This window comes from Capra hircus, chromosome 11, assembly GCF_001704415.2.
Source record: "Capra hircus breed San Clemente chromosome 11, ASM170441v1, whole genome shotgun sequence".
NCBI classification, from domain to species: domain Eukaryota; kingdom Metazoa; phylum Chordata; class Mammalia; order Artiodactyla; family Bovidae; genus Capra; species Capra hircus.
The window spans coordinates 46,073,253-46,144,696 of NC_030818.1; the positions used below are offsets into that span (position 1 = coordinate 46,073,253).

At 44.0% G+C, this 71,444-nt stretch overlaps 3 protein-coding genes across 4 annotated transcripts; 1 reads left to right on the forward strand and 2 right to left on the reverse strand.

Annotated features, from left to right (window-relative positions):
• On the forward strand, window positions 20-8,444 carry NT5DC4 (5'-nucleotidase domain containing 4). Its single transcript, XM_018054714.1, is given in 16 exon segments — window positions 20-93; window positions 596-669; window positions 774-891; window positions 972-1,067; window positions 1,271-1,353; window positions 1,417-1,498; window positions 1,847-1,940; window positions 2,132-2,185; window positions 2,444-2,527; window positions 3,051-3,083; window positions 3,882-3,989; window positions 4,235-4,307; window positions 4,476-4,651; window positions 5,058-5,107; window positions 5,465-5,525; window positions 8,297-8,444. Coding segments are annotated over 16 exon segments (1,371 nt in total). The 3' UTR covers window positions 8,408-8,444.
• Window positions 15,679-38,161, reverse strand: CKAP2L (cytoskeleton associated protein 2 like). Of its 2 annotated transcripts, XM_005686664.2 has the most exons (9): window positions 38,072-38,161; window positions 35,817-35,883; window positions 33,855-33,906; window positions 31,557-32,794; window positions 28,111-28,318; window positions 23,881-24,036; window positions 19,821-19,884; window positions 18,252-18,441; window positions 15,679-16,835 (listed from the first exon to the last, which is right to left on the reverse strand). In XM_005686664.2, exons 1-9 carry the CDS (start codon window positions 38,100-38,102, stop codon window positions 16,610-16,612), a joined length of 2,232 nt encoding a protein of 743 aa, XP_005686721.2. In that variant the 5' UTR covers window positions 38,103-38,161; the 3' UTR covers window positions 15,679-16,609. The 2 variants fall into 2 exon arrangements, with proteins under 2 accessions (XP_005686721.2, XP_017910818.1); XM_018055329.1 differs by lacking the exon at window positions 33,855-33,906 and having other exon boundaries at window positions 15,692-16,835; window positions 38,072-38,115.
• IL1A (interleukin 1 alpha) lies at window positions 46,831-57,874 on the reverse strand. The gene is given in 8 exon segments (XM_005686665.3): window positions 46,831-47,908; window positions 50,341-50,462; window positions 52,156-52,329; window positions 53,939-54,118; window positions 54,121-54,160; window positions 55,823-55,871; window positions 57,093-57,147; window positions 57,788-57,874. Coding segments are annotated over 7 exon segments (804 nt in total). The 5' UTR covers window positions 57,140-57,147; window positions 57,788-57,874; the 3' UTR covers window positions 46,831-47,716.

Below are 71,444 nucleotides of genomic sequence, written 5' to 3' on the forward strand. Positions count from 1 at the left end.
CTTCTCACTCCTGGCGGCGATGGCCAGTGTGGACGGGGGAGAGCTAAGAGAGCCCAGAGGGGAGCCGCAGGCCCTGGAGCCGGACTGGCATCAGTGGTGAGATGGATGGGGGAGCTGAGGGGATCATGATAAACACCCCATTTCCCGACACACCCCACACAAGACAGCAGCCCTGGGACTGACTCCTTCAAAGACACAGAGATGATGACACTCAAAACACAGGCAAGCCCCTGCTCTCGAAAGGGAACATCCTCCTGTAGGTGGGCAGTGGCTGACCACATGGAAAACTGACTGTGTACACTCAGTGGGGGGAGGGGCTCTCCCCCTCCCCCACCCCCAGACCTGGTGCTTTGTGCTGCCCACCTGGGACAAACGCAACATCTCTGAGCTTGGACACAGTGACCTCAATTAGGAAAGTGACACCCCCACTGACCAGGGCACATCCTTGCTCTTGGGGATGCCCCCAGCACACTGCCACGGTGAGAGGAGCCCTGCACACACTGGCACACGTGTTCAGATACACACACGTGTTCAGACACCGCAGGCCCAGGGAAGCCCTGGCCCTTGGAGTTTGAGGACACTCTCCCCTTTCCAGGATTTTTGTCAACCGCAGCCTGGCGATGGGGAAGACTGGCTGCTTCGGCTTTGACATGGACTACACTCTGGCTGGTAGCGGAGAGGGGGAGGGGTGGGAGTAGCGAGTGAGGAATTGGTGGCCAGGGGTGCCGGCTGGGGAATGGGCACCAATGGGCCTGGGTCTGCTCGGCCTGCAGCTTACAAGTCCCTGGCTTACGAGACACTGGCCTTCGAGATGCTGCTGGAGCACCTGGTGTGCATAGGGTACCCGCACGAGATCCTGCGCTACACCTACGATCCCACCTTCCCCACCAGGTGAGCAGGGCCCGGGGGGCGGGATGCTGAGCCGAGTCCCGGCCCGGCACCCCATTCACAGCCTCTGTGCCCTCACCCAGGGGGCTGGTATTCGACGCGCTCTACGGAAACCTGCTGAAGGTGGATGCCCACGGAAACGTGCTGCTGGGCACCCACGGCTTCTCCTCCTTCTCGGAGTAAGGCACCGGCTCGGGGGCAAGGATGCTACAGGAAAGACGGTGGGGCTGGGGGCTGAGTCAAGCACACAGCAGGGGCTCGGCAATGCCAGCAAGAGGGACAGGAAGATGGGGAGAGGGGCGAAGGAGTGGCAGGGCCTGGCCGACCACTGGGGGGGCGCTGTGGAGGAGCCATCAGGGCACAGTGCTCACTCCGTCCCCAGGGCGGAGGTCTGCAGCTTCTACCCCAGCAAGTTCATTAAGGGGGATGATCTGCAGCGGTTTCACATCCTCAACACGCTCTTCAGCCTGCCTGGTGAGGGCTGATGGTGAGGTAATTCCGGCTCTGGCCTGGATCCTTGGACCAGAGACTGACTGCTCTCCCCACTCCCGGAAACCTACCTCTCTGCCTGCCTGAAAGACTTCTTCTCTGGCTGCTCCCTACATCAAGTGCATTCTGAGCCCTTTCCCTCCCCCAGCCCGGGGTGACCCAGCAGGATACTGCTCCCCTTAGGGGCCAAGCCCTGAAGTGGGGGCCCCAGCACGAGGCAGCGGCTCTTCCTGAGGGGTTCCAAGGGCTACAAGAACTCAGTGGGAAGGCCTTAGATGTGGGAGCCCCCAACTCTATAACCGATATCCCCAAGGGGTGACCCTCAGCGCAGGGTGACACCCCTCCCAAGAGGGCTGGGACATGGACCCAGCATCCTGCTCACTATGGATGGAAGGAGTCCTGCTGGTAGGGCTCCAGGGTGGTGGTCACCTCAGGGGCCCTTATCAGCCTCCCTCTTGGCTTGACTCAGCTGTGACATGGGCTATCAGCACGGGAACCTCTTCATGTCCTTCCGAAGCCTCTTCCAAGATGTGACGGATGCCATGGATTATGTCCACCTTTCGGTGAGTGTCCCAGGACCCCAGGCCACATCCAGGTCCCCAGACCCCATAAGGTTTCACTCTGCTTCTGGTTGAGGATGGTGGTCTGGGTTCCTCCATCTTGGATGTAGACATGTGCACACATGCTCGTGTGCACACACAAACATACACACATGAGCATGTGAACTCACAGACAGCTCTGCTCCCTCCTGCAGGGCTGTCTCAAGGAGAAGGCCTTGGAGGACTTAGAGAAATATCTGGAGAAGGATGTGAGTGGCCTTAGACTAAGGTCATGACTAAGCCTTGTCCCCCTTGTCCCCTCCTCCCCCAGGGCAGTGGGGATGCTCTGCCTTTCTCTGGTTCCTTCTTCAAGATGTAGACAGAGCTTTGCACCCTGGCCTTGTTCCTTGCCTTCCTGCCTGACCTGGGGCCCCCTGCCCAGCCATGGGGCTGAAACCTGAGAACAGGCTCCCAGGGCAGCTCCTGGGAGGCCCCAGGGCTGGAGGTAGCTTCTCTCTCTGCCCCAGGCATGAATCCCTGTCCTGCTGGACAAGATGAAGGAGGTGGGAAAAGTGTTCCTGGCCACGAACAGCAGCTACAACTACAGAGATGTGAGTGTGTAAATGGAGGTGGTTGGAGGGGTGGAGCTCAGCCTCTGGGCCAGAGAACTTTCCTTTCTGGCTCTGGGGAAACTGAGGCCTTGCAGAAACTGAGGGAGTGGAAAAGCAGTAGGGGTGAAACCCTCACTGCCTGGTTGGTATCTTGGGTTCTGTTTCTTGGCCTTTTAAGGTCTCAGTGAAATGTTAGTCACTCAGTCGTGTCTGACTTTCTGTGACCCTGTGGACTGTAGCCAGGCTTCTCTGTCCATGGGATTTCCCAGGCAAGAACACTGGAGTGGGTTGCCATTTCCTTCTCCAGGGGATCTTCCTGACCCAGGGATCAAACCTGCCTCTTCTGCACTGCAGGCTGATTCTTTACCCCTGAGCCACCAGGGAGGCCTAGGGTCTCTGTGAAATTATCTATTTCCCCTCCATCGTGCTCTTGTGGTGCCCGGTGTGACCTGTGGGCTGAGGGCCTTGGCAGCCCCTGGTCCGACCCAGCTAGGTGCCCTAACTCCTGCCTTGTCCTTGCCAGGCCATCATGACCTTCCTGTTAGATGCTGGAGAGGTGAGTGCCATGGGCCTGGCTGGTGGAGGCTGTGTCTAGGGCAGGGAGGCCAGGCCACCTTGCTGCAGGTCCCTCCCATGTCCAGCTCTCTCCTCCAGGAGGAACCAAGGGTATGGGAAGGATCGTTTCACCTGAGTGGGCCCATTGAAACCTCCCCAGTGGGTGCTGGAACTTCCCCAGTGGGTGGGAGACTGGTGACTTCAGCCAGGCTATGGGAGGAAGCCTGGAGGGGTGGGGAGACCTTGGAAAAGTGACTAGATATTTGAGGGAGGGGCTGGATGGGGCAGAAGGGGGTGAGGGAGGGGGTGAGAAGTGGCTTTGGCAGGCCTGGGGGTGGGGAGTGCGACATACCTTGTGGGGACCTGGCGGCTAATGCATAAGCAGGGCTCCAGCTGGGGGGTGGGGTGGGGAGGAACCTGTGCTCTCGTCCTGTGTCTCTGGGTCTCTGACTCTGTGTTATGAGGGACTCCAAGGGCTGACACAGCCCACTAGACATCCAACACTGGCCTCTGCCAATACCTTTTGAGCACTTCCTGCCAGCGTGGCTGGGGAGGCTGGGTGGTCAGAGGCCTGGGTTCCTGAGCCCTGGGATGTCCCATCTGGCTGAGAGGCCAAGGCTGAGATGGGGGAGCTGGTGAGTTTTCACCGGTCCAGAGCCAGGCATCCCGGCCAGGTGTGGGTGGGGCAGCTGTGGATGAGGACCTGGCTGAGAGCCTGAATCAGATTTTCCAGGCTGAGCGCGTGTGTTGGCATGTGCCTCGCCATGTGCCCCGCCACGTCTCGTCCTCCCGCCTGCAGGCTGAGGCTGCAGCCAGGCCCTGGACGTCCTACTTTGATCTGATTGTGGTGGACACACAGAAGTCTCACTTCTTTGTGGAGGCCACAGTGCTGAGACAGGTCAGTATGGTAGTGCAGGGGTCGAGGCCTGTCCTCTTTGACCCATGGACTGCACTGTGGGGAGGGAGCCCGCCTCTCAGGCTTGACCTGCCCTTGGTGGTGGCTGCTCTGCTCTCTGTCCCTAGAGGCAGGGATCCAGGGAGGGGACTCCTTCAGGGCCCTCTGTGTCCCCCTTGTCTCCTCACCCCATAGCTATCCCTGCCAGGCCCAACCCCCCACCGTCTCTGACCAGGACACCCCTCTGCCCCCTCCAGGACACGGGCAAGCTCTGTGTTGGTACCTACACCAGCCCCCACCAGCACTGTGCTGTCTACTCTGGAGGAACCAGCTCCCCCTTCCCCCTCCTCCCTCCCATTCCTCCTTAGCAACCCGCCTTCAACTAGAAGCCCACATCCCAGGCCTACCTGCCAGAACGGGACTAGGAGCCCCTGTCCCCAGTCTGCTCGCTAGGACAGGAAGGACTGTGAGTGGGCCTGTCCTCCCCTGGTCTGGCAGGGTCATCGGACATGGTATGTGAGCTGCTCGGGGTGCGGGGGAAGGACATCCTATACATCGGCGATCACATCTTTGGGGACATCCTCAAGTCCAAGAAGCTGCAGGGCTAGCAGACTTGTCTGGTGGTTCCTGAGCTGTCCCGGGAGCTGGGCATCTGGGGCCCGAGAGAAGGATGAGTTGTAGGGGGCAGACGAGCAGGGGGCACTGGCCAGTGACGCTAAAGCCTGCACCATGGTCATCGTCCCCTCTCTATGTGGGGTCAATACTGACCATGATCATACTGTCTGCTCTGTGGTTTATGAGAGTGGATCTGTTTTTTCACGAGGAAACAGAGACCCAGAGAGGTTAAGTGTCTTGCCCAAAGTCACACAGCCTGAAGGCATCTGTCCCACAGGGCTCTCCCTGCTCTGCCCTGGGCGGAGTCTCCCTCAATGTAAGGATGTTATGCACACAGCTGGGCCCGGGGCAGGGGAGTGGAGTTAGACTCCAGTGATCTTTCCACCCTGACCTCACTAGCTGAGCTAGGCCCAGGACAAAGTAGGCTGGGCTATCATGCCCCCATCACCTGTCTGCTTTTCAGAGCGAATGGAGATGCTGAAGAGGCTGGACACGCATCTAGCAGACCTGTACCAGTGAGAGCCCTGACCTGTGACCCCCTCCCCTGGGAGGGGAGCAGGATGGAGGGTGGTGGTCCATGTCCACGCCTGGCAGCAGGGTCCATGCCTGGTTGCTCAGGAAATCACGATCTGTTTCAGGCTGGGCTTCCCTACTAAACTGGACTCTGACCCCCTTGAGATGCTCACACTGACCGCTAGGCCCTTCCTCCTGAACCACTGACCCTCTCACACGTGGGCACACACCCAGCTCAGCACCCCCACTGCGTGCCCGCAGAATGCCTCCCACCCCATGCTATCTGGGGAGGTTGTACTTGGAGACTCCGGGGCCCCCAGCTCCTCTCCTCCTGGGTCAAGTGACCATTTTTGCACCAGGCACACAGATGGGAGTGGTTAAGGCCTGCAACTCATCAACTCCACCGAGAGGGAGATTCAGGTAAGAGCAGGGTGCTGAGGAGGAGGGGATGGGCCTGGCGGGGCAGAGAGTGAGGAGTGTGACTCCAGGTTGCCTGCCTGGATTAGCTCTTTCCCAGGTCTCCAGTGCCCAGTTATGACTGCACCCCCCCACCCCCCCCCCCATCTCCAGGAGTGCCACTGGGCCTTGTCAGCCTGTGCCCTCTGCTGGCCCTCATGCTGAATGACAGCAGTGTGCTCTTGAAGGGTTGAGGTTCTTCCATCTCCACCATTAACCTTGAGAGCCACCTGCCTCCTGGATTGGGTCCTCATGTGACCAACTGCCTGGCCCGAGTCTGGGGTCAGCAAGACAAAGGGCCTGAGAAGACAGGATTTAGGGTGGATGCGCTGGTGTGTCTGGGTAAGGAAAGGACATGCTCCCTAGTGTCATTCCTGACCAGTCACTAGAAGTGGGAGAGTCCCACAGGGGTTCAGGCCACTTGACCTTCCCAGGCCCAGTGGGGATCAATAGTGCAGGATCTTGGCTGAACCTCTTGTAGGGAATTCAGTGCTTTCATGCCATATAATCCTCCCACAGCCCCTTGAGGGGGACTGGACAGGGATTGTCACCCTTATTTTACAGATGGGGAAACTGAGGCACAGAGAGGGTAACAAGGATGTCCTTGGTCACTCTGGGAGTAACATTGGACCACTTTTATTTTTTTAAAAGAACTATTTATTGTCCTGACCTGAGTCTTCACTGTTGTGCGTGGACTTTTTCTGGTTGCGGCACACGGGCTTCGTTCTGTGGTGGCTTCTCTTGCCGCGGAGCACAGGCTCAGTCGTTATGGTGCACAGGCTTAGTTGTCCCCGAGGCATGTGGGACCTTCCTGGAGCAGGGATGGAGCCCGTGTCCCCTGCACTGGCAGGCGGACTTCTAACCACTGAACCACGAGGGAATGGAATGCGTTTCTAGATTCTGAAAGCAGGGCCTGTAATGAGGCGGGGGCCTGCTAGGGGGGTGGGGCAGGAGTGGGGCTGGGTGTGTGGGTCTCACCAGAAAGTCAGTGATGCTGAGAGTGTAGAGCAGGCTGGTTGCTCTCCAGGGCCAGGCAGGAAAGCAAGGAGTGGGGCCTGGGGCCAAGCAGAGAGAGCTGCCCCACCTCCCAAAGCCCGGGCTGGCTGAGCGCCATGGCCGCTCCTTCCCTGTGGTGGGCGAGGGCCTCAATGTTCTTAGGGGACTGTTTCCCAGGAGGGCAGAGCTGGGCCTGACCCTGGCAGACAGGCTTGCTTGTGGGTGATGCAGGTCTTGGGTGTGGGTGGGAATGGGATCTCGAATCAGTGAGCTGCCTCTCTGCCAGAGAGTCAGCCGGGAGCTGGACCTGTGCTACAGTGTGATGGGCAGCTTGTTCTGGTGTGGCTTCCGCCAGACACTTTTCTCCAGCCAGCTGATGCGCTACGCCGACCTCTACACAGCCACCTGTCTCAGTTTCCTGTACCACCCACTCAGCTCGCTGTACCGGGCAGCCTGGGAGCTGGTATGTCCCTGCGGAACCTCCCGAGCATCCCTGAACCTCCGTCCCAGAAGGACCCGTGGGTGCTTGGCCCTGCCAAGAGCATTTGAGGTCACCAGACCCCCTTCTCCCATCTCCAGGCACAAACGGGCCAAACCCTTGCAGATAACTGTCTGCTTCATAAAGAATGCTCTGGAGGGGTTATGGTTCTACAGATAAGACGCCTCTGCTGGGAAGTTTTCCTCCTGCTCAATTTTAACTCCTGGTTTAAACTGAGACTGCATTATCTCCCTAGTACACATGATACCGCTTTCAAGGAGGAAGGCTGTGGTCCCCCTACCCTCAGTAATCACAGTACAGTGATCGCAGGGAACAGCAGACTGCATAGTAAACACTCCAGCCGGTTTTCCTCTGGAAGACCTGCAATGCTTCTCAGTCAAGAGCAGGGAAGTGAAGGCGACAGTGATGCCACAGGGTTCATGGGGGCCATGAGTCTGACCAGTGCAGAGCTCCGCAGGGCATGCATGTCCCTTCCCCCAATGAGCGGTCATTATTTCCATCTTAGATGATGTACCGTCTGCAGTCAAGGATCTAGACTTGAAGCTAGTTCTCTGGGGCTCCGTAAACCTTATTTTTCTTGCCGCTCTCAGCTGCCTTCCTGATAATTGAGAGCAGGAGAAACCATTTTATGTTTCTGGGCTGGGTGTTTTTTTTTTTTTTCTAATTGATTCTGCTGAATGCTTAATATAACTCAGAAAAGTAGGTTTTTTTCTCCTCATTTTACCACCGGTGAACTGGAAGTGCAGAGAACCTAAATTACTCAGCTTCAGACTGCTGCTAGGTAGACTGCAGAGTCAGAATTTGAATCCAGGGCCACTGTGTCCCCTGCACCACACTGCCACACTGAGCTTTCACTGTGCAGCCCCATCTCATCTCTGGGCTTTTAAATGAGCAGGCTGGAGGATTCCTGTAGGCAAAATGGGGGGTCTGAGGCGTTACCGTGCAGTTAGACACCATTGCTAAAATAGAGACAAGCATCCGGAGTGCACACGTGAAAGAGCTAAAGAAACCTGAACTTACCCAGCAGTGCTGCCTGGGATTTTTGAGGAAGTGAAGTCCATCTGCCAGAAACTTCCTCCTCCTGCTGACCTTCTTGGGCTCCCTTTTCTGTAGCATCACTGGGCAGGAAGCTGGCAGCTGTGGGCAGAGGATGGCGTTGGGGGTACTGATGTGTAACTGGGGACTCTGGAAGGCCTCAGCACCAATGGCACTCCTCCACCTCCTGTGTTGGTTCCTACAGATGCCCCATGAGACAGCAGTGGAGCGAGAAAGGGCCGGTCTGGTTCCCGCCTTCAGCTTCTTCTCTTGCAGCCAGAGGGTGAGTTACTGGAAAATGAGGGCTGCCAGCTGACTGGCCGGGGAGCTCAGAGACTTGGCGGCTCCTCTTGGGCTAGAGCAGGGGTCCCAGTGGAGCAGTATCAACCCGAGGGGTTATTTGGGAGGTCTGCAGGAGCTATTTTGTCTTCCAGTAAAATCATTCCTGAATATTCATGTAGGAATACATATAATTTTATTATATGTTGCTTTTCATTTCTCGTTTGTTATAGTTAAGGTATGATATTGATTGTTAAGATTATAGAGACAATCATATTGTCTATGAATCTCAATTCAGAATCAAGAAGAGCAAATGAAAATATTTATTTATTTTTTAATTGAAGTATAGTTGATTTGCAGTGTTGTGTTAGAAAATACTTGGTTTTAAGACGAGGCAGGGGCTCTGAGAGGGCCAAGAACCACTGGCTGTCAGACTCACAGGTCCTGCTCGGCTAACTGAATGGGGGCCCATATCTCCCTGCATCTCTTCTGGATCATTCCTCTGACAGATCCATCTTCATTCTGGGACAGGTGACAACACAGACTCTCCCCGACCAGGCTTCCTCAGCAGGCAACCTTTATGGACACAATGTGGAGGGGCTCCTTCTTTGCCCGCTCTATGACTCTGCCCTCTGAGTGGAGACCCAAGCTTTCCTGAGTGGCAGGCTCAGCTCCTCACCTAGTTCTGCAGCCCTGAGCCCTGCAGGAGGGTTCCTGTTTCTACCCTGCTGTTCCCAGGGCTTGATTTTCAAAATGCCCATCTTATCAATTCCCTTTAGTGTGGTGGCTCCAGGCTCAGTGTACATTCTTTCCACCAGTGTTTTTCACCAGGTGCCTCCCCTATGCCTGACATAGTAGAAACTGAATTATGAGCCACTTTACTCCTGCCCAGGAGAAGCTCAAAATTCAAGTGCATCGATAATATTAAATGGCAAGGACCTAACAGAAGCAAAAGAAGAACTGAAGGTCTTAATGACCAGATAACCATGATGGTATGGTCACTCACCTAGTGCCAGACATCCTGGAGTGTGATGTCAAGTGGGCCTTAGGAAGCATCACTTTGAACAAAGCTAGTGGAGATAATGGAATTCCAGCTGAGCTATTTCAAATCTTAAACCAGTGGTTTGCAACTATTTTTTCCCTCCCAACCCACCAGTGGACTAGACCCACTCCCCTCTGTAACTGTGGGTTCTCTGGGGATGTGGTGGTTACTCTATCCTCTCATCTCCATCCCAGCACAGATTAAGGCATTTGGACACATTTTCTACCTCTGGCTGGGAGTCACTGTGTGAACCTGGGAAGGTTCCGTAACCAGCTTTCTTTGTTTCTTGTAAGGCTGAGGGCAAAGAGAGAAGGACCAGGAGGGCTGCATGGAGGCAGACTGAATCCAGGACACGGCTAGCATCCCCATCCTCTTCTATGAGATATTTTTCAGATAACAGGAAAAATACAGGAGAGAGAGAAAGCAACCATATTGAAATCTAAATATAACAGATCTGGAGCCCAAGAGCCCTTCTTTTAGGGAGGAGGAAGGGGGCCTGTTCTCCCTGGCCACTGGGCCATTTGTGTGTACCAAGTGGAACTATTTAACCCAGTTCCCCTGAGTGTATCCTTTCTCATCCATTTTTACTTCTATCAATTTCTTTTTAAAAAGTGTTTCTGTGCACTTTTGATTCTGTTACTAGTAAAGACAATGGTTATCGATGACATCATTAACTGTTCTTTCCAGTCACTGTGAAAGACAGTGAGATAATCTTTGAACTTGATGTATATACATGCATGAAAATCTATAAAAAGTCCTACTTGTGATTTTAAAACTTGATTCTTCATTCTAGTTGGAGCTCCTCCATGGTGTTAAGCCTTTACTGAATTTGAGTTCACTTTTCTTGTTAATGGTATCATCTGGAGGATTTTGTTGTTGTTCAGGCTCTCAGTCGTGTCTCTTTGCAACCCCACGGACTGCAGCATGCCAGGCCTCCGTCCTTCACTCTGTCTCCTGGAGTTTGCTCCAATGCATGCCATCCAAACATATCATTCTCTGTCACCTCGTTCTCCTCCTGCCCTCAGTGGAGGCTTAGAAGGAATATATCTGTATGTTTGAAATGAAAGCATGTGATCCAGTTCACTAGTTTTATTTTCTGTGGGTAAATAGGGGAAACATTTGGAATATCTGAGGATAAATAAGGGACAACAGGCCCTGTGCTCAGAGTTCACATTTTTTGACATCATCTGTACATTTCAGAAGCTTCCAGACCTTTCATTCTTCTTCCTGTGTTGACTTTTGGGCCTCAGAGTCACCAAGGGCAAGTTTTCCAGGAAAGGACTAGGTACCCCTGACCTTGTGTCTTTATTTTTTAAAGAAACAGAAAGTATATTTTTAGCTCTGTTTTCAGTCTTTTAAAATATTTATTTGGCTGCACCTGGTCTTAGATGCAGCATGCAAACTCTTAGTTACAGCATGTGGGATGGAACCCGGGCCTCCTGCATTGAGAATGCAGTCTTAGCCATTGGGCTCCCAGAGAAGTCCCTGGCCTTGTGTCTTTAAACCCTAGACTCTTATTAAAAGCTTAGAGGATAGTATTTTACTAGGAAAACTGCTCAGACCCTAGGGCGCATGCTTTTCTTTGAAATCCAGTAGCATTACAAAAAGTATTTTGTTAATACTATAAAAATGAACACTTAGAATTCCCTCCTAGGGCAGAGAGAATGCAGAAATGGCCTGGGGGATAAGCGGCCTGGCAGAAGATCCTTAAGGGGTCTGAGGAAGAGATGAGGCACAGGGAGGGGAAGAGGGGTGGGGACGGGGAGGAGGAGGGCAGACCCGCAGAAAGAAGAGGTGGTCAAGACCCCTTCCTGTGCTTCTATCTCACCTCTGCTCCTCCCTCAGGTCTCAGGGGCCTCCCACCTACCTCCCTTATCCTCTTTCTCAGGATCATCACACTCTGACATTTGTGATGCTCTAACATGTGTCCCCACTAGACTTGTGGCTCCACGGGGACAGGTCATTTGGGTCCCCATTGTATCTCTGGTGTCCAGTGTCCTGTATGTTTTGTTGCATGAGCCATGTGACCTGACTTATTATTACTCTGGGTCGGCATGTAGAAATGCAGGGGAAAGAGTGGGGCTACAGTTGTATCATGAAGACTAGAGGAAGTGGGGAAGGCTAACAGCTTTGGATTAGAACTCTGCTCAACTCCTAGGAAGTCATCTGTATTTCTATCTGGGGGTTGTTCATTTGATGCAGTGTTTTTCTGTGTGTGTGTGTTTTAAAAAAACATTATGTCGGGACTTCTCTGGTCATCCAGTGGTTAAGACTCCACCTTTCAATGGAGGGAGTGCAGGTTCAATCCCTGTTGGGGAACTAAGATCCCATATGTCATGTGGCAACGAAGCCCGTGTGCTGAAACTAGCGTCGGCATATACATGCTGTCATGTGTAAATATTAATAGACAGCTAGTGGGAACCTGCTGTATAGCACAGGGAACTCAGCTTGAGTCTTTGTGATAACTTGGCGATGACCTAGAGAGGTGGGATCAAGTCAGCCACTGTTTCCCCATCTATCTGCCACGAAGTGATGGGACCGGATGCCATGATCTTCGTTTTCTGAATGTTTAGCTTTAAGCCAACATTTTCACTCTCCACTTTCAAGAGGCTCTTTAGTTCTTCTTCACTTTCTGCCATAAGGGTGGTGTCATCTGCATATCTGAGGTTATTGATATTTCTCCCAGCAATCTTCATTCTAGCTTGTGCTTCATCCAGCCCAGTGTTTCTCATGATGTACTCTGCATATAAGTTAAATAAACAAGGTGACAATGTACAGCCTTGATGTACCCCTTTTCCTATTTGGAACCAGTCTATTGTTCCATGTTCAGTTCTAACTGTTGCTTCCTGACCTGCATACAGGTTTCTCAAGAGGCAGGTCAGGTGGTCTGGTATTCCCATCTCTTTCAGAATTTTCCACAGTTTATTGTGATCCTCACAGTCAAAGGCTTTGGCATAGTCAATGTTTTTCTGGAACTTTCTTGCTTTTTCGATGATCCAGCGAATGTTGGCAATTTGATCTCTGGTTCCTCTCCTTTTCTAACACTAGCTTGAACATCTGGAAGTTCACAATTCACATATTGCTGAAGCCTGGCTTGGAGAATTGTGTGAGTGAGTGCAACTGTGGTAGTTTGAGCATTCTTTGGCACTGCCTTTCTTTGGGATTGGAATGAAAACTGATCTTTTCCAGTCCTGTGGCCGCTGCTGAGTTTTCCAAATCTACTGACATGTTGAATACAGCACTTTCACAACATGATCTTTTAGGATTTGAAATAGCTCAACTGGAATTCTATCACCTCCAGTAGCTTTGTTCGTAGTGATGCTTCCTAAGGCCTGCTTGACTTCATATTCCAGGATGTCTGGTTCTAGGTGAGTGATCACACCATCATGATTATCTGGGTCATGAAGATCTTTCTTGTACAGTTCTTCTGTGTATTCTTGCCACCTCTTCTTAATATCTTCTGCTTCTGTTAGGTCCATACCATTTTTGTCCTTTATTGAGCCCATCTTTGCATGAAATGTTCCCTCGGTATCTCTAATTTTCTTGAAGAGCTCTCTAGTCTTTCCCATTCTATTGTTTTCCTCTATTTCTTTCCACTGATCACTGAGGAAGGCTTTCTCATCTCTCCTTGCTATTCTTTGGAGCTCTGCATTCAAGTGGGTATATCTTTCCTTTTCTCCTTTGCTTTTGGCTTTTCTTCTTTTCACAGCTATTTGTAAGGCTTCCTCGGACAGCCATTTTGCATTTCTTTTTCTTGATCCCTGAGTCCTGTACAATGTCACAAACCTCCATCCACAGTTCATCAGGCCCTCTATCAAATCTAGTCCCTTAAATTTCTCACTTCCACTATATAATCATAAGGGATTTGATTTAGGTCATACCTGAATGGTCTAGTGGTTTTCCCCACTTTCTTCAATTTAAGTTTGAATTTGGCAATAAGGAGTTCATGATCTGAGCCACACTTAGCTCCCGGTCTTGTTTTTGCTGACTGTATAGAGCTTCTCCATCTTTGGCTGCAAAGAATATAATCAGTCTGATTTCAGTGTTGGCCATCTGGTGATGTCCATGTGTAGAGTCTTCTCTTGTGGTGTTGGAATAGTGTTTGCTATGACCAGTGCATTCTCTTGGGAAAACTCTGTTAGCTTTTGCCTGCTGCTGCTACTGATGCTGCTAAGTTGCTTCAGCCGTGTCTTACTCTGTGTGACCCCAGAGACAGCAGGCCACCAGGCTCCCCTGTCCCTGAGATTCTCCAGGCAAGAACACTGGAGTGGGTTGCCATTTCCTTCTCCAATGCATGAAAGTGGAAAGTGAAATGTGAAAGTGAAGTTGCTCAGTCATGTCTGACTCCTAGCGACCCCATGGACTACAGCCTACCAGCCTCCTCCATCCATGGGATTTGCCAGGGAAGAGTACTGGAGTGGGTTGCCATTGCCTTCTCCAATTAAAAAAACAAAAAAGAGAATCACTTGTCTCATATTGGAAAGTACAGGGTTTGGCTGGCTCTGGGCTTTAGCCTGGAGATCCAATGATGTCACTGGATGGCACCACACTTTCTCCAGCTCTCAGGCTTATTCCATTTTGGTGCCATTCTCAGGTAGGTTTTTTTCCCCATGGGTTTAGATTTAGATTCCCATCCTATTTCTTTGGTAACTCTACAGGAAAAGTCTCACTGGTTTTGTGTGAGACACAACCCCATCATCCAGTCAATGTTATTAGCCAAGAGATACTGGGTGCTGGTCGGCCTGACTTGGGTCATATGCTCTGGTGGGTAGTCCATTTCTCTTAAGCTACAGACTGTGCGCAGGAAACAGGTGGTCCTCAGGAAATTAGGGTGCTCTTTTTAAAAGATAGTTATCTATTTTTATTTGGTTGCTCCACGTCTTAGTTGTGGTATGTAGGATCTAATTCCCTAACCAGGGATCAAACCCGGGACCTCTGTATTGGGAGTGTGGAGTCTTAACTGCTGGACCACCAGGGAAGTCCCCTAGCGTGTTCTTATTAGGACTTCATGCCCGGCAGGCACAGTGGATGTCTTTTATAGTAGGAGCAACTGGTACCTAGTAAACAGTAATAACCGTCATACCTTCTCCCTTCCTTGTCTTCTGGTTCCCAGGCATTCTGCACCTGATGTCAGCACATAACCCTCCCTATTTATCTTCAATACTCACACTCCCCTCTCCTAAGTTGTCCCTACACATTAGACTTAATTCTGTTTAAAGCCTGTATCTCCACTACAATTCCCTGTGAATCTTCCTGCCAAGTGATTAACAGCCTGCCTTCTTTCCTTCCCGCCTGCTCTGGTTTCTAGGAACAGTTATTTACTGAACAAGAGGGTTACTGAGAACCTACAAAGAGCTTCAGATTCAGGGTGTACTTTTCTGCAGCTGCTGTACCATCCACTATCATTTCCACATCCTTTTAGATCTTGAAGACGCTACTTAGTCTAATCAGGCTGTTTAAAACCTCTAATTTGTCAGTTTGAAAACTACACATTATTAGATGCCAATAATTCATCCTGCATTGTCAGAACCCAGAATGGTACCGAGACATCCTGCTAAGAACTGGCAATGGTGAAGTTGCTCTTTTGAGAACCAGGAGGGATGTGGTTAACTCTTGTTCGCTGATTTTGAATATTTGATTTCTCCCAGTCCCATTTTCAGCTTCTGTGCCTTCTAAGCATTATTTGGCCTCACAGATCAAGTGAGTCTGTCTATCAGGGGAGGAAAGGGCTGGCTGCATGGATTCCTGCATTTTTGTTGTGGTGACAGTCTATTTCTCATTGAGAGTTAGTCTATTAGCTTCAGAGTTTTATAGCTCAGTTTTATGAATCTTGTTTTTATAAATCTTAGAGATGGCTCTGCTTGCCTCACAGTGGGAACATCCGCATCCTGGGTGAGGCTAGGGGTCAGATCAAGATGAGTTCTCCAGGGTAGTGGGTGTTCCCCGTGAGGCCTACTGGTGTATCCCAGTTGAAGTTGTTCAGTCGCTAAGTTGTGTCTGACCGTTTGGGTCCCCATGGACTATAGCCTGCCAGGCTCCATTGTCCATGGGATTTCCCAGGCAAGAATATTGGAGTGAGTTGCCATTTCTTCCTCCAGGAGATCTTCTTGACTCAGGGATAGAACCCAAGTCTCCTACTTGTCAGGGAGATTCTTTACCACTGAGCTACCTGGGAAACCACTGTTTCCACAGACACACCCTTAATTCTCTAGGTCAAGCTACCATCACAGTTTTCTGTAATAAATAAGATAAATAAGCAGGAGTGAACAAAGGTTAATTTTTTTAAAGATAATATAAATATTAAGAAAACAAATCTAAAATACATCGACTAGGTCCCTCTATACATTATATTTACACAGTGATTCTGATTGGGAAAGGCAAATGGGGAGTCTCTGGGGCTTAGGTGGTCTTCTCAGGCCAATGTCCCCTACAGAGCATAGAACTGAAGAGGGAAGGGTCCTCTCTCTACTGCTCTCTGCTACTCCCTTTTGCTTTTATCTGAAGCATTTCTAAATAATAAATGCAAACTAGGTTTTGAACATAAAAAGCTTAATGACCACCCCAATTCAGGATTGTGTATCATTACAGGAAACCAGACACAGAGAGGATGGGAATTACCCCTCATCTCCAGGGATCTGTGCGGGAAGTCAAAGATCACACAGAAAAGTCATTTGTGATCTCTGAGCCAAGGAACGGCTGGCATAAACTCATCAGCTAAATGAGGGCATTTGACCAGATGGTGGGTTACATTCCATCTAAGTGGGGAAGGCCAGTGTCTGTGCTCAGGGCTTTCAGGCTGCGAGGACCTGCCCTCTCTGCTAGGGTGGATGCAGGAAGTAAAGTTTATTGTATTGTGGATCTGACCTCCTGATATAAAAAGTAACTATGGTGGGATTAAGGTAGGTCAATAAAATTCAAAAATTTTCTGTACTTGTGTGATAAACTAATTTTCAAAAGTTGGAAATTTATGTATGCTGTAAAACTGTGGCCAACTCCAGTCTTAAATAAACCAGCCTTTCCTGCAGGGATATAAAATTTGAGAGTCGGTCCCGGTGAATTACTTTTCAAGTTCCAGGGGCCCATGGCCTGCATCCACAGTGCCTTTCCATTGTAGTCTCTCCCAGGTCTCCTGGGTAAGTGCATTTCTTGTCTCATGGAGGCTCTGAAATGTCTCTTAAAAAAGAAAGCACTGAGAAATTATGATTCAGAGACTTGAAACCCTAACGTTACAGGCAAAGCCTCATTTTTGCGGAATATAAAGTACTCGGTCTCTTCCACTTCTAAGAGCTCGTTGAGAGAAGCCACCACGAGGTCGTGTTCCTGCAGCATTTCCGGGTAGCGGGACACGGCTCGTTCGATCCTGGCCGAACGCCTCACGGGTGTGATCAGCTTCATGTCCTGCACCTCTGGCATCCCATTTATCCTAAGAGAGCAAGAGGTGCATTTAAAACCCTGTAACTCCTTTCAAAATTCTACTTATTATTTTCTTCTCGTTCTCTAATAAAACATGAGAGAATTTCAATGTTGGCTGATACAAGAGATATGTCTAGGGCAGCTCTCATCCTAAGATGGACGTCCCCTGAGTGTGAGAATGAACTGGGTGGACTCCACCATTTGTTCTCAGATGGTGTCAGCAGAGGGATTTCATTGAATGAAGTGCTAAGTGTGGTTTTGTTTGAAGTCAGCTACTTGGCAGTTGGTGTTTGTTTATTCCATAAACTTCCACAGAGTTGACATCCTTTGGGGAAATTGGGCCTAACACCAAAAAAGGCTGGACTAAAGAATTCAAAGACACTTTCTAGCTTTGACAGTAAAATCTAAAAACATCTTTTAAGATGGTGGACCAAACCACAGATGGAGACTGGAGCAAATTGGGCATCTTCCTGGTAAGGGCTTTAATGCATTCCTGTAATAGCCTGAAAGATAAGCTGCAGAGACTTTCCACGGAGTGAATCCTGGCCACAGGATACAAAATCACAGATTACATTAGTCTTATAAAACTCATGGCCAGTCTGCTGAAAATGCTCCTAAAAATTCCTGAGCCAGTGAGAGGTGGCTTTCACATCAGCAGCTTAACTTCATCCACCCATGAGCGGAGTTTAGTGGGGAAATGACACATCTGAGAGAGGTGTTTAGAGTGGAAGAAGCCCAGCCGTGCTCCCCAGGAAAGTAAGACAAAGAACTGTGGTCTTGGTGCTTTTGTTTGAAATTTTCCTTTCAAGAGCATAAACAATGACATTGATACCCTGACACAGTTCCTTAAATTATTATGGATTCTGTCTTAAACTTCCACTTGTTTCAAAACCAGACACTTGATACATGAGCAGCCTCTAACTAGTACAGTCCTGACCGCTCTCCTTGCTCTTACAGGCTATCCACGGCCCATTCCTTCCCATAGCTCCAGAGGTTGCCCTTGCTTAGCAATTAGTGCAGCACCCCACTCCTGACCCCCAGGAAAGGTGGATGGGATCTGCCATTGCAGGACAAACAAGGGTGAAGGGGGAGGACTGATTTCAGGAGGAAGGGGTGACTCCACTCCAACAGCCCTCCTGAGTCTGGCAGCTCCTTGCTCACAGGAAGGTCAGATCTCCTTGGAGGTGCTGTGTCTGGGGCGGTGGGGGTGTGTGTACAGAGAAAGGACTGTCTCCCTGGCATGGGCTCCACCCTTCCCCTCCCCCTCTTTCCCTTAACACTAAAGATCGATTAGATCACCTAGTCCTCATATGAGGCAGGAAGTATTCATGTCACTAATCTGCTGGTATTCTGGATCTTTGGAGGAGAAGCTGACAACTGGACTTAATTTAGACCTGCGAACACAAAAGCTTTACAGTGTGCTTACCGAGGGATTGGGGCGATCTGTAATTTGATACCGGGATGACCATCCTGTTCTGACTTTGTTATTTGGGGTGTTACTGACATCTGTTCGCTCTCTTTTGGGGAAAGGCAAGATGCCCCAGATTCCGTCTTCTTGGCCAGCTCTTCTACTGATGTTATATTGGTTTCAGCAACTAAGGAGTTAGTGGTAATTCCTATGTATATAAGGTCAAAAGGAAAGACTTAGCAATTTAATACTGAAGCTAAAAAAATCAATAAAGTGAAACAGGAATATCTCCATGACTTCTTAGTGATCCTTATGGATTCCACATGCTAAATAAAGAGTAACTGATTTGGAGTGGGACTTACAACTAGTTTTTCCCACTAAGCTTTGTAGTAACACCCTGCTGCATTAAACCTTCTCCTAACCAGTTCTCCACACAACCTTTGGGCCTGTGAGAATGGATCCCTGCTACCCTTTCAACATTCTGAATATATTCCCAGCCTCTTATTCACTCTTGAGGGAGCTGCCCTGGTGACTAATCATTGGCCTCTTACCCTCATTTCACACCTTGGGTCAATTCTCCTAACTCATTAGGGTTAACCCACTTGACCTTCTGATCCCCTCCAACCCAGGGATGACCATATGGCTCTCACCTTGGACGTAGATGTAAATGTCTTGTGTTAACACAATGTGCATCATAGCCTAACCAGCACAGCAACCAAAATGAAGGGAAGGAAATTTGACTGAGACAGATAGATATACTCTGGCTGGAGGCTGAGACCCCCAAGAGAGGCCAACATGTGGAAAAGGCATGAATTCCTGTCTCTCTCTCTCTTTTTTAATTCTTTAAAGAACACTGCCATAAATTATAAACAAATATCTGAATTATAGCATCGTTCTCAGTAAGAGTACCATTGAGTATATATATACTACAACCTTATTCCTAAAAGTAATGGGTTAGTTGGCTATAATTCCACACGGCTTGATTGTTCCCCAAAGTTCAATCTACTCCTAGCGGAAAAAGATTTGTCACCTTTTAAGATTATAAAAGTAATCCATTTTATTTTCTCAAGGTGTCTTCCCCCAACCCTGTTCATATCACAAATATAATTATACATAATGTGCCACTCGCTTTATTTGGCACATTTTTCATAGAAGAGTTCTCTAAAGGTTTTGGCCAATGACAGCAACGGTGAACTATGTGAAACGATTCCTGAGATGGCTATGTTTTAAAGGTAGACCATGAATTTGGATGTATCCGGGTTGGTGGGCATGTAACAACTAAACACCTTAAACTAAAGCACCTCTCCTCTCTGGCTCAGTCTCACTCTTGTCTTCTCTCCAGGGAAGCAAGTCACCCTGGTCTAGGATGCTCTGGTGGAAACCTTTGTTTGGTGTTGGAGCAGTATATTTACTTGTAATAACAGAAATCAATCAGCTGATGATGAAAGCTGAAAGGTCCACACCAGGGAAACCAAGAAGCGAGAGGCATTTCAGGGAACTTAAAATTCTTCTTTCCCTATACGTGTTCCTCAGTGACCTTTACTTCAGTAGCTAGAGGGAATGAATTTAAATACAAAATAGCAGTACCTTCTGTGGTTCTGTTTCGGTCTTGCAAAATATTAAAGACAACTTCCCGCAACTCTTGGATTGGCTGGTAGGAAGAAAATACATGAATGATATATTAAAAACATTCATGGAAAAACGATCTAAGGAATTTATGATGTTGTTTAATATCAAATAGACTTTTCATAACAAGAATGTTTCCCTTTTTAATCTCTTGTCTAACTATAAGTAACATTTAAAAGGCTTCAGTTTTAGCTTTACAGGAAAAATAAAGGAAGAGAAAAAATACTGGTTAAATTCTGGCATGCTTGACTTTAATGAAGAGATGAATTTATGGAGCGTTGTCTGTAATACAATTTTTTTTTTAATTTTTATTTTTTAAAATTTCTTTAAATCAAATTAGGTTTTTTATTGACTGACATGATCCCATCAAAGACATATTCCCATATAAAGACTCTAATCCAAAGATCTATAACTAAGCTATACAGAAAATCTGATATATGTTTTCAGTGTTGTCTTAACTGAATTTTTGTTTTTATCATTAAAGTCATATATGTCTATAGACAACTGAACAATAGGTCAAAGTTAAAAGGGAAAACTACCCATAATCCCATCATTTAAATATAACCTTTAGTTAGCATTTTAGACAATTTCCCCCCAGCTTTTCCTTTAATTCTTTTATTTGGTAACATAATATAAAAAACATTAAACTAAAAGCTATCACAGAAAAGTAGTTTTCTGATAAAATTATCTGAGATAGTCTTCCTTTCTTTCCCCCCTTCCTTTTTAAAGTATGTAAACGATGCCATGAAACAGAACATCACTAACGAACTGTACTTTCTCATAGGAACACAGTATTTGGTGGCTGGGCTTCCTGATCTGGGACCCTGTATCAAATAAATAACAGATATAAACTGAAAACAGAGCATAAAAGCAAAGCTGTCTATACATTTTTACAAAAGCTAAAATGCTTAAGAGCTAAATGCTTAAGGAAATGGGAATAAATGTACAGAATACATGGCAAAGCATCTTAATTATATAAAACACTCATTAAGTATATATTTTCATAAGCTTCTAGTTAAAGATGATAGATTGAGTATGCAAATATGCCTAATCCCTCTTGAAACTCTTCTGAAATGATTTTAAAAGGGGGTTAAAAGGAGGCAATAGCCACAGAGAATAGATGAAATAGCAATAAGAATGTAGAAGGAAGAGGTAACCAGCTTGACCAACGAAAGAGTCAAATTCTATGCTGGCAGTTTAGCTGAGAAAGAATCTGATTCAACCCCAAAGCCTCTGAAAGGCTCAGGAATTGCTGGAGGGCTCTAGAGCATCTGTCAAAAAGCAGTCACACCTGCGAATTGCCTGGCAGTCCAGGGATTAGGACTTGGTGTTTTCACTGCCACGCCTGGATTCCATCCCTGGTCAGGGAAGATCCCCAAAGATGGTGGTTGGCCAATCAGTCAATAAAACCATCAGACCTCCAAATCCACCCTGCATCCCTGAACTCCCTGCAGACTGGTAGCTGTGTCCCACCCACCTTCATCCCAACAGAGCACCAGGCACATATGCTCCAAGTCTCTGGATGATATCATGCAAGATTGAGGGTGGGAGTGTCTGCTGAAAAAAGGGATAAATGAAAGTTTCCATGCTGAAGGTTGAGACTCCCAGCTCCCTTTTCTCCAATAAAGGGGAACTGGTAGCCTGGTTCCTGGTTCTTGGGAAGGAGGATAAATGAGCCTTCTTCAGAGAATATGACCAGCCTTAAAGGAAAGATCAGAAGGTACTGAAACTGGGGCTTCCTCAATCAGCTGACTCAGCCAGATCTCAGCCACTCTGTGGTAAAGCCTCATCTGTGGCCAGTTTTTAATAAGGTTTTAAAACCCACTTCATACACATACAAACGGTCCAGTTTCACCAGCATCTGAGTAAAGCCTGTAATGAACAATAGAGAATACAACCAACCAAACACCCAACTCTTCCTTCAAAAAAAGGAGATGAGAGAAGAAAAAGCATTGGAGAAGAATCAGGCAGTGCAGGAAGAAAAGGTAACTTGATAGTTCTGGTGAGAGGAGATCCCAGAATGACAACTGATAAAGATGGGGGTGAAGAACCACCAGTTGGCCACTCACCGCAACCAGAGACAGCCCGGCAGTGCAGCAGTGAAGACCTAGCATAGCACCCCTCCCCCCAAAAAGAAGAATAACCTGAGGAAAAGAAATCAACAGAATGTAATGTTTTGAAAGTATTGAAAAGTATAGATAATTATAGAAGAGTTTGGAAATACTAAGCAAAGGGAAAACAAGAAAATAATTTTAGGAAAATTAGAAAACCATACTTAAAAGGCAAAGTAACCATAGCATGTACTACATGGATCAGTGTATACTTCTCACCTATTTATGACAATGTGAGCACTGGACAGTGATCAGAATGTCTGTATGATTCTAATGAAAATATGGAGGACAGTGAAGTCTACAGGGGTGATGGGGTGTCTGTGTGTGTGTGCTGAGGATCTGTGAAGGTGTGTGTGAAAAAGAGGGTTAGATCCTCATCCTACAGAGTTGGAAGTCTACAAATCATGTCTAAAGAGAAAAATCAAGAAGTAGTAATATTAGCACATTATCTGAAATTATCAAGGTAACAAAATACTCAGTTTGCTGTCAGTGGGAAATGAGAGGGGAAGGAAATAGGCCTTATGGTATAGGCTTTATCAAACTATTTATTTAAACTATGACCATGTAAAACTCTGATTTTGAACAATCATGGAAAAGGTATGGTAGAACATAAAATGACATAGAAAGTGATATTATAGGGAAAAGAGTTTTAAAACTATTTGATGGAGTCTTTGTTAAATTCTATAGAGACAGTGGTTTCACTAGGTTTTAGAATTACAAGTTATTTCATGAAATGGCTCTGAATGATTGATCTATGGATATTGATGTATTGGGTTTAATATATTTTTTAGGTTCTTTATGGTGAGGTATGAATTTCTAAGTATTGGATATTGATGTTATACTATAATTGTCTATGCTATTGCTTTCCATAAGTGTACATTTCTGCAATGAGTTTTAAGTGAGACATAGTCACTTGATACCACCCTTATGGCAGAAAGTGAAGAGGAACTAAAAAGCCTCTTGATGAAAGTGAAAGAGGAGAGAAAGTTGGCTTAAAGCTCAACATTCAGGAAACTACAATCATGGCATTTGGTCCCATCACTTCATGGGAAATAGATGGGGAAACAGTGGAAACAGTGTCAGACTTTATTTTTTTTTGGGCTCCAAAATCACTGCAGATGGTGATTGCAGCCATGAAATTAAAAGATGCTTACTCCTTGGAAGGAAAGTTATGACCAACCTAGATAGCATATTCAAAAGCAGAGACATTACTTTGCCACAAAGGTCCATCTAGTCAATGCTATGGTTTTTCCAGTAGTCATGTATAGATGTGAGAGTTGGACAGTGAAGAAAGCTGAGCTCCAAAGAATTGATGCTTTTGAACTGTGGTGTTGGAGAAGACTCTTGAGAGTCCCTTGGACTGCAAGGAGATCCAACCAGTCCATCCTAAAGGAGATCAGTTCTGGGTGTTCATTGGAAGGACTGATATTGAAGATGAAACTCCAATAGTTTGGCCACCTCATGCAAAGAGTTGACTCATTGGAAAAGACCCTAATGCTGGGAAGGATTGGGGCCAGGAAGAGAAGGGGATGACAGAGGATGAGATGGCTGGATGGCATCATGGATTCAATGGACATGGGTTTGGGTAGACTCCGGGAGTTGGTGATGGAGAGGGAGGCCTAGTGTGCTGTGATTCATGGGGTCGCAAAGAGTCAGACATGACTGAGGAACTGAACTGATTCAATTGACAAGAAAGTGACTCTGTTTACATGTGACACTATTTTCTAGAAAATAAATATTTAAATTAAAATGTTCACAAAGGACATAATGTACTTCATATTTCGCATATAACTTTATGAAGTAAATTAGAACATTTAACATTATATTATATAACTGCCATTTTGCAAATAACAGAGAACTCATATGAAAGAGGAGTTTTAAGAAGTCACCCATTCAAGACAGATACTTACTGTGGCCCCACTTCTAATGGCCTCTTCGTAGAGCCCAATAACATCAAAGGTGCCTTTGCTTGCCAACAACTTTGCTTTGCAGATCCAAAATTTAGCAAATTTTTCAGCCTTAGGAATACTGGACAAAATGGCAAATACTTCATTAGAAAGTACACCCTGAAAAAAAGAAAAGTACCCAGAGGTAATTGTTACTTGCTGTTATTTTCACATCTCCTAATACTTACCATAGCAGGTATGCAGAAATCAGTGTGATAAGTATTTTTTTTTAAATTAACAATATTCAATTTCACTGAAGTAGTTTATATAATAAAATGAACCTATTTAAATAGTTTCGAAGAGTTTTTGCACTGATCATTAAATTTTAAGAGTTAAGAGACCAAATAGAAAAATGCTTATCATAGCTCAAAGTAAGAAATTGTTCTACCTGTTTATGCAAAACCAAAACCAAACCAAACCCTAGAGTAATCCACCTTCCATGTATTTTTTACATAGTCATAATAACATGAACAGTGAATAGTGACCAGAATTTCTGCTTAACTAACAGAAGCCTAAGGATGCATAGGTGTGAAAGGGTCATGGATGTACATGTGTATGTGTTGGGGATCCATGAACGTATGTGTGTGTGTGTGTGTGTGTGTGTGTGTGTGTGAGTCATTCAGTTGTGTCCAACTCTTTGCAGGAATATATAAAGAAGGTTAAATCACATACAAAGGAACTTTATAATGGCTTCATAGGTTTGGACCCTTTCTGCCTTGTACCAAGAACAGCGTAGTGACATGGACTAGAAGGAAAATGGGAGCTACTATGCTCAGAAATCCAGGTAGTGGCACACTGAACCAAGCAGCACCTCCTATTCTTCCTGAGATGGGAAAGACACAGGGGTAAGCTCACAGTCAAGAATCACTAATGTCTGAGGAAACCAACACTGCATGAAAGAGGCATAAAACTCAACAACCAGAAGAATGAACACTGGTGCAAATAGCTGAGGGCGCAAAGAGGAATCAATTTTAAGAGTGTTGTAGTCAATACCTTCAGAGTGATAAAATACTACCATCATAAAACTAGAATCAATGTTATTAAAAAGAATCAATAGATGGGCAGAACAGTGGCACTGCTGAAGAATAAATCAGTGAGCTGAAAATCTAGCTGTGGAATTCTTCCAGAACCCAGTGAAACAGAACAAAGAAATGAAGTATATAAAAGAGTTCTGGAGGACACATCTATACTCTATATTGGATATATTTATTAGATACATCTATATTGGATATATTCCAACATCCATGTAATAGAATTTCTTCAAAGACACAGAGAAAGAACAAAGCTGAATATGCATTGCAGTTATAGAAGAAAATTCCCAAGGACTGAACAGAGAAACAAATGTTCAGACTGCAAGGTCCCCAGAGAGCTAAGCAAGATGGATGGAAAAAGACCCATACTTAGAAAACCAAGGATGAAAACAAAATCTTAAATTCTTCCAGAGAGGGGAAAAAAAAACAAGATTACCTACAGAGGAATGAGAGATTGATAAAATAATTTAATAAATCAACAATTCCAGATGCAAGAAAGAAAACAAAACAGTAACTTTCAAATCTTCCAGGAAAAACCATCTGAATTTAGAAATTTCCCCCAGTCCAACTATGAATCCAACATGAGGATGAAATGATGACATTTTTAGAAGCATAACAACTCAGAAAGTTTACCATTCAAAAACCATAAAGTTATTAGTGAATGAACTTTAGAATTCAACTGGAAGACTTGAAACAAAAATAGCCACAAGAAGAATATGATATATAATTGCACACCATGTTTGAACTCATACTTAGCACTTTCTTTTGTGATTCCAATTTATATGCTTTTTTTATGAAATGAAAGCTGGATCAAACAAAGGCATGAAGAAAAATAAACCAAAAAATACTGCATGTAAATTGAGTTACTAAATAAAATGGCAGAAATAAAGTTAAACATATATGTAATTACAATAAATGTACATGGGCTAAATGCACTTTTTAAAAGCAGAGAGTTTTCCATATTTAGTTAGAAATTAAACTATGTATTCATATGAGACATACCTTTAAAAATAGAGAGATAGGGAAAGATTTATCAGACAAATTGTAACAACAACAAAGCAGGTGTGGCAAGGTTAATATCAGACAAAAGAAAAATCAGAGCAAGTCATGAATCTTTATGCACTTAACAACGTAACTTTGAAAAATAGAAAGTAAACATTGATAGGAGGACAAAGTGACATTATGAAATCACAGTGCCAGTAAAAGATTTTGGTATATTTTTTTCAGAGAGCAAAAAAAAAAAGCAAGTAAATGAACAAAAAAATAATTGTGCTATTTAAAATTTCTAAGTTTGATCTAATGGATATCCATGTAGAATTTTCTATTCAACAGAGAATACATATACTTTTCACACACTTTTGGAACATTCACCAAGGCTGATCAGACATTAAGATCAGAAAGAAAATTTCAACAAATTCCATCAAGCAGAACACACACAGGCTACATTCACCAACCACAATGCAGTAAAATTAAAAACTGACAGATAGGTAGCCAGAAAAACAAAAACAAACAAAAAAACCAGACACCAACAAAACCAACGACTTATCTGGAAGTTAAAAGATACTCTTCTAAGGTAACTTCTGGGTTGAAAATCTCAAAATGGAAATATCAAACTAGCAACAAATGAGAATGTGTTAGTTATTGAGCTTCGGTGTCTTAGCTCTAAACCTACCTTTTATCTTCTGCTTTGTTGTACAGAATTCTGTAAGTCTATAAATCACTTTCTGTTTTGACAGCAGTTCCTTGATGGGCTCAGCCAGTGTGGGGCAGTAGAGGAAGGCTGCAGGCTGGAGAAGAGAGGGGACTTCCTCTTTCTCGTTTGCTTTCATCACCCCAATAACGGTCCTTCACTCTGGAAGCAGCAGTTGGTTCTAGCCTCTACCTGTTTTACACTGGCATGCACGGATCCTGCCTCACTGTGCTCCTTAAGAGGCAAAAGCCCCAACCGGATAGTTAGCATCCTTTTCTCCAGGTCTGAATCCCAGCCCAATAAGGACCCTCCTGCAGCTCCTGTGGCACCAGCATCCTTAGAGCTGGAGTCCCATTTACACCAGGGTTTGTCTCTCCCAGCTTCTAGGTTCTGACATCCCCAGCCTCTCTTTGTTCCCCTACACCCAGTGGATGCTGCTAGCTGCTTTCTGCAGTTATTGCCACTGTTACCTGAGATTCATTTCTGCTGTCAGTTCTGTGTGTGGCACCCCTATCTCCTTTGGTGATTCTTTTATCATTTCTGTGCATATAGGCTCACAAAGTACTTTACAGGCAGCATCTGTGCCTCTTTGTAATGTGTCCATAGAGTCAGAAGGGACTGGGCATTTTTGACCCCCAAGGGCAGCCATTACTCAATGACCATGGAATGACTAATGCCACAGTTTCCTTGCCCCGATCAGGACAGCTCTGAGATGAGACCGGCACTGTCTCTGGAGCTCCCTGGTGGGACTGTGCCGCAGCGACCCTCCATGAACTCTCCTTGAGACCACGCCTCGCCCGCCCTTTTTCCCCTCCTGGTCCCACATCCCCAACTCCCCTCCCAGTTGTCCCTTGGAGCCTCTTCCTAGTAAACTACTTCCACACAAATTCTCCTTTTAGGGTCTGCTTCTAGGAAACTCACATAAGACACTATGAAAGTGATCTTCATATTACATTCTTTCTACTGAGATTGCTTGTGTTTCTGTTTTCCTGACTTGACTCTTAACTGATATGAAACATTACCTAGTCAAACCTGAAGGATAAGACCAAAGCTAAATTCGGAGGCTAGGCCTTGCCTTTTGACTATAGCTTTACCTCCAAATGTCAAATGTGATCTCTTTGTAATACACAAAGAAGGCAAAGTTCCTTTTGGGTCATTCTGGATCCAGACTGCTTGGGTTAATTTCCCAACTTCTCTGGGCCTTAGCTTCATTTATAAAGTGAATATAGTAATAGTTGTTATGATAATTGTATGAGATAATATAAGTGAATGCTTAGAACAGTACCTGGCATACCAGGAGCCATTATTTAAGTATGTATCATTATTATTATTATTACTATCACTCCTCCCTATTCAAAGGAGTAGCTGAATTTCTGCTTAGACAGAGGTTGTCTCCCCGAAACTATACTTAAGAAAAGTGTTTAAAAACCTTAAGACTTGGCAAAGCTTTGGAAGATTATCGTTCTCACTCACCCTTTCAATGAGCTGCAGACATTCTGTCAGAGTGTTGTTAATTTTATTGGACAGTTCAAGTTGTGCTTTCTTTTCTTCCTCTTCTTTTTCCATACTCTTCCAAAATGAAATATTCATTTCCTCTATTATTTTTCTTTTTGTTTTAAGCTCCATAGGAGGCCGTTTATAGATTTTCCCCTTAGATTTCCGCCATTCTTCTAATTGTTTCCTGTTATACAATTAAAACCGGGAACAGGTTTAGGGTTTTTTTCCGGTGCATGGTTAAGATTCTAAAGTATGACGAGCATAGATTAGCACTGCATACCTTCAACTGCAAAGTCGGGAGAATGTTTTAAAAACAATTTACTATTTGCTTCGGAGGCACTGGTTGCTCCCACCCTTCAGAAGGTAGATGCCAGATGGAGTACTAGGATTACAACATTTGGTTAGCATCTCCATCTTCAAATTCCTTAATTTCCTGATTGTTATTCAGTTGCTAAGTCACGTCTGACTCTTTGTGACCCAGACTGCAGCATGCCAGGCTTCTGAGTCCTTCTCTATCTCAATAATTCCCTGATTATTCTTCAATATTATTCCCTGAACATTTTTATTTCACCTGTATACTACTTCTGACAATTGCTTTCTTAAGACATCCCTCCATCTTCGAGACCACTAACTCAGTACTCCATTTCTCTTCTCATAAGCTCTATATCTGCCATTCAATCAAATGAACCAAAACTATATTCTGCACTCAGTAGGATCTTGGCCACTCAAAGTGACCCACTTGGCCAAGTTCCTTAACCCTCTCCTCATGACATAGGACCCCTGCTTCCCCTAACAAGGGCAATAATTTCAGGGCTCTTTTCTTAGGTAGCTAGTCTCTGACGGCACCAAGTCCTAGGCCATACCGTTCCCACTCTGCCCTCCTGCTTTGAGGCGGTCCACAGACGACTGCTGGGGGTGGCACCAAAACATGAGGACCCAAGCATCTGCGTGTAGGCTCTTCAGCTTCTCTAAATCACAACTACACTTTTGTGACTCACAAATGTACATTTCAGCCCAGATCATTCCCTAGGGCCCCAAAGTTTGCAAATCCCTCTGCCTAACTGATATCTGTTACTTGATGTCTGGCAGGTATTTAAAATTTAGTATCGTCCAAAACAAAGCTCTCGATTTTCATCTCTAAATCTTTTCCCAAAAAGCCTTCCCTACATTGGTAAATACTCTCCCAACTTATCCAGCTGCTAGGGCCTAAAACTAGGAGTTGTCGTGAGCAGTCCTTCCTTCCCTCACATCTGACACATCATCGTATAGTCAGCACTGCTTCTGTCTCTACTACCATTCTTGGTCCAGTGCACCATCACCTTCTGCCTGGAATGCTGCAGCAAGCCTCCTAAGTCACCTCCTTGCTTCCACTCTAATCCTTTTCAAATTTACCCTGTGCACAGCTGCTGGTGATCTTTATACCATAAACCAGAGTCACTGCCAGGAACTTCTCATGGCTCTTGGTGTAAAATTCAAAATGTTCTCCATGGCCAGAGGCGCAGAGCAACGTGCCCCCTGCCTACTCCAGACTCACGTCTCACCGCTCTCCTGCTCAATCCCTGCCATCCAGGAGCCCTGGCTTCCTTCCAGTAACCTGACCCAAGCTCATTCCTGTCTCAGGGCCTTGTATTATCAATCTTTGGTCCTCTACTCAAATGATACCTCCTTGAAGGGGTAATTTTCTGTAATTAATCTTATTTAATCAATGTGTTGATTTTCTATTAATATCTTCTGCACTGGAATGCAAGGTCTGTGAAGATGGAAACCTTGGATGGCTTAGTGCCTACCATGGTGTTTGGAACACATTAAGTGTTTAATTACTGTAAAATTCACCTTTTCTGGCACACAGTTCTGTGCATGTCGACAAATGCATGAATATCATGTCATCATAACTACAATCAAGATATAACACCCTTAAAGATTCCCTGATGTTTCTTGGTGGATAACTACAATCAAGATATAACACCCTTAAAGATTCCCTGATGTTTCTTGGTGGTCAGCCATGCCACCCATGTCCAGTTCCCAGCAATCATGGATCTGTTTGCTGTCCTTATCATTTTGCTTTTGCCAGAAAATCAACAACTATTAACGCTCTTAGAACTTGCCTTTTCTAAAGTCAACTCATTCCCAGGACTTGAAAGCCACAGATTTATTATTCCAGTACTTTCCATATACACACCAGAAAAAAACCGTTCCCTTAGACTGCGACTGTGTGCACACCACTGTATCTCTCAGTGCCTGACACATGGTAGGTGCTGAAGGAACACTCTAGGGATGAGTGCAGATCTGTTCCCTCTACAGATGCCTCCTCTTTTGGTCATCAGTGCCAGCCAATTGTAATCAGACTGTCTTATGATCCACTGTAGGTTACGTGGTCTAGACTGGAGCTCCAGGGTAGGGAGCCTGGCCTCCTTGTTCACCAGCTCCAGGTCTTTGCATTCAGTTTTCTCTCTGTTAAGACTTGTCTTTCTTCTGGCCACTGTCCTTTTCCCAGCCCAGTTGTCACTGTTGAAAGTACCTTCCCTGACCCCTCTATCTAAAAAAATCATCCCGGCCTCCCTCTCTCAATCACCTCACCCTGAATCAAGTTGTTTATTTTCTGTTTCTTCAGGAGGCAGAGAGCTTGTCAGTTGTGTTCAGGGCTGTATTAGAAAATAAATCCTGCCCTCACTTCACTCTGCTACACCTTTTTAGCTACCATCTTATTTTATGTGGTCCTTTCGCCCTTGTCAGGAATCTCCTTATTTTCTACTCCAACCAAGTGTACTGAGGTGCTTCTGGGATGTTCACCGCATCGTGAGACTATATATGGTCCTGTGCAGAAAGTGTATGAAGTCCTTTGGCTCAGTTTCAAGCATCACCTATGTTAATGCCTGAGGTCCTGATTTCTACCATCTGAACTCTATGTGAACTGCTTACTTCTCTCTGCTTCAGTTTACTTTCCGAAACTTGGCCTGCTCAGACTCATAGAAGTTTCCTGCTCCTTCTTCCCTGGTAACCTTTCTGGCTTTACACACTAGTTGGCTTGATGAGGGATTACCATCTCTGCACTTCCTATCTATGCAAGTTCACTACTCTGGCTCCTCCCACCCTGCCTCTGTTCCGTCCTGTCTGCACTTCCTGCATGAATCGTCTACCTCTGCAACCCGTACTTCTTGGTCAACTATTTCGCTTGAATTTCTTAAAAAAAAAAAGAAAAAGAAAAAGAAAAAATAAATTATTTCAAGCATACAGAAGATTACAGAGAACAATCTCCACCCAGTTCTATCAAGTCTTAATATTTGCTTTGAAGTTTTAAGAGTTATAGCTAAAAATTACCCAGGAGCCATTATTTATGACCCATTTCCTGACTTTAGCACTCCTGATAGTCACTTTGCCTAGCCATCTTAATTTGCTAAACTCTGGAATTAAAATAAAAGTACCTTCGATCCTCTGCTGCGATCTTACATGGATTAGTTTGGGCCCCATTCGGGACTTCTCTTCCACTTACGGTTGGGCCACCAGCTTGAGTCCGGGGAGCTGTCTTGTTTAGAAAACAGTTCTGGGGAGGAGCGCTTTTGAACTTGGAGTCCAGAGTCCGTGCTCTTTGTTGACAGCTGTTGTTGTATTTATTCCCAGTGGCTCCATTTGCTCTTATGCTAGGGGTACTTGGAATGACGGAGTCAAAGCTGCCAACAGTCAAATTTGGCCGTTGGCTTATGGCTTTTGATTTCTGCAGTGCATGCGATGTCTGAGGTCTACAACAAGCCTGAGTAGGTTTAAGATCTTGCTTAATGTTTGGATGTCTGTGGTTACATCCTCCTTGAAGCACACTGGGGTGTGTACTGGGTTTGCTGTGTTTTACTTTCTGCTCAGTAACAGTGTATGACTGTAACTTCGTTTCATTTGGTCTTTCATACTTACTTCTATTAACCTTTATAGACTTTATGTCCTTAACCACTGTTTTCTTTGTGGCTTGAGTCCTATTAAGTGTCTGGACAAAGTGAGAAGGGAGGGCCTTGGGGGGTTTTCCCCCTGCTCTTATAAGGTCTGCTCCTCTAGAGAGTTTCTGAGACTTGCCTGGTGGAACCCTGATTTGTGTTTCTTCAACAAATGGTTTAATAACTCTCTCTTTCAGAGCAGCACTGTTCACTGAGCTTTTGCCCAAGACTTTTCTAGTAGGAGCCAAACTGCTTTTGGTTTGATTAGTTTGGGGCTTGTTTATGGTCCAGGATTCAGGATTTGGTTTCCTTTCTGAGTCTGGTAAGTCTTGGGGCAAGTTCTCTTTATTCATCTCTTTTAGACAGCCACCCAGGGATTCATTTTCAACATGGGTATTGTCCACAGGGTCTGTACCTTTAGCAGTTCTTTGATCTGTTACCTGCTGCTTTGTAGTTTTCAGTTTCTGTATATTAAGTGATCCCATGGTTTCTCTTGTCTGTTCTCCAGCAGTGGACGATCCAAATCCATGCAGCTGTTGACTATTGCCAGGAGGCTTACCGTTTGGGTTAGAAGAAACACTTTCTGAAGTGAGCCTTTTGTCTAGTTTTGGTGGCTCCAACTTTGGCCTCTGGGACCTGGTGATGTTGGCAGGTCTGGATGGCAGTTTAATGCTGATGGATCTTGTAGTTTTGACAGGCAAGGCAACATGGTTGGTAACATCCTTTTTGGGTCCAATAGTCTAAAAAGATAAATAAATTAAAGGTAAAAACATTAGTCCATTGTTTTTAAAGTAAAAAAAAAAACAACAACTAGTTATTTTTTGATAACTTAAGAAAATTGATCCTGACAAAACAAAGATTCACTAATAGATGACTTTTATAACTTGAGTTCCTATTAGAAACATATTAGAATTAATAGAATTCTAACAGAATTCTGCAGAGATGCAGTGAACACACAAAAATTGCTTTTTAACAAACAAATACTTGCTGAGTGCTCACTATGTCCCAGTGAAGTATCCTTCCTGGAATTCCGGAAAGATACAAACATAATAAACTTATGTTAGGGTACCTCCTGACTTCCTCCTCATACTTTCTTTTTTTTTTTTTGTTTTTGTTTTGGTTGCAGTGAGAGGCAAGTGGGATCTTAGTTCCCTGACTAGGGATCAAACTTGTGTACCCAGCAGTGGAAGTGTGGAGTCTTAACCACTGGATCACCAGGGAAGTCCCTTCCTTGTACTTTCTATTGCTACACTAATTCTCTTAAAACAACACTGCCTTTGAAAGGTCAGAGTGTCACTCAAGGAACACTCTCTCATCCTGGAGATTAGTGGTATGGAGTGGTGGGAGATGCTGGCAGGCCTGAGATACTTTGAGACAGCTCTGAATAAGCATCAAAAATCTCAGTAGAAAGTAAGTCATATCTGTGAAGATAGGACAGAGTTTTAAGGTTAGATTCTACATTATTCATAAGTAAATACTTCAGTCATGTGACTTAATTTTGGGTAAGAAAGGGAGGACTAGGTAGCAGAAAACTGAAAACTAGGGAGGGGTGTTTAGAATTAATATGGTAAATAACAGGAACAGGCCACTGAGGATGCTACAGTATCCCCACTGAAAGCAATTACTTAGAAAGGAGAATTTGTCAGAGATTTATTGACTATCTAGGGAGAGACATGTCAGTGCTAGAGCTACAACTTTCTGTTTTTGGTTTGGTAATATGATGAATAATTACTATGTAAGTTTCGTGAATGTGTAACCAGACCCACCTGGCATTAAGGGCAAAGACTAATTTCTACTTACAGATTTAGAAGGTGGAGGATTTGGGCAATTATTCTTGGCTTTTAGGTAAGGCCTAAAAAAGATGAAATAAGATTAATTCTTAGTACAGAAGAATCAGCAAGGCTTGGGAGTACAGTGATTAAAAATATTAAAAATTATTACGGTTATAATTTTAAATCATTAGAATTTCCATGTGGTTAAAAAATTCAAAAATTATAATTAATAAAAAGTTTCCTTATCAATCTTTCCTTAGTCCTACTATTCCACTCCTTGGCGACCATAACCACTCTTACCTATTTTCTTCTGTGATCCTTTCATAGATGTCCTATACATAGATACAACATTCTAACAATATTAATAAAATATGTTTTCTTCATATCTGCATAGTCTTACTCATTTAAACATCATTCCCTGAACACTGCAATGTGCCAGGCACTAGAGATTCAATGCCAAATAAGTGCTTCTTTAAAACGCGTGTTTGTTTTCTATGAGTCTGTTTCGTAAGTAAATTCATTTGTATTAAATCAGCTATACTTCAACTTAAAAAAACTTGTTTTTTAAGTGTCTTCAACTAGTTAATTTTTAGGCGAGGAAAACGATATAAACAAAAAAACATAGAGGTACACATGAAAAGCAGCTAGTGAGACAGAAAACTTAAAAAAATGGAAAAAAAGAAAAGTAGACGAGAATTTAGATTTAAACTTCACGGATCATAAACTGCCAAACAGGAACTTTGATGAAGACTTGATGTTTGTTTCTCTGGTCTTGGATGCACATCCCAGGAGGACAGGGACTGCTTTGTTTTGGTAAGCACCTTATCTCTAGAACCAAGAGTGATTGATACATTACAGGTATTGAGTAAATTGTTGAATAAATGAATGAAGTTTATTTATTTAATCAAGGAAATCAAGTCAAGTAAAAACTCAAAGTAAAAGAAGGCAAGAATATACAATGGAGAAAAGACAGCCTCTTTAGTAAGTGGTACTGGGAAAACTGGACAACTACATGTAAAAGAATGAAATTAGAACACTTCCTAACACTACACACAAAAATAAACTCAAAGGGACTTCCTTGGTGGTCCACTGGTTAAAACTCTGCGCTTCCAATGCAGGGGGCATGAGTACAATTCCTGGTTGGGGGAACCAAGATCCCATATGCCATATGGCTCAGCCAAAAAAAGAAAAAGAAGAAACTCAAACCGGATTAAAGATCTAAATTTAAGGTGAGAAACTAATAAACTCTTAGAGGAAAAAACTCTTAGAGGCAGAATACTCTTTGACATAAATTTCAATAAGAGCCTTTTTGACCCACCTCCTGAAGTAATGGAAATAAAAATAAACAAATGGGACCTAACTAAACTTAAAAGCTCTGGCACTGCAAGGGAAACTATAAACAAGATGAAAAACTCAGAGTAAAAGGAAGCTAAAACAAAGGCTGAAAGCTAACTTTGTAAAAATTTGTTTTCAACTAAAAATTTAGCAACACGTTGGGGAAAAAAACATATCAGTGCTAAGGTAAGCGTGGTGACACCATGTCAACAAAAGAGAAAAGTGAGGCTGTCATATTCTGTTCACCTCCACAGTCAGTGCTAAGAGGAAGACCCAAGCACACTCTCAGCCTAGAGGATAGGGATGTGCAGTTTACAGTGGATGGATTACATAATTGGTTTTCATTTTAGAAAGCAGCACCAGGACCAGGACCATCCCTCTCCCAGCAAACAAAGCAGAGATGAGAGAAGCTTCCTGCATTGTAGATGCTACTGTAGACCCTTCTCTCTCACCTTGGGAGACTCACAATAATAATGCTTTAATCTTTGCCAACATTTTTATCACAGCTGCACCAAAATGCCCTTTTTGAATAATCCTAGGATCCTAATGCAGTCTGAGCAGACTGCAAACAAAAGGGCTATGTTTTGGCAGAGCTTTAAATTGCCATTAGCAACCAGGGCAACAGAACTTGCATAACTGTGGGAAATAGACTCACTTGGTGTTTTGGCACTTCAGTTTTCCCTTGGCTGCTAGGTACTCCTGCAGCTTTCTCTGCCGCTCTTCTGCAAAACAGGCAAGCAAACAACAGAATTTTAGCTCAAGATTTTAACAAGCTCACTTATATTCTAAAAGAAGGCACTTTTCTGTACTGATTTTGGCGTTGGACCATAATGTTTTAAAGTTTCTAGCCCTACAGACTTGCCTCCAGGTTCACATCAACATTGACAATAAAATTTATATGTCTCATTCTATGCTAAGCTCTTTACACTTACATTACTTCCTTTAATCTGCACAAAAATCCAATAAAGTATTTTACAGTCTGAAATTTAAACATGGATAAATGCTATACAGGGAATTTCCTGGTGGCTCAAGCAGTAAAGAATCTGCTTGCCAATGCAGGAGATCCTAGTTTGATCCCTGGGTCGGGAGGATCCCCTGGAGAAGGAAATGGCAACCCACTCCAGTATTCTTGCCTGAGAAATCCTATGGAGAGAGGAGCCTGGCGGGCTACAGTCCATGGGGGTCGCAAGAGTCCGACATGGCTTAGCAATTAAACAACAACAAAATGGTATACAAAGCCAGATTTTGAAACCAGGTTTATTCAACCCAGAGCCCTTGCTCATAGCCACTGTTCTCAGCTACAACCTATCAAACTTTGCATGAAGAAATGCTATTACTGGCCCACCTGAGCTGGTGAGCTCAGGGCTTGTTTTATTAATCCCTTCTGACAGGAATGATGAATTTTGCCCACAAACCCTTTCTTTTGGAACTAAGGACAAAATAGGCTAGGCTGGAGGTTCATCGCAAACATCTATCCATACAGTGACTTTCTAAGCAAGCCACCTGTGAGGGAATGAAAAGTTAATATTTCTCTCTTCGAGAAGTTTCACCCAGGTAGTGGTGATAAAAGTGGGTCAAAGAAAGAACTATGGGAGTGCAGAGGCAGGAACTGAGTGAGGGGAGCGGGCGATTAGAAAAGGCTAAAATTAAGATGGTTGTGGTGCTGAAAAAGACCCTTGGGAGTCTCTTGGACATCAAGGAGGTCAAACCAGTCAATTCTAAGGGAAATCAACCCTGAATAATCACTGGAAGGGCTGATGCTGAAGCTGAAGCTCCAATACTCTGGTCACCTGATGTGAAGAACCAACTCATTGGAAAAGACCCTGGTGCCGGGAAACACTGAAGGCAGGAGAACTGGACGACAGAGGACGAGATGGTTGGATGGCCACACTGACTCAATAGACATGAGTCTGAGCAAAGTCCAGGAGACAGTGAAGGACAGGGAAGCTTGGCGTGCTGCAGTCCATGGGGTCGCAAAGGGTCAGACATGCTTTATCGGCCAAACAAAAACAACAGCTACAGGGGATGCAAAAAACTCAACCTCATTTAAACTGAGTTGCCCTGTGTTTTGATATCTGGTTCTGCTCCTTCCCCAGGAGACAGCTGTGTTGAGAGGGCTGATGGAGCTGAGAGATGTGGCTAGAATCCCAGTTCTATGATGTCTAGCCAGGTAGCAAACCTTGCTGTTGCTGAGCAGGTAAAATGGGGGCAGAAATGCCCATTTTTAAGGGCTGTTGTGTAAAATGCCTAGGACAGTGCCTGGGCCCTGGGAAACAGTCAACAGATATTATTGCAGAAATTAACAAAACACTGTGCATTTTGGAGCAGGTGACAGGTATCTGAGCAGGAATATTTAAAAAGTCAACAAAGGGCTCCAGACACATTTAGGAAAGTCAGGGAGCCCAGGACCCTCAGCATCGATGCAGATTTAACCCATCAGCCTCCAGGGCGCGTGTGTTGCAAGAAGACCTCCGCGTCTGGGTGAGATTCGCCTTGACAGCTGTCACAGCCCGCTCGGGCGGGCGGCGTAGCCCCGAGGGCCACACCCCGGCTCCGCCTGAAGCCAAATCTGGGCCGCAGGAGCGCTTGGGTTTCCGCTGGTTGTGCGATCTCGGGCAAGGACCCTCGGTTCTTTACCCAAACGAGGTGACAATGACAGCTTTTTGCAGAGCTGCTGCGGGACTCTTTGGGAAGGTGCCTGGGAGGCGTGGCCCCGCGCACAGCCTCCCAGCCCCTCAGCCCCGTTTTCTCACCGAGGCCTGGAGCGTTGGCTTGGGTCAGCCCCCGCAGAAACAAAAACGCCCACGGCGAGACACAGGCAGGCAGGCAAGCGATCGGGTCACTTCCGCTCACTCGGGGTCCTCCCTTCGTCCCCACCCGTAAGACACAGCTGCTGGAAGTCATACTCACCTGCGGCGGCGGAGAGTCCAGGCCGCACCATGATTCTCAAACGACAGTTTTTCTTCAAAGGCCGCGCCTGGAGAGAAAGCTGGAGCGCCGCGCTTGCGTCCGCTCTCATTGGGTCCCGTGGGTTTGAAACCTGCCAATCGGAAATAGGGGAGGGCGGGCCCAAAGGAAATTGATGCGTTTCGGTTGGCTGTACACTTCAAGCCCCACCCTGGGGCCATTTGATTGGAAGAATGTACAGGGAAAGGGGCCGTTGGTATTGAAGACGGCTGGTTGGGCAGGAGGCGGAAGCCTCCCCACCCCTTTAAGGATGAGGTTTCTGGGTTGCTGTGCTTTCAGTTACGAGAAAGGTGGCCAGGACTGGCGACAGGGGGCTGCACCCGGGCCCCACAGACAAAGCACCTCCTCCGCCCTTTCAGATCCTAAGTTTCATATAAAAACAGTATAAAACCAAAATGATGAATTTGGCACGAGTATACCACGAGTATATACGAGTATATACCTCACGAGTATACTTCCTACTTTTTATGGGTCTCTAAAGTTAAATAATCTTAGTTCTTAGTACAGCAGTTCCTGGGTGCTCAGTCGCTTAAGTCGTGTCTGACTCTTTGTAACCCTATCGGCTGTAGCCCGCCAGGCTTCACTGTCCATGAGATTCTGTAGGCAAGAATACTGGAGTGGGTTGCCATTTCCTCCTTCAGGGGATCATCCCCACCTAGAGATCAAACCCGCGTCTCTTAGGTCTCCTGCTTGGCAGGATTCTTTGTTAGCGCCGCCTGGGAAGCCCTAGTACTGCAGGGTGACTCCTCTTTGTTTTTCATTATGGTAAGATATACAAAGCAAAGCTTACCATTTAAGCCATTATTCGGTGTCATTAAATACATTTACAGTGTTGTACAATTATCACCACTGGTCCCATCACTTCATGACAAATAGATGGGGAAACAGTGGAAACAGTGTCAGACTTTATTTGTGGGGGGGCTCCAGAATCACTGCAGATGGTGATTGCAGCCATGAAATTAAAAGAGGGTTACTTCTTGGAAGGAAAGTTATGACCAACATAGATAGCATATGAAAAAGCAGAGATGTTACATTGCCGACTAAGGTCCATCTAGTCAAGGCTATGGTTTTTCCTGTGGTCATGTATGGATGTGAGAGTTGGACTGTGAAGAAAGCTGAGCGCCAAAGAATTGATGCTTTTGAACTGTGGTGTTGGAGAAGACTCTTGAGTCCCTTGGACTGCAAGGAGATCCAACCAGTCTATTCTGAAGGAGATCAGCCCTGAGGTTTCTTTGGAGGGAATGATGCTGAAGCTGAAACTCCAATACTTTGGCCACCTTATGCAAAGAGTTGACTCATTGGAAAAGACCCTGATGCTGGGAGGGATTGGGGGCAGGAGGAGAAGGGGACGACAGAGGATGAGATGGTTGGATGGCATCACTGACTCGATAGACGTGAGTTTGAGTAAACTCTGGGAGTTGGTGATGGACAGGGAGGCCTGGTGTGCTGTGATTCATGGGGTCTCAAAGAGTCGGACACGACTGAGCGACTGAACTGAACTGAACTGAAAAAATTAATAAATAGGAACCCCCAGTAGATTAGGGAGACCAGCAGGGGGAGATGTCATATCCTGTGACCATAAGTAAATAAGTGAAAGTTGCTCAGTAATGTCTGACTCTTTGCAACCTCATTGACTGTAGCCTGCCAAGTTCCTCTGTCCATGGAATTCCCCAGGCAAGAATACTGTGAACATAGCAAGCCCAATAAGAAGAAGAAAGGCTCCTTTTCCCTGACAAAGACTTGCCAGTGAAAAGCCAGGGACTCGGTTTATTACAATCCCCTTCCCCCAACTTTCTTTCTCCCCTCTATAAAAGCATTTTTCTTCACTTGACTTGAATGTGGTGGCTTGCTGTGGTTGCAGAACTCAAATTGCAACTTATGTAATTCTTTATACTGAAGTTGTTTCAAAGTTTAATGAGCAAATTATCAACTGCAGGCAGTATTTTCCTTGCATTAGTTTCTACAATTAAAAAAAATAATGTTAAAACTTCTCTTTATAAAAAAAGAGACATATTTCCTTCTGAATGAAGTTAATGTCCTGTCAGTAACGAAGAAGGGAAGACGGTGATTGTGTGGACTGCTAACAGTGTTCGTCATATTCTTCTCTCTCTGATGTCACTTTTAAGATTTTACCTACTATAGACCTACTAACATCTTCCAAATCTGTATCTAGTTCTAACTTCTCTTGAGTTCTAGACACATCATCATATGCTCACTGTACCTGGGTGTCCTGCCATTAGCTAAATTCATGTATCTAAAATGGTACTTATTATGTTTTATCCTGGAGCTTAGCACTCCATGCGTGCTCAGTTGTTCACTTGTGTCCAACCCTTTGTGACCCCATGAACTGCAGCCTGCCAGGCTCCTCTGTCCATGGGATTCTCCAGGTAAGAATACTGGAGTGGGTTTCCATTTCTTTCTCCTGGGGATCTTCCCCATCCAGGGATTGAATTCATGTGCCCTGCATCTCCTGGATTGGCAGGTGGATTCTTTACCACTAAGCCACCTGGGAAGTATTTCCACCAAAAATACTGATTAAGACACCACTGCTCACCCACTACATTCAGTGCCCACAACCTTGCATCAGGCCACCGCCAACCCATGCCTCTGTAAGAGACTCCTGGATACACTCCGGCAAGTCTGGGTCAGTCTCTTTTCGGTCACAGCTCCTTTCTCCTGGGTCCAGGTGTGCATAAGTTTCTGTTTGTGCCCTCCAAGAGTCTGTTTCTCCAGTCCTGTGTAAGTTCTGGTGTCCCTATTGTGGGGTTAATGGTGATCTCTTCCAAGAGGGCTTATGCCATAGCCAGGTCTGCTTTACCCAGAGCCCCTGCCCCTGTGGCAGTCCACTGCTAACCTGTACCTCTGCAGGAAACACTCAAACACAGTTCTGTCTCAGTCTCCGTGGGGTCTCTGGGTCCTGGTGTGCACAAGGTTTTTTGAGCCCTCTGAGCATCTCTGGGACGTGGGGTAGCTCCTCTCGGCCATGCTTCTGCGAGATCTGTCGTAGCCGGTGCACTTCCGCCACGTGGTCCATCGCAGCTGGTGTCCGTTTTCATTCCAATCCCAAAGAAAGGCAGTGCCAAAGAATGCTCAAACTACCACACAATTGCACTCATCTCACATGCTAGTACAGTAATGCTCAAAATTCTCCAAGCCAGGCTTCAGCAATACGTGAACCGTGAACTTCCAGATGTTCAAGCTGGTTTTAGAAAAGGCAGAGGAACCAGAGATCAAATTGCCAACATCCACTGGATCATGGAAAAATCAAGAGAGTTCCAGAAAAACATCTATTTCTGCTTTATTGACTATGCCAAAGCCTTTGACTGTGTGGATCACAATAAACTGTGGACAATTCTGAAAGAGATGGGAATACCAGACCACCTGACCTGACTCTTGAGAAACCTATATGAAGGTCAGGAAGCAACAGTTAGAACTGAACGTGGAACAACACACTGGTTCCAAATAGGAAAAGAAGTACGTCAAGCCTGTATATTGTCACTCTGCTTATTTAACTTCTATGCAGTGTACATTATGAGAAACGCTGGGCTGGAAGAAGCACAAGCTGGAATTAAGACTGCCAGGAGAAATATCAATAACCTCAGATATGCAGATGACACCACCCTTATGGCAGAAAGTGAAGAAGATCTAAGGAGTCTCTTGATGAAAGTGAAAGAGGAGAGTGAAAATGTTGGCTTAAAGCTCAACATTCAGAAAATGAAGATCACGGCATCTGGTCCCATCACTTCATGGGAAATAGATGGGGAAACAGTGGAATCAGTGTCAGACTTTATTTTTGGGGGCTCCAAAATCACTGCAGATGGTGATTGCAGCCATGAAACTAACAGACACTCACTCCTTGGAAGGACAGTTATGACCAAACTAGATAGCATATTAAAAAGCAGAGACATTACTGTGTCAACAAAGGTCCATCTAGTCAAGGCTATCATTTTTCCAGTAGTCATGTCTGGATGTGAGAGTTGGACTGTGAAGAAAGCTGAACACCGAAGAATTGATGCTTTTGAACTGTGGTGTTGGGGAAGACTCTTGAGAGTCCCTTGGACTGCAAGGAGATCCAACAAGTCTATTCTGAAGGAGATCAGTCCTGGGTGTTCATTGGAAGGACTGATGCTAAAGCTGAAACTCTAGTACTTTGGCCACCTCATGCAAAGGGTTGACTCATTGGAAAAGACTCTGATGCTGGGAGGGATTGGGGGCAGAAGGAGAAGGGGACGACCGAGGATGAGATGGTTGGATGGCATCACTGACTTGATGGACGTGAGTTTGAGTGCACTCTGGGAGTTGGTGATGGGCAGGGAGGCCTGGCATGCTGCAATTCATGGGGTCACAAAGAGTCAGACACGACTGAGCGACTGAACTGAACTGAGCCTCTTTAGTGTGTGTGGGATTTGATTCTAAACGTGATTTTTCCCTTCCTACAGTCTTGCTGGGGTTCCTTTGCACTTGGACATGGGATATCTCCTCAAAATCGCTCCAGCACCCCGCAGCCACTGCTCCAGTGCTGCTCGGCTGCCGCTCCAGTGTGGCAATGTGTACATGGGACCTTTTGAAGGAGGTCGCCATTATCTTCATTACCTCCATCATAGTTTGGCCCCAGGTGGATAAAAGGAAGGGAACACAGCCCCACCCATCAAGAGAAAATTGGATTAAAGATTTACTGAGCATGGTCCTCCCCATCAGGACAAAACCCAGTTTCCCCCTCAGTAAGTCTCCACCATCAGTAAGCTTCCATAAGCCTTTTATCCTTCTCCATCAGAGGGAAGACAGACTGAAAACCACAATCACAGAAAACTAACCAATCTAATCACATGGACCATATCCTTGTCTAATGCAATGAAACTATAAGCCATGCCATGCAGGGCCACCCAAGATGGATGGCTCATGGTGGAGAGCTCTGACAAAATGTGGTTCATTGGAGAAGGGAATGGCAAATCACTTCAGTATTCTTGCCTTGAGAACCCCATGAACTGTATGAAAAGGCAAAAAGATAGGACACTGAAAGATAAACTCCCCAGGCCGGTAGGTGCCCAATATGCTACTGGAGATCAGTGAAGAAACAACCCCAGAAAGAATGAAGAGATGGAACCAAAGCAACAACAACACCCAGCTGTGGATCTGACTGGTGATGGAAGTAAAGTCTAGTACTATAAAGAGCAATATTGCATAGGAACCTGGAATGTTAGGTCCATGAATCAAGGCAAGTTGGAAGTGGCCAAACAAGAGATGGCAAGAGTGAACGTCGACATTTTAGGAATCAGCGAACTAAGATGGACTGGAATGTGTGACTTTAACTCAGATGACCATTATATCTATTACTGTGTGCAAGAATCTCTTAGAAGAAATGGAGTACCCATCATAGTCAACAAAAGGGTCTGAAATGCAGTACTTGGATGCAATCTCAAAAAAAACAGAATGATCTCTGTTTGTTTCCAAGGCAAACTATTCACTATTACAGTAATCCAAGTCTGTTCCCTGACCAGTAATGCTGAAGAACCTGAAATTGAATGCTTCTATGAAGACCTATAAGACCTTCTAGAACTAACACCCCCCAAAGATGTCCTTTTCATTGTAGGGGACTGGAATGCAAAAGTAGGAAGTCAAGAGATACCTGGAGTAAAGGCAAATTTGGCCTTCGAGTACAGAATGAAGCAGGACAAAGGCTAATAGAGTTTTGCTAAGAGAATGCACTGGTCATAGCAAACACCCTCTTCCAACAACACAAGAAAAGACTCTACTCATGGACATCATCAGATGGTCAATACTTAAATCAGATTGATTATATTCTTTGCCGCCAAAGATGTTGAAGCTCTATACAGTCAGCAAAAACAAGACAGGGAGCTGACTGTGGTTCAGATCATGAACTCCTTATTGCCAAATTCAGATTTAAATTTAAGAAAGTAGGGAAAACCACCAGATCATTCAGGTATGACCTAAATCAAATCCCTTACAATTATACAGTGGAAGTGAGAAATAGATTTAAGGGATTAGATCTGATAGACAGAGTGCCTGAAGAACTATGAACAGAGGTTCGTGACACTGTACAGGAGGCAGTGAGTGATTAAGACCATCCACAAGAAAAAGAAATGCAAAAAGGCAAAATGGTTGTCGGAGGAGGCCTTACAAATACTATGAAAAGAAGAGAAGTGAAAGGCAAAGGAGAAAAGGAAAGATATACCCATTTGAATACAGAGTTTCAAAGAATAACAAGGAGACGTAAGAAAGGCTTCCTCAGTGATCAATGCAAAGAAATAGAGGAAAACAATAGAATGGGAAAGACTAGAGATCTCTTCAAGAAAATTAGAGATATCAAGGGAATATTTCATGCAAAGATGGGCACAATAAAGGACAGAAATGGTATGGACCTAACAGAAGCAAAAGATATTAAGAAGAGGTGGCAAGAATACCCAAAAGAACCATACAAAAAATATAATCACGATGGTGTGATCACTCACCTAGAGCCAGACATCCTGGAATGAGAAGTCAAGTGGGCCTTAGGAAGCATCATTACGAACAAAGCTAGTGAAAGTGATGGAATTCCAGTTGAGCTCTTTCAAATCCTAAAAGATGATCCTGTGAAAGTGCTGCACTCAATATGTCAGTAAATTTGGAAAACTCAGCAGTGGTCACAGGACTGGAAAAGGTCAGTTTTCATTCCAATCCCAAAGAAAGGCAGTGCCAAAGAATGCTCAAACTACTGCACAATTGCACTCGTCTCACATGCTAGCAAAGTAGTGCTCAAAATTCTCCAAGCCAGGCTTCAACAGTATGTAAACCGTGAACTTCCAGATGTTCAAGCTGGATTTAGAAAAGGCAGAGGAATCAGAGATGAAATTGCCAACATGTCTTGGATCATCAAGAAAGCAAAAGTATTCTAGAAAAACATCTGCTTCTGCTTTACTGACTATGCCAAAGCCTTTGACTGTGTGGACCACAATAAACTGTGGAAAATTCTTAGAGATGGGAATACCAGACTACCTGACCTGTCTCCTGAGAAATCTGTATGCAGGTCAGGAAGCAACAGTTCAAACTGGACATGGAACAGACTGTTCCAAATCAGGAAAAGAGTATGTCAAGGCTGTATATTGTCAGCCTGCTTATTTAACTTCTATGCAGAGTACATCATGAGAAATGCTTGGCTGGATGAAGCACAAGCTGGAATCAAGATTGCTGGGAGAAATATCAATAACCTCAGATATGCATATGACACCACCCTTATGGCAGAAAGTGAGGAAGAACTAAAGAGCGTCTTGATGAAAGTGAAAGAGGAGAGTGAAAAAGTTGGCTTAAAGCTCAACACTCAGAAGACTAAGATCATTGCATCTGCTCCCATAACATCATGGCAAATAGATGGGGAAACAATGGAAACAGTGTCAGACTTTATTCTGGGGGGCTCCAAAATCACTGCAGATGGTGACTGCAGCCATGAAATTAAAAGATGCTTACTCCTTGGAAGAAAAGTTATGACCAACCTAGACAGCATATTAAAAAGGAGAGACATTACGTTGCCAACGAAGTTCCGTCTAGTAAAAGCTTTGGTTTTTCCAGTTGTCATATATGGATGTGAGAGTTGGACTGTGAAGAAAGCTGAGTGCTGAAGAATTGATGCTTTTGATCTGTGGTATTGGAGAAGACTCTTGAGAGTCCCTTGGACTGCAAGGAGATCCAGCCAGTCCATCCTAAAGGAAATCAGTCCTGAATATTCATTTAAGGACTGATGTTGAAGCTGAAACTCCAGTACTTTGGCCACCTGATGCGAAGAGGTGACTCATCTGAAAGGACCCTGATGCTGAGAAAGATTGAAGGCAGGAGAAGGGGATGACAGAGGATGAGATGGTTGGCTGGCATCACCAACTCAATGGACATGAGTTTAAGTAAACTCCGGGAGTTAGTGATGGACAGGGAAGACTGGTGTGCTGCTGTCCATGGGGTGGCAAAGAGTTGGACATGACTGAGAGACTGAACTGAACTGAACTGAGCTCACCTATTCTCCAATAGCGGGAAACTGTGAATCATCTTGAACTACTCCTTCCCCATTAATTCCCACATCTAATTCCAAGATCTCTTGATTTCAACTTTTTCCAACTCAACATACTTTGTATGCATGTTTTCCAAAAGGATTCATTAGTCTTTAATGTGGTTCTGAATGTGTGAATTTGTATAAACACATGAACACACATGCTGTGTTTAATACAAGTTTTAAATGAACCAGGGAATACTATCATTCCTAATGCCATTTATGCATACTGACAAGGTAACAAAGAGGTGAGAAAAAGCATAACATCTGGGTTTAGTTTTGTAAAGTAACACTAATTATAGTTATTTTTATGAACTCTTATCATCTGTTCCTAATTATACCATGAAGTAAACTAATGGTTAAAATGTGCCAGATTTATTTTTTTAATGCTTTATTCAATTATGATTGATAATAATGTGTCAGTTCTCATTGTTGATGGTAATGTAACACTACGATTGGATGATAACTTTTAGAACCTAGAAGGAACATTGCTTATGTTCCAGAAAAGAAAGTTTAGATAACGCTTGTTTCATGGTCGCCAAAGTTAATCATCCCATTTTAGCTAGTAGGATTTGATAGCAGATGAAACTGAATAACACAAGAATGCCAAATCAAGTTTAAAGGCAGAGGAGTGAAGGATTTTGGCCAATTACCATCTCAGACAAACAAGGCAATTAATATAAATTTATTATCATAATCACAGGGCTCTCAGGTACTGAAATACAGAAGTTCATGACAATGCAAAAGGCACTTTGAACCTCAGACTCACTCAGCCTGGAAAACACCGTCTACTATTATTGACGATACCTGGTCGTACTAAGATATTGCAATGAATTGCCATAAATATAATAATATGTTAGAAATAATAATATCTTAGAAATAATGCTTATAAATATAAACATAATAATAACTTAAATAATAACTTAAAATAATATTTCAAGCTTTGCATTCTTCTTGAGGCTCAGCTTCAAGAAAAATTTTACTTAAATGAACTCATTGGCATAAAGTACTGTTGAGGTAGGAGGGCTATAGTCACCATTACCTTGATTTTGAAGAAGGTCAAACTGAGACCCCAGAAACTTACAGTATTTGATAAAGGGCTCATAGCGGCTTAAAAGTAAAAGCTGAGCAGTTGGAATGAAATCGTGTGTCCACAGCTTATTCCAACTGCTGTCATGGGTATTAGTATTCTTTTTTTTTTTTTGGTATTAGTATTCTTATGCCTTAGTTTACTCATCTATAATATGGAAAGAACCTTTTGTAGCCGCAGATAGTAGCCTCAGTCCTCCCAAGACTACTGTGCAGAATAATAATTAAATTGATTGGTAGCTTGCAAAGTATAGGGTGTTCTTTAAATAACAAGCAACATTATATGTTAGTGTTGGTTCTACTGGACTTTGTGTTCTCTCTTACAAAGAGAGTAAACATTCATTTAGAATTACAAAAGCTCAGCACATGCTCAGCGAGTGACTAACAGTGAAGGATTCGACTCCTTCATGTACATAGTACATACGGATGGTCACCACTTTACAAGTAAGTAGAGTGCACAATCAAGGCTATTTTTCCAATATCTGAAAGTCAGTGATCGAGGGCGGCCCACTTGCCATGTGCACCAGTTTTTCTTGCTTTGTGGCAATGAACAACTTTGGATGGGCAACTGATTTGAAGTAGTCCATAGACCCATGCTTTTCCCAGAAGAAGAGGAGATTGGTCTCATCTTTGATGATTTTGGGTGTCTCAGGCATCTCCTAGGATACAGAGAACAAAGATCTGTTAGAGAACAAGAAGATGCTAAAAAAAGAAGTGACCTCAATCCTTTGGCATTTGGCCTTCGTGAGAAACACAGCACTTTAGGACTATGACTATGTAACATGATGATACAAGTTCTTCATTTGTTCATTCCAAAAGCGCTCATTACATGCCTATTAGATGTATGGCCCCGTCTATTCATAATAATTAATTTTCTTAGTTAAGTGGAGAGAAATCCAATTTCATCATGAAGATTGCCAAGTACACTAGTGTCTCGTTGTATCCTGGCAGGTAGGGTGAAACATTGCCTCCAACATGGGCATAAAGCATTATCAAATTAGTGCTCAAATCTGAGCACTAATGACGCTAAGACCTGAAAACCTTTTGACCTCTAAATGTTCAAAGCATACTTTGGGAAAATAATTTAGAATTCAGACATGTTTATCTCTGTATTTAAGTCAACAATTGAAGGTTAAAAAAAAAAACCCCACCTCAACACACACAACTTCCCAGGCATATCAGCAGTCCTTTGATATGCAATCCTTTGAAAGGCAATCCTTTCAAGACAATTTTTTGACAGTTGTAATCTCTTTAGATCATCCTCCTCTTGTGAGTGTGAGAAAAGTCTAAAAGTGCTTTCATGGAAAAACAAAATTCAAATTCTAACTTGAGATGCTTTTCTATTCTTTTAATCTAAAAGAGCTAAACATCCTTTTGAGGTTTCCCTTGGGTTTTCAATGTCAACAAGGATTTTATTTTTCTCCTGTTTTTTCCCCCATCTCAGTAAATGGGATTTCCCCTCTTCCTCCTGTTGGTTCAATTTCCAAAATATAACCAGATTCTGTCTCCTTCTTTCCACTTGTCTCACAATGCTCCTCACTCACCCCAACTGTTATTACAGCATCCTAATTGGACTCTATTGCCTCCTTTCTAGTCTATTCTCCAAGTTAGAAAAAATATGCAAAACCAGGACACTTCTCAGTTTGAATTCCTTTCCTCTGCTTATCTTTCCTCTTTTGCAGGGTTAGCTTCCAGATCCTTGGGTGTCCCTTCTGATCTTTCAAACTTGCCTATAACCTCTTGAAGGTCTAGGGCTAGGTGCACTCAGACCCCTCTATTTGGAATGCTCGCCCCATCACCCCTTTGATGGTATACTCCTTTCTGTTGACAGCTCTGAGCTCACAGGGAGCTCTATCTAAACATTTTCTCTATCTCAGCACCCTGTTCATTGGCTTTACAGCATCTTGCCCTTTTTGCTGGTCATTTGGCTCATCTACCGTCTGTGTTCCTTGGAAGATTGAGTTCTATAAGACTTTGGCTCACTACTGTCTACTGAGCTGTTGACACTCTGCTTGAAAAACAGAAGGCTTTCAATAAACAATGTTTGTTGAATGAATTCACGAATGAAACTACTGCCCTACTGTAGACATCACTTTCATCTCACTTGATCCAGGAAAGAAACACATGCACCCACATAAATCCTAGTTGGGGAGGGACTGGGTGGTGAATTATACATTTAGTGAATAAGAGTCATCTACTAGTCAGCGGAGAAACATTTGGCTGTAGTGGGCATGTGTTTATGTCTTTATGTTCGGACGGGAACGTGGTAGTGGAGATGAGGCTGGGATGACACAGAAAACTGGCACCAATGAAGAGAGGGAGGACGTGGAGTCAGAAGGCCAGAGTTTGGGGCTTGGCTCGCAGCTTTTTGCTTTGTACTCTTCGACAGGTGATTCACCCTCCCTGATCTCAGTGGCTTACTGAGTTTCTTAGAGGCAGACTCCATTGTCCTAATGCCTACAGTCACGTAGGTCAGGTAAGTGTCAGTAAGGCTCAAAGAAGGATGGAATGTTCAGATGCCCAGGAATGGGAGGCGAATAAGGATCAGGTAGGGAAAAGAGCAAGAGGAAGGCAATTTCCCTTTTATGTACTTTGCCACTGCCATCTTGCTTCATCTTGCCTCACAGATCCTGCCTAGAACTGCCTCTGGGGATCAGTTCAGTTCAGTTCAGTCACTCAGTTGTGTCTGACTCTTTGCGACCCCATGAATCGCAGCACGCCAGGCCTCCCTGTCCATCACCAACTCCCAGAGTTCAACTCAGAGTTGCGTCCATCGAGTCAGTAATGCCATCCAGCCATCTCATCACCTAATGACCTGGGGAGTTCATCTTTTGGTATCCTATCATTTTGCCTTTTCCTACTGTTCATGGGGTTCTCAAGGCAAGAATACTGAAGTGGCTTGCCATTCCCTTCTCCAGCGGACCACATTCTGTCAGTGGGTCAGAAGTAGGATGGGAAGGTAGGTGGGCAGGTGAAACTGTGGTAGGAAGGAAAGAACTGGGTCATCCTGCTAGGGGTGTCTGCCTCTTGGGATCACCTACAAATGCATGGGCTGTAAATGAAGGTAAATTGGAGACTGGGAACAACTGACCTTTAGCAAGACGGGTTCGTCTTCATTTTGAGCACTCACAAACAGTTGAGTTTTTGAGATTCTTAGAGTCACAGGAAGCTGAGAATCCTCTTCTGATACATAAGCAACCATGTCAAATTTCACTGGCAAAGAGAAAAGCCAAAAAAGAAAGTAAATCCATTGTATTTTCATAAAATCAAGTGTTTATGAAGATGCTGTGTGTGTGTGTATGTGTGTGTAGTTATGTCCTCAACTATGATGTAAGTACCTGAAGCTCAGAAATGGAATTTATATTGATACATCTTTGTATCCCTCACAGTGTCTGCCATATTTACTAGGCAAGTAAATACCTAATAACTTTAGAATTCTCTGTGTTGAATGAATGCTTGTGGGTGGATTATTACTGAATCTCTTATAATTATATTAATGGGATAAGACCTTGGAATTTGTGAAGTCATGAGTAAAATGGGGAGATTTAGGGAAGCTGATGCATTCATATGTTGCTAAGAATAGTGAAAAGCAGTTCAGTTCTCCTTAGAGAACAATGCTTAATAGGAGCTGTAAAATTATTTATGCCTAGAAATCCAGCATTTGGAATATGCTCCAAAGAAATACCCTCATAGGAAAAGAAATAATTCATACAAAGACATGTGCAACTGAATTATATAGAGGAAACCCTGGACACCTGCAAAGCAACATGACTGAATATCCTAGGGCCATTAAAAATGGCAAATAACATATACTCTGTCCATATATGGGAAAATTATGTGAAACAATATCAAGTAGGAAAAAAATTTATTTTGTAGAACACAAGATAATTTGTGAATGTCATAGAGTAGAAAGCATATTAGCTGAAATATATCCAATCAGAAATAGCCCTCCTTGTTAGCACAGAGTAACCTCTTTTGATTTCTGAAAATCATTTTGTTTACTGATGACATGTCCTTAAGCTAAAAATATGTGCAACATGGAAGCTGGCTTGGTGTAACAGAATTTCTCGGATCCAAATTTTATTCTTCAGAACACATGCAAATCTTCCAGTTTTGTTTTTTTTCTTTAAAATTATTGGGTGCTTTGCCTCACAAATATGTTATCAAAGATAAGGACTCTTTCTAGTTTGGTGTTATTAGGAAGTTTGATGAGCAGGCTCCTCATTGGCTTCTGAGTAAATTTGGGTAAGTCATTATATATTTCTGAGACTCAGTTTCCTTACCTTTAAAATATGAGGATAAGAGTGTCTCAGAGAACCAAGGGAGATAATACCTCAAAAAGCTTTTTACTGCACTTAGTGCTTTCAGAGCTAGGACACTTGTTAAAGCTTTCAGATGTGGTTGAAGTTTCTGGCCTAACCCAGAAGTTTGTTTTTTTTTTTTTTTTAAATGTGCTTCCTGTGCAAAGCCAGGAATCTAGAGAGGTTTATTCTTTAAAAGCAGAAAGCTTAAAAGAAATGCAGAACTAAAAAGCTGAGGAGAGGGCTTCCCTGGTGGCTCAATGGTAAAAGAATCTGCCTGTGAATGCAAGAGACAAGGGTTCGATCCCTGGTGTGGGAAGATCTCACATGTGGTGGACAACTATTTAGCCACTGCTTGAGAGCCCAGGAACCACAACTATTGAGCCCTTGTGCTGCAGCTGCTGAAGGCTGAGTCCCCCATAACCCCATGCTCTTCAGCAAGAGAAGCTACCATAACGGGAAGCCAGAGCACTGCAACTAGAGGGTAGGCCCTGCTCCCCACAACTAGAGAAAAGCTCCTGCAGCAGTGAAGACCCAGCACAGCCAAAAATAAACAAATCAATCTTTTTTTTTAAGATGGGGAGATGACAGAATTGTCCATTTACCTGCCTCCTCCAGATTATTTAATGTAGCAGCCATCAGGTATGGACCTGACATATCTCGAATTATACTTTGATTGAGGGCGTCGTTCAGGATGCATTCCTGGTGGATGACTCTCATAAAGTTGTATTTCACGTTACTCTGGAAGCTGTAATGTGCTGATCTGGGCTTGATGATTTCTAAAACCATTATCACAAGGTCAGATTAATGTCCAAGTACAAACACGGATGATGTATCCGCTCTAATACAAGCATACAAAGTAGTTATTGAAGGCACCTGAAGAATATCCCAAGGGAGGTGAGGAAATTGACATAGAAGTGAAATCACCCCATCAGCGGAATTGATTCCAGGATTACCCCTGTGGTTACTTATGTCTAAAAACTTTGATTCTTCAGGCAATGGTTATTGTTGTTGTTTTTTTTTAAGAGATCACATGTACAACTTTTTTGGTTGTTTGGAGGTTTGGAAGTAACCAGGAAGACTCCTCGTATTCTCCAACTACATTTTCAAATGAATGCACCCTGAGAAAAGAATCCACTAAAAATTTTATATGTCACTGAGGTGCCAGTATAAATGTCTACCATCTTTTTGCTTTAAAAAAGTTTTTTTCGTTTTTTTTTTCCTATCTACCACCTTTCTGAACGGTGGTATGTTTTGAAGCTTTACAAATCTTCATGGCTCTGAATACTTATACTTCCAGGAATCTTTTATCACTGAGGAAATAAGTGATGATAGAAATCAAGATTTGTTGATATAGACAGTCATTGTCATATTACATATATTGGTGAAAAACTGGTGCTCTAAAATGTCCTTTATGTATTGATAAATGAGGAAAGCTGCATATTAAATTGCACATGGTTGATTCTAGGAATGTTCTTCATGTTTGTTACTCTGTATGTACACAGAACAGACTGTAAGGAAAGTAATGTAGTGCTGGCAGTGGTAAACTCTGAGGGGTAGTATGAGTAATTTTAATTTTTTTTTCTTGTATTTTCTAATTTTCTAGGTGAACATGTGTGATCAACTGTTACTTTAAAAATATTAGATTTATAATTCACGAAGAGGCTTGTACAGTAAAGGCAAGGGGGAAAACTCATGACATCTATAGTCAGGTAGAACTGATATGATTTGATGCTCTACCCTTACAGACTGTGAGATTTTGGGCAGGTCACTATCTCACTGAGCTTAGTTTCCTCACATATAAAATGAGAGTGCAGAGTTGTTGTGAAGGTTAGAGATAATGCAATCATTAATAAGTTAGTAGTGTTTGTAGTATTAGCAAAAGTAATAACAACAATAATAGCGAACATTTATTAGGTATTTTCTATGTGCCAGGCATTATTTTAGTTCAGAAGTTAGCAAGTGTTGACTCATTTAATCTTCACAACAATTAGGGGCTTGGATTAACTCCATTTACAGTAGAGGAGACCAGAGCATAGAAAGGTTAAGTAACTTGCCCAAGACATAACTAGTATGTGGAATAGCATAACCTATAAGTGGTCACTCACTAACGGTATATAATTACTTTCTGCCAATAGGCTAGAAATCACATGACTTAATCATATGGCCACCAAATAAGCCTGTGAGCACATATGCTAAGCTCAAGCACTTACTGCTCTCTTCCCTTTGCAGAAGGATAAAAATTAATTCTCATTTCTTATAATTATCAGACAAATGGGTGGTTACCCTCTTGTTACTCTGGTTTTAGGTTTTATTTTCCCCTGCACTCTGCTGTCTGCATTTTGTTGAAAACAGAAAACAAGGATATTATTGTGTTTGACCCCTTACCTTCTTCGGTATCATTGGCAATGGCTTCCAGGTCGTCATCGGTGATGAACTGATTTAAACTCAACCGTCTCTTCTTCAGAATCTTGCCATTGGCTGTCACCATCACCACATTCTCCTTGAAGCTAAGCCTGGATGTCTTGGAGGTTTCCGAGGTATCCAGGGACATAAACTTATTCATGGGTCCTCACGAAGTGGCTCATAGCTTGCGTCATAGAAGGACTTCTGCGATGAAGGAAAATAGGAACTGAGAGGCCAGTGAACAAGACTCCTTTACAGTAGGAGTTTTGTTAAACAGTCTTAGAGAGAAGGGTGGCCATTTTGGCCTTGGCGACCCACGTTCCATCGGTCTTTCCCTCCCCCGACTCTCCTTCCCTCTTTCCTCTGTATGCCTCCCCTTTCCCTCTTACCTCCCACCTCTTCTTTTAGGATTTCCCTCAAACGATGTGATCTTGGCAAGGTTTTTTGTCATCCCTCTTCAGACTCAAAAATGAGACCTTGTTATACTTGGTGAAGTAAGTCAGAGAAAGACAAGTACTATATGATATTACTTACATGTAGAATCTAAAAAATAATACATGGCTTCCCTGGTGGCCTAGTGGTAAAGAATCCCCCTAACAAGGCAGTTTAGGAAGCTCTCACTTCCTGTGGAGCAATTAAGCCCCTATGCCACAACTGTTGAGCCTGTGCTCTAGTGCCCAGGAACCACAACTACTGAGCTCACATGCCGCAGCTATTGAAGTCCATGCGCCCTAGGGCCCATGCTCTGCAGCAGGAGAAACCAGCCCATTGAGCAGCCCGAGCACCGCAACAAAGAGTCGCCACCGCTCGCTCGCTGCAACTGGAAAAAAGCCCACGCAGCAGTGACTCAGAACAGTCAAACATAAATAAATAGAATTATTTTAAAAATAACTTGAAAAAATATACAAATGAGCCCATAAACAGATCAGCAATAGACTCACAGACATAGAAAACAAACTTAATGGCTACCAAAAGGGAGAGGGAAGGTTAGGAGGGATGAATTAGGGATATGAGATTAGTAAATTCAAACTACTATACATAAAATAGGTAAGCAAAGATTTACTATATAACACAGGAAATTATATTCAGTACCTTGTAATAACCTATATTAGAAAATCATCAGAAAAAAATGTATCACCATGCTCTACTCCTGCAGCTAACACAGGATTGTAAATCAACTACACTTCAGTTTAAAAAAAAAAAAAGAGAGAGAGGTGATGAGACGGGTCTTCAAGTGATGCTAGTGAGTGACTTAGCCTTCCAGTTAGTTCTTTCCAGAAGGTTAAACATCTACTTGACAAGGCTCAAATATTTTAGGAATATTCCTCTAGATACAGCTTTTAGAGTCACTATCAAAGACACACAAAGCAGGACCTATACTGTTTTGTGGTCTCTTAGCGAAATAACACAGCATCTGAATGACTGCAGATTTTTTACTTTCAGTTGGCCTGCTTCCTCCACCTCAGCTTCATGGACTATTAGATCTAGAAAGCTATCTCTAATCTCTGGAGCTGATGTTAGAGAGGATATCCACAACATATCATTTAAGACCCCTGGGGAAGTAGCCCAGGGAGCCTGGCCAGGGAGGGCATAAGCAACTTTCTGATGGAAGGCTGACCCAGGAGATTTCATTCTTGGAGTTTCAGGTTCGCTCTCCTCTGTTCTGGGAAAATCCACGGAGATGAAGGGTGCCATCAGCTGTTAGTCTAGAGAGGGAGCTGGCCTCACTTATCATGAAGAAATGAATCTCTCTGGACTTCCAGTGAAGGCAGAACAAACACATCTAAGATTCAGCTGTTGCTGTTCTAGTAGAGAAAATACTGTGTAAGGATAGCAGTCTCCTAAGAATTACAGTCATTTGCTTACCTGATTCAGAGAGAGGTGGTCAATTTCAGAACTGTAGTCTTCATTTTCACTGTTAAACAAGATGATGAGAATTTAATTCTGTTTGTTATATCACTACATTCACTGGGCAACATATTTTAATAACCAAACTAGCTTTGGGTAACACACATACATAGCCATTATTGTCATCTTTGAAAGTTAAGGACTTCTGTGCATACACATCCGTACAGTAATTTGTACCTGATAATGTGAAATTAGTAATCATCTGGCCAGGCCTTGAACTTTACTTGTACTCTATCGATAAAAATGAGGCTTGGACAATTTACTGTAGAGCACAGGTACTGTAACCTATAATGGAATATAATCTGAAATACATATATACATATATAATTGAATCACTTTGCTGTACACCTGAAACTAACACAACTTTGTAAGTCAGCTATACTTCAATTAAAAATTTTTTAAATTAGCTCCCCCTTCATCAAAACAAACAAATAAATGAGGCTTGGCTAACGGATTGAAGAGTGGTAACTGAATTTCAGGGAAAACATTTAAACTTCAGGGAGAATTCCTTTTGAAGCACTTCATCTAAATTTGAATCAAATAGGTTATTTGTTACACTTTGCTTTCATGTATTCATTAAAACAGATTTAATCATCATACTTTCCAAAACATGCAGGCAACACTTCCATTGTCTATTTTGTGTTAGTGTGTAGGTAACGTGGAACACTGCATCTGTTTAAGGTGTTCTATAAGTTAAACTTTTTACTATCTTTCTTTGGCGTCCGAATGAGACTGACTGCGTAGGTTTCACATGCTCAAATTGCTGTGAAGCCATTTCCCATTCCAGATTGAGATCAAGAAGTTTTCCTAAGAAAGGTTTCTCTTTCTGACAATCTATTACTGTAGCAGGGCATGTGAATCTGACTGAAGCTGGGTCTAAGCAGATGTTGAGAACTGCTAGGAGTCAGGAGACCTTAAAAGTAATCTTTCTAAAATAGCCATCTGTCAAAAATTTCACCTTGGTTTACCTACTAGATGCTTAATTTCCCTGAGTCTTCTCTGAATCTGCCCTGACTTCAGAGGTAGAACACATCTCTATAGCCTCTGCTGGTCTTGCCCCATTGATAGTTACTGTAATCCTAGCTGAATTCTTTCTTTCTTTTTAAAAAAATTTTTATTTTGAGCACAGAGTCTTAGCCACTGGACTCCCTGGCAAATCCCTCCTAGCTGAATTCTAATGTGCCTTGCTTCCCTCATTAAGTCACAAGAGACAGAATCTCTTTCCTACCTGTAACAGTTCTTCAGGTCTTCAAAGAGGTCAGGGACTTTGGCCATCTTCACTTCTGCAACAGAAAACACCAGTAGCTGTCAGTCTGGCCATTGTGTGAACAAGACACCTGCAAGGGGAACCACCTCCCTTCTGCGCTTCTAAGACACTTAATGAATGAGTGAGCTCACACCCAGCATTCTTCTTTTCAATTCCTTGGAATGATCTGCCTATGTATTTGCCTCCCCTGCTAGACTGTAAGCTTCTGTTAGAATCTCAGTATCTCTTAGGCATCCAACCCAATGCATTGCATTTGGTAGGCATTTGATGAAAATTTGAATAAGTAAAAAACCAAAACCAAAGAACCCCAACAAGCATGAAATATTTAATTTATACAGTTGCAAGAGAGAGAAAGAGTTAGAAATTCCCAGTTTTCTCTGAATAGTTTTTGACAGCAGAGACTACCCCTAAAGGAAGGCTTGGCTGTAATCTCATGCTCTCATAGGAAACCAGTTCCTCTGTCGCTCAATTTCCCACCAGCAGAGAGAGAATCATTTTCTGAAATCTGACTATGATTCTAATTAACTCGCCAAACCAGAGAGGGACGGCAAAGGAAGGAAGAGGCTTAAGCTTCAGAAGGGGCAATTTGAGAGATCACAGCCAAGGAGGAAAAGCAAAAAATATTATAAGAGCCAAAGATGCGATAAGGACGATACCTTTGCTGAACCGAGCTGGCAACAATGAGATGACTGGCTGCCTCGTCTTCACGCGGAGGCTTGAACTGAGCCAGGCTACTTCGCCTTTTGTCTGCTTCGGAGTGGGCGTGGCCACGATTGCGTCACTGGGAATTTACAAGATTTCTGTTTTGTATGTAAGTTCATTCGACCTATACCGGTCCAAATAATGACAAATTGTGTACTTGAATATAGTGTTTTCAGGAAAAATTCCTAGAGATTCCAGGAGTTTCTGACTTGATTCATTTATTTATTGCTTTTGCTGTTAACAATTTTAAACGTGTGGTCTTAGAAAAAGGGGAAAAGAGCAGGAAATTTAAATTTCTAAAAGTATTTGGTGGAGGAGGGAGGGAAAACCCAAAGCAGAATTGTAGATGGTTAGAGTTGGAGGGGTGCTTAGGAGCTTGTGTTTCGGCTTATTTCATTTATTGCACCCCGGGGCTGAGTATGAATTGATGGAATACTTGACAGCCCCTGGCAGCTAAGGAGTGGCTCTTGAGGGAAGCCGATCCATCTTTTCTGCAGAGGTTTGCTTGAGTAGCCATAAATCACTCTGAGTGTGGGAAGACAAGCTCCCAGTTAGGGCACGGTAGAAGACAGAAAATCGACAGTCAACCACAAAAGTCAATCCTTTTACTCCTCTGAATACTGTCAGTCTGTTTCAGACAGAAGTGACAGAGCTTTATGAGAAAACTCTATGCCCTGGCTCATGTTACAGCAAAGTTACCTTCTACCAGAGCCCAAAGAGAAGTCTAGTCTTCTCTAGGTTAAACCCAAGGTATATTAGGATAGCTGGAGACTCAGGGAGTAGCTGGATTCAAGAATGGAGATTGGGTGAACCTCCCTGGTGGTCCAGTGGTTAAGACTCCACGCTTCCACAGCAGGGGCCATGGGTTTGATCCCTGGTTGGGGAACTAAGATTATACATGCCATACGGCATGGCCAAAAAAAAAGATTGGGGGAAAGGAAGAAGGGACTCATACATGAAACTGATTCAGTGTTGCCTGGCAGTTATCATCAAAGACTTTTTCAGTATTCCGAAGATGGCCCAGTTCAGGTGGCAGGACACCAGACTCAGCAGATAAATGTCTTTGTTTTCCTGGTTGGAGTTTAAGCCACATAATTTTAAATAAAGGAAATGGATGGGGAGAGTCAAGGAGGAATTTTTAAAAAAATTAAAGAGAGAAAGACAAGGCACCAAAGTGCAACATGTTATTGAAAAGCACAAAAAGCTCAGAACCAGAAGTAAAGTGTGAGTAATGTATGCTGTTTGGTTTTGTTACTTGTAAATGATGAGGCTGATTTTGTGATCATCAAGGTCTGTCCTAGGTGCAAAGTCTCTGGTTCTGATTCTGTAGCCCAGTTCAGTTCCTCCTGGTCATAGATCTGGTGTTATAATAGTTATAAACAAGAGCCACAGAAATAAATGGTATCCTGGGTGCTGTGCTGTGCTTAGTCGCTCAGTTGTGTCTGACTCTTTGTGACCCCATGGAATGTAGCCCACCAGGCTCTTCTGTCCATGAGGATTCTCCAGGCAAAAATACTAGAGTGGGTTGCCACGCCCTCCTCCAGGGGAGCTTTCCAGCCCAGGGATTGAACCCAGGTCTTCTGAGTTGCAGGTGGATTCTTTACTGAGTCACCAGGGAAGTCAATCCTGGATGCAGGCAATGTAAATGTAGGACCAGGCTGGGGTCCAGCTTGGGGATCTCAGGAGGGATCCTTTTGTGGACAGTGATAGCAGCCGACTCTCTACATCTGTGCTTCCCTTTGGGATCCCCTGGTGGCTCAGTGGTAAAGAAGACGTGGGCTTGATCCCTGGTTGGAAAGATCCCCTGGAGAAGGAAATTGCAATCCGCTTCAGTATTCTTGCCTGGGAAGTCTCATGCACAGAACGGCCTGGCAGGCTATCTTCCATGGGGTCGCTGAGAGTTGGACATGACTGAGCACACACTCATGCACGTGCTTCCCTTCAGGCAACACAGAAATATTAGCTCCGATCACCCCCTCTTGCCTCCTACAGATCTTGTGAGAACTATTACTAAGAAACAATTGCAAAGCACATTGTGAACGTGGGCTGCTATGGAGATGCAACTAAACAAAAATAATAACAGCGCTAATGATGGCTTCTGTTCCTGGGAACCTGTATAGTCATCACTGTAACACGTTAGTTCACTGAAGAAAATATCGTTCTTATGAAAATAATAATTGGAAACTTCGATAGGGAGGACATTTTCAGGCGAAGGCCTCCACTGAAACCCTGAAGATACCCAGTTTCTGGGAGGGATACATACCACCTCTTTGGTAATCCAGGAAAATACCCTTGGTTGTACCGGCAGTGGCAACGCCCATCCTGGCCGTTGTCACATCTCTGTTGTAGAAAATTCCTCAAATGTGGCTGTTGAATTTCTCAAGGGGGGTTTGAACATTTTTTCTAGTCAGCCAATTGTGGTTGGAGTCTTTTTCTAGGACGTGACTTTCCTTGAAACCAGTTTTCAAAGAAAGAACAAAAATGTGGGTGGGGTTTAGAAAGTGAGAGGTCCTTGCTTTGTTTTGGGGAACCTGCTTTTCTGTAAATGTGAACAAAACTTGACTTGTGAGTAAGTCTCAGCATCAGAACCCCTCTTTCTCAGAAACAGAGAGAGAAACCTACGGAACCCAAAGAGTGTTTGGAGGTTGTCCTGCGACTGGGACTTTGGGTGGTTTCCTGTTATACTCATTTCTTGATTCTGAGGAAACCTCAACAATCCTTCTTTAGTCCTATTTACTTACATCATTAAAAAATTTTATGGCTCACTTCTTCTGTGGCAGGTATTTTGCTGGGCATCGGTATATTTTTTTCATGATTCACAAAATTAGGTATGTGGGATAGATGATGTAGTATTTTGGTTGGTGAGTGGATACACTTTACGAGCTTGAAGGCTGTGGGTCCAAAAAGTCATGGTGATGCTTTTCATTTGGAAACTGCTTTACATAGTTCACAAAGAGCTCTCACCCGGGCAGTCTCACTGACTCTTCACTTTACCTATGAGAGATATGGATCACCACCCCCTTTTACAGCTGAGGACTCTTGAAGAGGTTAAGTGACCAACCTACAGTCACAAAACCAGCAGAGGCAGCACCCGAACTCAAGTTTCTGATTCCAAGCCCAAGCTTCTCTTCCCACTGCATATAGATAGACGCTTATCTCTTATCACCACCAACGCCAAGTGACAGGGCTGAAATGGATTGTTCTTAAAGGTCTTTCCTGCTTTAAACAGCCTATCATTCAGTGATTCTGGGGTTCTTTGTAAAAAAAAAAAAAAAAGAAAATAAACAAGGAAATGTTTGAAATAGCTTCCCTCTCTTCTTCTCCAGTGAAATCTCACTTTTTTCTTTGAAATACAAGAAAGGGGTGAAGGTGATAAGTGTACTTGAGTACCTAGTCCTGGTAGAGTCTGGCTGGGGGCTTTAGTGATGCTCTTGCCTTTGTACCATGAAGATGGGAAACATCTATATGCATCTCGGGGACCAACTTTAAAATCATTGCAAATAGTGGGATGTAACAGGGTCTCTGGACAAAGAGAGAAACGTTAAGTCCTCTCTGTGAATTATGGGGGAATGCAATGATTTCTTTTTAAGAGGTGAAAAGCCTCTTCAGAGAAATAAAGTGTGCAGAAACCATCACATGCAGAGATTTTTGTTTTAACTGATGCCCTATGTAGTTGTAATCTGCTTTTTTAAAATTTAAATTTATTTTTAATTGGAGGTTAATAGTTTTACAGTATTGTGTTGGCTTCTGCCATGTATCAACACGAATCAGCTCTGCTGCTAAGTCACTTCAGTCGTGTCTGACTCTGTGCGACCCCATAGACGGCAGCCCACCAGGCTCCCCGGTCCCTGGGATTCTCCAGTCAAGAACACTGGAGTGGGTTGCCATTTCCTTCTCTAATACATGAAAGTGAAAAGTGAAAGTGAAGTCGCTCAGTCGTGTCCGACTCTTCACGACCCCATGAACTGTGGCCTACCAGGCTCCTCCGTCCACAGGATTTTCCAGGCGAGAGTACTGGAGTGGGATGCCATTGCCTCGTATATGCCATTGCTCTAGGTATATGTATATTCCCTCCTTCTTGAACCTCCCTCCCACATCCCACTCCTATAATCTGCTTTTAAATTCCAGTTAGTGGGAAAGAGGAAAGGACCTAACAGGTAACCTTGTTTTTGATGTTCTGGGTGTTATACTACATTATCTCCTTTAATTCTCTAATTACACCTGTGGTATGAGGTCAGTACTCTTATCAGAAGAGGAAGAGGAAGAGGAAGTCAAGGTCCAGAGACTTGAAGCAGTCTATCTAAGGCTTCGAGGTTACCAGATTGCTGAAACAGAATTCAGAGTCCAGAGCTGAGTTTCACTCAATCACGAGGGACTCTTTCTCTTAGTGTGACCTCTTCCTTTACTTTGCCCTTGTTGATGTCTACTTTTTTCTGCTTTGTCCTGTTAGTCTATCAAAGGACCTAGAAAGATATGTTGGAGAAGGATGCACTGCAGACACTCTAAACTCTTACTCAATCAAAGAGGAAGTCACTCAGAGGGAAAGTATCAAAGTCCCAAGGTCACACGGAGAGTTCATTATGAGAATGGGAAGGAAAAATGAAAACTTTTTCTTGACTTCTAGTTCAAAATATCCTACTATCTAGTGCTACTGACTCTTTAAAATTTTATTTTTGTTTGCATTGGGTCTTTGTTGCCACTTGCACGTGGGCTTTCTCTAGTTGCAGGGAGCGGGGACTTTTCTTGTGGAACACAGGCTCTAGGCGTTCGGGTTTCAGTAGCTGTGGCATGTGGGCTCATTAGTTGCGACTTGCTGGCTCTAGAGTACGGGCTCAGTAGTTGTTGCACACAGGCTTAGCTGCTCTGAGGCATGTGGAATCTTTCCTGACTAGAGATCCAGCCCACGTCCCCTGCATTGGTAGGCAGACTCTCATCCACTGTTCCGCTAGGGAAATCTGACCCTGGCTCTATGATAAAGAAAGTTTAGGTTAAGAAAAAAATCTCTTTATGGTGTTTCACCAGTATGTGGAAAAGGAATTAACAAAATGAGATTCCATTCAGTGAGCAAAACCATCTATGTTTTCTACTCTCCTGGAAGCTGACAGTAAAGGCATTCATTGATAATCCCCTCAGTTCAGTTCAGTTCATTTCAGTTCAGTTTAGTTCATTCTCTCAGTCGTGTCTGAGTCTTTGCCACCCCATGAATTGCAGCACGCCAGGCCTCCCTGTCCATCACCAACTCCTGGAGTGCACTCAAACTCACATCTATCAAGTCAGTGATGCCATGCAGCCATCTCATCCTCGGTCGTCCCCTTCTCCTGCCCCCAATCCCTCCCAGCATCAGCGTCTGTTCCAATAAGTCAGTTCTTTGCATGAGGTGGCCAAAGTACTGGAGTTTCAGCTTTAGCATCATTTCTTCTAAAGAAATTCCAGGGCTGCTGTCCTTCAGAATGGACTGGTTGGATCTCCTTGCAGTGCAAGGGACTCTCAAGAGTCTTCTCCAACACCACAGTTCAAAAGCATCAATTCTTCGGTGCTCAGCTTTATACAAACTGAGATAAAAGTGTTGTGAGAGCATTGAACAGAAGAGCTAGTCTGAGATCGGAAGTGGGTAGTTCAGTGGGGGAGGGAAGAGGGAACGTTCCTGGCAGAGCAAAGGCTGTGGGGGGTCAAATGATGAAATGAAAGTAGGGCTTTGAGGCTGGAGCCTAGAGTTGATGGGGGGAAGGGACCTAAGAAGGTGGTGAAATTAGAGGGGAAGGAAAGCAAGAACCCATCAGACAGGGCCTTGTGTTGGCCCCGCTAAGCTCTTTACCCATTTAATTTTGGTAAACTTTGAGCAAAAAACTAAGATCATGGCATCCGATCCCATCACTTCATGGTACATAGATGAGGAAACGATGGAAATAGTGACAGACTTTATTTTCTTGGGCTCCAAAATCACTGCAGATGGTGACTGCGGCCATGAAATTAAAAGACGCTTATTTTTTGGAAGCAAAGTTATGACCAACCGAGACAGCATATAAAAAGCAGAGACATTACTTTGCCAACAAAGGTTTGTATCTTCAAAGCTATGGTTTTTCCAGTAGTCATGTATGAATCTGAGAGTTGGGCCATAAAGAAAGCTGAGCACTGAAGAACTGATGCTTTTGAGCTGTGGTGTTGGAGAAGACTCTTGAGAGTCCCTTGGACTTCAGGGAGATCCAAGCAGTCAATCCTCAAGGAGATCAATCCTGAATATTCATTGGAAGGACTGATGATGAAGCTGAAGCTCCAATACTTTGGCCACCTGATGAGAAGACCCTGATTCAGGGAAAGATTGAAGACAGGAGGACAAGGGGGAAACAGAGGATGAGATGGTTGGATGGCATCACGGACTCAATGGACATAAGTTTGAGCAAGCTCTGGGAGTTGGTGAAGGACAGGGAAGCCTGGTGTGTTGCAGTCCATGGGGTCGGACACAACTGAGCGGCTGAACCGAACTGAACTGAAACTTTGGGCAGTTACTCTGAGAACTCAGAGAGAAGAGGGGTGGCTGTGACTTTCTCCAGATGGAGAAATTCAAGTTGTCAGAGTCAGGAAGGGACAGTTTCATGATTGGCCAGCAAATCCTTATTTAGCTGTGATCTTCTCGCTTTGCATAAAGCTTATTTGTTCCCTAATGTATGTGCTTTCTTGTTTCTAAATTTCCTTTCATTCTTCTCTTGTGGTGGTGCTAAATAGGCCTATGTCCCCTCTTTGCCTTCTCTCTTGACTCTGTGTCCCTTTTTCTCTCTTTCACAGACAAGCTATAGAAATCAGAGCTCATCAGAAAGCTTCCTGTGTGGCAACAGACATGTTTGGGCCTGTTTCTCATTTTCTTCTTTCTGGCTGATTGTGACTGCTTAGTTAGAACTGCATTTTTAAGTAATTTCATTTTCTTTTGAGTCATTTTTTCATTGTAGTCATGTTTATCTCTGGTCTAAACTTGTTTCTCAGTTAAAAAAAGCTTGTATTACTTTTAAACATGCAGATTAAATATTGCCAGGGAAATTTTTAAAAAATGAAGAAAATACACCCCCTCTTGAATTGAATAACTAGAAATATTCATTATTACTATTTTGGTGCATTTCCTTTCAGTCTTTCTTTTTTTCAAGCCATGAATCTATTTGTTTCATACAAATGAGATACTCCAAGCACTTTCATATTTGCTTTCCTGGGATTTAGGGAGTATGTATTTGGTAGACCATGTTCATCAAATATTTGTCTCATTTCTGGGGTTAATTAATAAGTGTCTGTCTTTATTTTCTGGTCGCCCTTGCAGTCAGATTAGATACACAGTTTGTCCAGCCAGTGCCCTGTGAGCAGGAAGTGAGACAGGACTTGTCACATCTCTAGGCTGATGCAATCAAGGGCCAGTGTTCACCACCGTCATTGCCAAGTTCCCCTGATGCAGCAACTTCGGAGGTCATGTGTTCCAGAGGGTGTGGTCACAGATGCATGAGGTGTGGGCGGAAAAAGCCTGAGATTAGAACAGTCTGCATTAGTGTTAACCGTACTGACATTTTAGGACTTATTTGTTACCCAGGTATAACTTAACCTATTCTGACTACTACTATGTATGACCATCCTTCCTTTCTCTGTCACAAACTCTAAGTCGCTTCAGTCGTGTCTGACTCTGTGGGACCCCATGGACGGCAGCCCACCAGGCTCCCCCGCCCCTGGGATTCTCCAGGCAAGAACACTGGAGTGGGTTGCCATTTCCTTCTCCGATGCATGAAAGTGAAGCGTGAAAGTGAAGTCGCTCAGTCGTGTCCGACTCTTAGCGACCCCATGGACTGCAGCCCACCAGGCTCCTCCACCCGTGGGATTTTCCAGGCAAGAGTACTGGAGTGGGTCGCCATTGCCTTTTCCAAGATGACATTTACTTTTCCTCAAAACTCCTCTTTCATACAGTCAATTCCTCCTTGGACAAAAGTGTGTCTTAGAATTCTTCTGTCTTACATTCTTCAACCTCTGGGAGATGACTGTTCCGCTACGGTCAATCAAGAACGTAATCAGATGTTTTCATTTTGGCTGAGTTTCAACTTCAGATATAAAGATCAATTAACTGTGAAAGTAAAATAGCCAATGATAAACTTGAATTAACATCCCAGAATCGAAGCATATAATAATTACATTAAAACTCTAACCTGTATATGATACTTTACAGTTTTTCAAAGCATTTTTTCAGCAACAAAACTTTTGAGTTGGCCCAAAAGTTTGTTTGGGTGTTTCTGTACAATGCTATGGTAAAAACCTGAACAAACTTTTGGGCCAACTCAGTATAAGCACTGAATACAGCTTATTATGCATGCAAATGTTAAATCGCAAACGTTCCATGCCCAGCACATGATTCTCTCCTCCCTCCCTTTGGTATGAACTCATGGAAGCTGAAGAGAATGCTCCCTTGATAAGAGCAATTGTGGCCCAGGGAGTGGAGTTGCAGGTGTGGCAGACAGGGCGGTGGGAGAGGCAAGAGATCTTGGTTCTGACTCTGTCCCTAACCAGTTGGTAACCTTTGGCAATTACCACACATTCCCCAGGCTTTCCTTATCTGTAAGAGGAGGCAGTTTTACTGAATGACTGTATGGACTTCTAGCCCAAATTGTCCATTCCACATTTCTTGACTACCCTGAACATGACCATGGTACCTCTGTGCTCTTGAAATGTTACGTTCCATTGTGTAGAGCCCACACTGGACTCATTCCACACTATGCTTTGGTCAAATCTTTCTCAGGCACACATACAGTTGAATCACAAAGAGATATATGTATGTATATTTTTCATGACTCCAATGGCAAATTTGATTTGTCACTCTGAATATAAATAGAAATAAGTTCCTTTTCTAGGACAGAAGTACATAACAGTTGCTGATAAATTGGAAGGAAATGGCAGTTGTACTCTATCTGTTAAGTGACGATGACTCAGGATTGTTTTCTAGAAAGCTTGGTATACACAGAGGACCATCTGAATCCTTATTACCCTCAAGAAAAGGAAGTTTAGGTTTCTGAGCTTGAAAGGCTGGACAATTGTTGGAGTATTTTGAAAAATGATAAAAGAACATCTAAGAAACAAATATGATCTTAATTTCCTCCTTCTATCCAGTGCTGTCCTCAGTAGACCACTATATTCTCTGCAAGGCTGCTCAAAGCACTGTGACTCTCTTGGGAGGGAAGGGGCAGCCTAAGACAGCCTGGACTCAGCAGGAGGACCTGGAGGCAGAGGGGAGCAGGTGATTCTATGGAGCACACTTTCATGAAACCTTCCTGGAGCCCTCTTGACAACCTGCTTCACAGATCCATCCAGTGTAAGGCATTGTATTGGAAGCCACATGAAAGAGGTGAAAAAGAACTCCATTGGCCCTTAACAGGCTTGGAACTTGTGGGCAAGACCTGTGCAGATGCTGACAGGACAAGCAGAATAAAAGAAGTGCTGTAATAGGACAGAAGCAGATAGATGGGAAAGGAGTTACTGAAGCTCAGTTGGTAAAGAATCCTCCTGCAATTCAGGTGACCCAGCTCTGATTCCTGGGTTTGGAAGATCTGCTGGAGAAGGGATAGGCTGCCCACTCCAGTTTTCTTGGGCTTCCCTTGTGACTCAGCTGGTAAAGAATCTGCCTGCAATGTAGGATACCTGGGTTTGATCCCTGGGTTGGGAAGATCCCCTAGAGAAGGGAAAGGTTACCCACTCCAGTATTCTGGCCTGGAGAATTCCATGGACTATATAGTCCATGGGGTCACAAAGAGTCGGACACGACTGAACGACTTTTACTTTCAGGACCTCTAAGGGCTGCATTTTAGCTGTGTCTCAAAGAATTAGATCTAGATAGTGGAGAATGGACAGTACAAGCTGAGGAAATAATGTAAGTAAAAGCATAAAGACATTTCATATCTGTCTCCCCTCCTATGTGTGTGCTCAATTGTGTCTGACTCTTTGTGACCCTATGGACTATAGCCGCCAGGTTCCTCTGTCCATGGGATTCTTTTGGCAAGAGTACTGGAGTGGGTTGCCATTTCCTCCTCCAGGGGATCTTCCCAACCCGGGGATCAAACCTACTAGTTTGATCCTGCATTTTGTCTCCTGCATTGGCAGGCAGCTTCTTAACCACTAGTGCCACTTGGGAAGCCCACTGTGCCCTGGGCAAATTCCTTAACTTTTACAGCTTTAGTTGCCTTATCTATAAAAGTGGGCTAGTAATTCTTTAGGAATTTTGGAAAGATTAAATGAGGTTGTAAGAGTGTGCAGTTTATTTATTTATTTAACTCTTATCTTGAGATTTTTATTATTCAGTTAGTACATTAGCTTAAGGTATAGTTCTGCTACTAAAAGGGGGAATATTGAGTCATTTATTATACACAGAACTTGAAACTACTCATTCTCCCCAGTGAACTTCAAATTTCTAGTGCATCTGCAGTCAGGAAACACCAATCAGTTTTAAAATTAATGTTTAATGGAGTGTAGTTGCTTTACCATGTTGTGTCAGTTTTTCACCATACAGCAAAGTGAATCAGCTATACTTACACATATATCCCCTCCCCTTTGGACTTACTTCCTATTTGGGTCACCATAGTGCATTACTTTGCCGACTAAAGTCCATCTAGTCAAGGCTATGGTTTTTCCTGTGGTCATGTATGGATGTGAGAGTTGGATTGTGAAGAAGGCTGGGTGCCGAAGAATTGATGCTTTTGAACTGTGGTGTTGGAGAAGACTCTTCAGAGTCCCTTGGACTGCAAGGAGATCCGACCAGTCCATTCTGAAGGAGATGAGCCCTGGGATTTCTTTGGAAGGAATGATGCTAAAGCTGAAGCTCCAGTACTTTGGCCACCTCATGCGAAGAGTTGACTCATTGGAAAAGACTCTGATGCTGGGAGGGATTGGGAGCAGGAGGAAAAGGGGACGACTGAGGATGAGATGGCTGGATGGCATCACTAACTCCATGGACATGAGTCTGATTGAGCTCCGGGAGTTGGTGATGGACAGGGAGGCCTGGTGTGCTGCGATTCATGGGGTGGCAAAGAGTCGGACACGACTGAGCGACTGAACTGAACTGAACTGAAGTGCATTAAGTAGACTTCCCTGGTGGCTCAGATGGTAAAGTGTCTGTCTACAATGCGGCAGACCTGGGTTCGAGCCCTGGGCTGGGAAGATCCCCTGGAGAAGGAAATGGCAACCCACTCCAGTACTATCACCAAGTAAAGTTCCTTGTGCCATACAGTAGGTTCTTCCCACCTCCAGAGAGTTCAGTTTACTACTAGTTTCCTTTTCCTTCTCCCCAAATGTCCCACATTCTCCCATCTTTCCACTTGTGCTCAAGCTATTCCTGTTTAGGGATTTATTCCGCCTCTTCCATCCATGGAATTAGGACCTTTCTTTCCTAGCCCTATTACCTCCTGGACACAGAATGGAAAGCATAGATTTGCTGCAGGGAATGTCAGATGTGGCTGGTAAGAGATTAGGTTACAGTCAAAGGAATTCTAAGTTGAATGCAAGCTTGTCTAGAGTGGGTACAGTAGGCTGGAGTAATTATTAAAGGTTATCAGTTCATTCATTCATAGAAGTTGGGTATCTTTGATCTGGGAACCTGTTTGAAGCCAGAGAGTGATTAAGAGAAACATGGTTCTGGGAATTCCTGGGCAATCTAGTGGTTAGGACTCTGAACTTTCACTGCCAACGGTGTATGTTCAGTCCTTGGTCAGGTAACTGAGATGCTACAAGCTGCATGGCACAGCCAAACCCCTCCCTTTCCCTTGCCCCGCCCCCCCAAAACAACCTCATGGATAATTTCTGCTAGCCGGAAACCATATCTTGCACACATGATCACAGTTGTGGCTGGTTATTAAGAAAGCTGTCATGTGGGATGCTAGAGATATATATGAGGTGGGGGAGGGGAGAACTGAATCTATTCTTAAAGGGAAACAATGTAATGAATAGAAAGAGGAGGATTTATCCCGATGAATGTGCAGGTAGGTGTAGGGAAAGCGATTCACATCTTGAGCAATGAGAACAGCATGCATGTTGGCCCCAAATCTAGAGGGACTATGGTGTATTAGAGAAACTGAAAAAAGGGCCACCTTGGCAGAAGCCAAAAGAGTGAGGGGACTTTAAGTGGCCTGACATGAGGGTGAAGGGGTTGGCAGGGCCAGGTCATGACTGGTAGCCTTGTAAACACATTAAGGACATCAGATTTATCCTGAAGGCAGTATCGAGATGTTTTGAGCAGGTAAAATCAGGTTTGTATTTTTAAGAGATCTGTATTGTGTTTAAACTGGAGAAAGCAAATAAGGGGAGAAAGCTACTGAATCCTCCCAGTAAGAGATGAGGATGGCTTTGACGTGGGTCCTGGCAGTGGAGGTAGAGAGAAAGGGTGTATTTGGGTTAATAGAAGGTAGAACCTACAAGACTTGATAGACAGGGGATGTGAGGAAGATGGCCCCTCGGATGGCTGATATATTTTATTAACAGTTATCCCTACTGTGGAAGGAGCAGTGAGGAATAACTACAGCACTGTGTTCTAAGATAAATGGTAACAGACTTGCAAAACAGGCTGTGGAGTGGGGGAGCCCCTGACTGAAGCCAGTGGGAGTTGGGGCCATGTATTTACAGCTCAGAAAGAGCCAATGGGCTGGAGACGGTGATGTGGAATCCTTAGCAGTGCAAGCCTTGAGAAAGGGTGAGAGGCTCTGAGGTGCAGCTGGTGGTCAGAGGCAGGTGCCTGGGAAAGGGTGGAAAGAGTAAATGGGAAGCCAAGGAACTAGGGAAAGCATAGACAGTGTGAGTCCCTGGGAGTCAGAGGAGCTGCCAGCTCTGGTCCATCCACAGGGAACAGGGCACAGTGCAGCTGAAGCCATCAGCTCACCTGTGGTGTTACTCATTGCTCCTTCTAGCTTGTTCTGACCTGTTCCAGCCCTTTCTGCCCCCGCCTTTTCGTGGCTTAGAGGAAAGCGATTTGATAAAATCTTCCATGCAAAATTTCCAGGACCAAATATAGTGCACCTTGCAGATATTGATGTCTCTTAAAAGAAGAGCTTGGGGAAAGCAAGGTTTTAGGCTGGGCCTGAGAACTGTGCTTTGTGAGGGCTACTGACCCACTGCTGTGCAGGGCTGTGCTCAGTCATGTCTGACTCTTTCTGATCCTGTGGACTGTAGCTTGCCAGGCTCCTCTGTCCATGAAATTTTTCAGGCAAGAATACCAAAGAGGGTTACCATATTCTCCTCCAGGGGATCTTCCCTACCAGGGATGGAATTTGCATCTCCTGCATTGGCAGGTAGATTCTTTACCACTGTGTCAACTAGGAAGCCTTATTAACCCACTGAGAAAAGTAAATACATGAGCATTAAGGTACAATGTAATTTAAAATGTTAGAAATTAACATTGGGCACCGTCAGGCTTTATTCAGTACTTGGATAAATAGTCCTTAAATCCAGCTGAGACTGAAGGTAAAAGAGGAGAGAAATAATGAAATGTTGAGGAGATCAACTGAGAGCTTGTGTCAGAGCAAGGAGAAAAGACTGACGAGGTGGGTGGGGTTCCCAAGTTGTGGTGGGCATCGCTAACTATAATCTCTGAACTTCCGTTTATGACCAAGAAGC

What these genes read in the sequence shown, in the direction of transcription:
- CKAP2L (XM_005686664.2), bottom strand. Translation starts at nt 38,102, where the DNA reads ATGGTGCGGCCTGGACTCTCCGCCGCCGCAG. An exon ending in GTCTGCAGCTCATTGAAAGG is followed by an intron (nt 24,037 to 28,110) that starts GTGAGTGAGAAC and finishes TCTTTTTTTCAG; the next exon opens with GGTGTACTTTCTAATGAAGT. An exon ending in CCATTAGAAGTGGGGCCACA is followed by an intron (nt 19,885 to 23,880) that starts GTAAGTATCTGT and finishes TCTTCCTACCAG; the next exon opens with CCAATCCAAGAGTTGCGGGA.